The sequence below is a fragment of the Ovis aries genome, chromosome 15, assembly GCF_016772045.2.
Source record: "Ovis aries strain OAR_USU_Benz2616 breed Rambouillet chromosome 15, ARS-UI_Ramb_v3.0, whole genome shotgun sequence".
NCBI classification, from domain to species: Eukaryota; Metazoa; Chordata; class Mammalia; order Artiodactyla; family Bovidae; genus Ovis; species Ovis aries.
In genome coordinates, this window is record NC_056068.1 from 47,045,625 (window position 1) to 47,117,713 (window position 72,089).

General features: G+C 35.8%; 4 protein-coding genes and 1 pseudogene across 4 annotated transcripts; 1 reads left to right on the plus strand and 4 right to left on the minus strand.

Moving 5' to 3' along the window:
- Positions 1-1,476: 1,476 nt before the first annotated feature.
- Positions 1,477-2,442, plus strand: LOC101113314 (olfactory receptor 52N5). The gene is given in 1 exon segment (XM_004016632.3): positions 1,477-2,442. A coding segment is annotated over 1 exon segment (966 nt).
- Positions 2,443-21,243: 18,801 nt separating this feature from the next.
- Positions 21,244-22,203, minus strand: LOC101116860 (putative olfactory receptor 56B2). Its single transcript, XM_004016633.2, has one exon. It carries the CDS (start codon positions 22,201-22,203, stop codon positions 21,244-21,246), a length of 960 nt encoding a protein of 319 aa, XP_004016682.2.
- Positions 22,204-32,852: 10,649 nt separating this feature from the next.
- LOC101117105 (putative olfactory receptor 56B2) lies at positions 32,853-45,160 on the minus strand. The gene is made up of 2 exons (XM_027979854.2): positions 45,157-45,160; positions 32,853-33,817 (listed from the first exon to the last, which is right to left on the minus strand). Exons 1-2 carry the CDS (start codon positions 45,158-45,160, stop codon positions 32,853-32,855), a joined length of 969 nt encoding a protein of 322 aa, XP_027835655.1.
- Positions 45,161-46,067: 907 nt separating this feature from the next.
- LOC101122461 (olfactory receptor 52N4-like) lies at positions 46,068-47,025 on the minus strand (annotated as a pseudogene).
- Positions 47,026-55,760: 8,735 nt separating this feature from the next.
- LOC101117361 (putative olfactory receptor 56B2) lies at positions 55,761-56,714 on the minus strand. Its single transcript, XM_012096569.4, has one exon. The coding sequence runs from the start codon at positions 56,709-56,711 to the stop codon at positions 55,761-55,763; it is 951 nt and encodes a 316-aa protein (XP_011951959.3). The 5' UTR covers positions 56,712-56,714.
- Between the last annotated feature and the right edge of the window lie 15,375 nt (positions 56,715-72,089).

Sequence of the window (72,089 nt, forward strand, 5' to 3'; positions counted from 1 at the left end):
TAGGTTTTCAAGTAAGGGAAGTAAATTGAACAAAGTCAACATAGGCTAGAGGTATATGTTGTAGTGGAAATTTGCAAGTGATCACCAAAGTTTAAGCATGAAATACTAAGTTATGGGATACTGTGATCATATAATACATCATCCAAAAGAGGATACTCTTGGGTGCTTAAGGAATGGAAAGAAATAACATGGGAAAGAGAAGATAAAAACTAAAGTTTACTTTATTTAATCATATACCAAGAAATTTGAGCTCTATATTCAAATTGAAAAGGAGACTTTGAAGATTACCAAGTAGGATTAAAATGTCTTCAAAAGTATCTATAGAACGTATTTGCTTTGAAAAATACAAAAGGTTATGCAAATAAATGAGTGGATATAGCCGGTGGTCTTTAAAAGACAGCTAAGAGTGGTAATAGGAAGGACTGATATTAAAATTATTTCTGGATTAAAAATACAACTTTTCACCTGTCTAAGGATAGAATACAAATAATATATGTGCTGAGATGACCTGGACAAAGTAAGAACTAAGATACTTTGAGTTATAAGGAAATATATATATCCAAGATAAGCTAGAGGCACATCTGAGGAGGTCATAAAGATGTTGGTAGATCGTGTGTTAGACATCATTATCTAAAAATCAGAACTCAGTAATGGAGCTTATTTTGCCATGGGTTAGAGGCTGAAATGATTTAGTCTTGGACATGAAGAACTTAAAGTGTCTGTGGGAATTTAAGATGGAAATATCTAGTATGCATTTAGAAGGGATACTCATGAATTGTGACAAAATTGCTTATATATTACTTGTCTGAAAACTATGTTAGTTACACTTGAGGTTATGAATCTAGTTTTGCTTGATATTCAACATTATTCTGTAGAAGGCAATGTCAACACACTCGAGTACTCTTGCCTGGACAATCCCATGGATGGAGGAGCCTGGTAGGCTGCAGCCCATGGGGTCAGTGAGAGTTGGAAGTGACTGAGCAACTTCACTTTCACTTTTCACTTTCATGCATTGGAGAAGGAAATAACAACCCACTCCAGTGTTCTTGCCTGGAGAATCCCAGGGACGGGGGAGCCTGGTGGGCTGCTGTCTATGGGGTCACACAAAGTTGGACACTACTGAAGCAACTTAGCAGCAGCAGCAGCAACATTATTCAATCTTTCTCTACCTCAGTATCTTCTTTCATTTACTGACAAAACAAAAACCACAATTTCGCAATTGTGGCTCTAAAATTACATTTATATTGTTTACAAAACTTTAAAATATTCTGTAATATTTATTTATTCAATAAACTGTGCATTTTCATAATCACTATTATTCAAAATTGTTGGTACTGTTATAAACATAATTTTACGCCAAACTGAAATCTACATTCTCAAGGACAATCTAAACTAAATTTATATATATTTTTTGTTTCTTCTTCTAGGGTACAAACTTACGGATGGAAAAAATAGAGTCTCTTTATTGAATTAGTTATGGTGGTTTCCAACAATTCATGTGTGCCCCCCAAATATTTTATTCTTAATTGAATTCCTAGTCTGGAAAGAGTACATGTATGGATCTCCCTCCCATTCTGCACAATGTATATCATCTCCCTTGTGGGAAACCTTGGCCTTGTGTATCTCATGCATCATGAGGAGTCCTTACATCATCCAATGTATTTTTTCCTGGCAATGCTCTCCCTCATTGATCTCTTTACCTGTACCACTACTCTACCCAATGCACTCTGCATCTTCTGGTTCAATCTCAAGGAAATTAACTTCAGTGCTTGTTTAGTCCAGATGTTCTTTGTCCATGGGTTCACAGGTGTGGAGTCTGGAGTGCTCATGCTCATGGCTCTGGACCGCTATGTGGCCATTTGCTACCCACTGCGCTACGCTACCATACTCACTAACCCTATCATTGCCAAAGCTGGACTTGTCACCTTCCTGAGGGGTGCATTGCTGATGATTCCTTTTCCATTCTTGGTTAAGCGTTTGCCTTTCTGCCGAAGCAATATTATCTCCCATACATACTGTGATCACATGTCAGTGGTGAAGTTATCCTGCGCCAGTATCAAGGTCAATGTCATCTATGGTCTGGTGGTTGCCCTCCTGATTGGAGTGTTTGATATCTGCTGTATATCTGTATCGTACACTATGATCCTTCGGGCGGTGGTCAGTCTCTCCTCAGCAGATGCTCGGCAGAAAGCCTTCAGCACCTGCACTGCCCATATATCTGCCATTATTGTCACTTATGTTCCAGCATTTTTCACTTTCTTTACTCACCGTTTTGGAGGACACAGTATTCCCTCTTCTCTTCACATCATTGTGGCTAATCTTATCTTCTTCTTCCCCCCAACTCTCAACCCCATTGTTTATGGGGTAAAGACAAAACAGATTCGAGACAATGTCATAAAGCTCTTGCAGGGTGTGAAAAGCGCAAGTACTCAGGACAGTTGAAATGAGATGGAATAAAGATGCATGAAAAACAACAAAGAAGAAACTCATGTGTGATAGTGTGTCTTTTCTATGATCTATGTTTTTTGCAACTACAGTGGGAGAAGTTACAGATAATTCTGGATTTATATTCCATTGACTCCCATGTTTTTTTCCTCTATCGTTAGTTTGAACCAAGTCATTGATATTGGTTCATTACAACTTTCCTCTTAATGTATTCATGTAGGATACTGTCTTAACCTTTTGAGAGTTAAGTGTCTTGTTTGTGATTATATCTTCCTTTGTTGTTCAGTTGTTAAGTCATGTCCAACTCTCTTGCAACCCCATGGACTATAGCCTGCCAGACTCTTCTGTCCATGGGATTTCCCAGGCAAGCATACTGGAGTGGGTTGCCATTTCCTTCTCTATGTAATTGTCCTTATGGATAAGAAATTAAATGGCTTTTCAGGACATTTTCTAGGCTAGGCAGCCATTGAAGTTAAAATTCAGTTTATGAATTACACTGATAGTATACAGGCAAAATGGCAGTCACTGAATTTTTAAAAAATGGCACTTAGTAAACATCATATTATAAAAAGCATGCAGACCAATTTACTGAAGAAATAAATATGCAATCTATAGCTTAGCTTTTAAAAACAAAACATGCAATATACATCTCAAAACAGCTATATTGTTTCAGAATATGGATTTATTTTTCCTTTACTGATATTGAGGCTTTTTCTCTATTAAATAAAATGACTTATCTATAATGCCAATGGAAACTACGTAAGTAATGCTCACAACTGCCAATTTTGTAAAAACATCTTGGATATAACCTCTCCACTGTCATTCCCAATTCAATAATTTATTTTCTTGGTTCACTGATAATCAATCATCTACCTTGCTTCTCCCCTTCTACCTCAGGAGTTTCTAATGCAACATGCATTGAGGTATTGTCCATGGAGCCCTGAGAACCTTAAGACCATTTGGGAAAAGATGTGTGAAGTCACAACAATTTTCATAGAAATATTAAGGCATTTTTGACCTTTTTTCCATTTCATTCTCTTACTAATGTACAAAGGGATTTTCTAGAGTCCATATGATGTGAGATTAATGCTATAAAAATTAAGTGTGTCAACATTTGGAAGATCTGCATAGTACAGTGAGCCAATATTTCCAAATGACGAATTTTGATCCCAACCAGGGGATCGAATCCACACTTCCTGCATTGGAAGGCAGATTCTTTTTTTTTTTTTTTTTTTTTTTAGCAGGTGAAGAGTGAATTTATTAGCATTGAATGCTTATGAGAGATTTAAGCAAGCCAGTAAGGGAGCATAGCCCTGAGAACAAAGAGGGCTACATTTTTATTTTATTTTATTTTATTTTATTTTTTTATTCTGAACTTATTCTTTTTTTTTAATTTTAAAATCTTTAATTCTTACATGCGTTCCCAAACATGAACCCCCCTCCCACCTCCCTCCCCATAATATCTCTCTGGGTCATCCCCATGCACCAGCCCCAAGCATGCTGTATCCTGCGTCAGACATAGACTGGCGATTCAATTCTTACATGATAGTATACATGTTAGAATGCCATTCTCCCAAATCATCCCACCCTCTCCCTCTCGCTCTGAGTCCAAAAGTCCGTTATACACATCTGTGTCTTTTCCTGTCTTGCATACAGGGTCGTCATTGGGAAGGCAGATTCTTTACGGCTGAGGAATCAGATTCTCAGTTAATGATTCAAGCTTATACCGAATATTGTAGTACTGACCATAATTACATTACACTTTTAAAAAAATGAATTTTAAATGATTTCAAAACATTAGAGTTTTAGTTTTGTGGAAACTGGGCTCATATTATTCTGTGGGAGACTTATATTAACACAAGAACATGGTCACTTATTTATAAGTACAGTTATCATACTACATGTTGCCTATTCCCATTTCTAAACTATAAAAAATGCTTCTTGCTCACTAGTCGGTTCTCAATTTTACACCTCATTTCTTTCCCTAATATGATGGTTTGTTTCTCCAAATAGATTTTCTTATCTAAAATGTCACAAGTAAACGCCTCTAGAAATGAAGCAAGTATATTAGATTCTCATCCTGAGAACAGTGGGAAGGAAGGTGAAAAGCAACCACTGTGATCATGAAGAACTATTTTCTTGTATTTCCCCCACTTCTTCTAATTATAGGCGTTGATTCATACCTGACATCCACCATGAAAGAACCAAAGGATCTTATTTGCCTTTTTTTTTAACTAGGTTAAAAATGTTTTTAATCCATTGCATTTCTATCTGATTAGAAATTGAAGAAAAATTCAAATACCATGCACAGTAGCATCAAGGATATAAAAAGATACAAAAGAATAAATGTAACAAACCTGTGCAGAATCTCTACAAAGAAAATTACGAAAAATCACTACATAATCATTATTGGAAGTCACACTGTGTTGCAGGCTGAGAAATGGGCAAAAACGTTTTCAGAAAATTTAGTCTTTTACAGCACTTCTGCCTTTAATTGTGGGGTGGAATCAAGCCAGGGTTTCTGAGGATAGAATAATGAATTCATGTACACTCAAAGTCTCTCTCTGCTTTATCCTAGCACAACCAACCACAGCAAATACCATACTCTTAATCTCACGTTCATATGTCCTTAATACCTTAGTTTCTGGATAGCAAATAGCTGAATGCAATTGGGTCCAGGTGTTCAGGACATCAGTGAAAAAAAAAAAGCACTCTTCCATAATATCTGTATATTACTGTCCTCAACTTTTAAATCCCTTGATATTTGTACTATTGGATTGAATATTTAGAGATTAGGGTGAGTGCTATATATCCCAGAGGATGAGTGCAAAACACTCGGGATGTAACTACTGGTATGGGAATTAAGCTCATTTTAATTAGAGAAGGAAAAGTGTGGAAATTTTCCATTCTTACTATAAAGTGACACACAAGTAAGAGCATTTTTCTTCTGCATGTATCTATATTTGCATGCTTTTGTCTGAGATATATAAATACAGAAATGAAAATGATCGCAATTTAATGAGCATTAGAAATTTTAATATGTAGTTTTTACTTCTTTTTGTGTCACATCTCTAGCACACAAGTTGAAAACATCTACTATGTTTTGGAAAGTTTCAGTAACATGTACATTTGTTTATGTGTTCCTTTGTATATCTATTTTACTTTCAAGTGAGGATAATAATAAATATTATGACACTTTAGAGCTTCATCAACATTTCAGGCTTACTCTACTTAGATGTTAAGTTAGGAAAATTTAGATGCCCAAGTTTGAGATAACATGATGATGGTGTTAATGTCAAAAACAATAATAAAGCACAATGGATTCTAATTTTATATTCTTTAATTAGACAATAAAAGTAGTGGGTCTAAATGTTTATGAATTAAAAGAATAAAAAAGGTTTCAAAATTAGATAAATCAAAACCTTAAATTCTATAATGCAAAGAATCCCTGTGCCAGTGCAGGAGACGTGAGTTCGATCCCTGGGTCGGGAAGATCTCCTGAAGGAAGAAATGCAACGATCTCCACTTTTCTTGCCTGGAAAATTCCACGGACAGAGGAGCCTGACAGGCTACAGTCCATGGAATCAGAAGGAGTCGGAAATGACGGAGCATGCATGCACACATACCACATCTTCTTTATCCAGTCATCTGTTGATGGAGGCTTGTGTTGCTTCCATGTCTTGGCTATTGTAAAGAGTGGTACCATGAACAGTGGAGGGCATGTGCTGATAAATTTTTTAGTATATATTTTCTACATATGATTTTGAGAATAATGCTTGAAAAATATCATATTAACAAATAATTATTGCATTTGCAATTGACTTTATACAATAAGCAAATTTAAAACAGGATTACTCATCAGTATTATAATTAAATAAAAGTGTGATCTTGCTTCAACATATTTAACATTTTTCTATTTTTGGACATATATGTTCCTTTCAGTTCAGTTTACTCGTTCAGTCGTGTCTGACTCCTTGACCCCATGAATCTCAGCATGCCAGGCCTCCCCGTCCATCATCAACTCCTGGAGTTCACTCAAACTCATGTCCATCGAGTTGGTGATGCCATCTAGCCATCTCATCCACTGTTGTCCCCTTCTCCTCCTGCCCTCAATCCCTCCCAGCATCAGAGTCTTTTCCAATGAGTCAACTCTTCGCATGAGGTGGCCAAAGTATTGGAGTTTCAGCTTTAGCATCATTCCTTCCAAAGAACACTCAGGACTGGTCTCCTTTAGGATGGACTGGTTGGATCTCCTTACAGTCCAAGGGAATCTCAAGAGTCTTCTCCAACATCACAGTTCAAAAGCATTAATTCTTCAGCACTCAGCCTTCTTCACAGTCCAACTCTCACATCCATACATGACCACTGGAAAAACCATAGCCTTGACTAGACGGATCTTTGTTGGCAAAGTAATGTCTCTGCTTTTGAATATGCTATCTAAGTTGGTCATAAGTTTTCTTCCAAGGAGTAAGTGTCTTTTAATTTCATGACTGTAATCACCATCCGCAGTGATTTTGGAGCCCCCCCCAAAATAAAGTCTGACACTGTTTCTGCTGTTTCCCCATCCATTTCCCATGAAGTGATGGGACCAGATGCCATGATCTTAGTTTTCTGAATGTTGAGCTTTAAGCCAACTTTTTCACTCTCCTCTTTCACTTTCATCAAGAGGCTTTTTAGTTCCTCTTCACTTTCTGTCATAAGGGTGGTGTCATCTGCATATCTGAGGTTCTTGATATTTCTCCTGGCAATCTTGATTCCAGCTTGTGCTTCTTCCAGTCCAGCGTTTCTCATGATGTATTCCGCATAGAAGTTAAATAAGCAGGGTGACAATATACAGCTTTGACATACTCCTTTTCCTATTTGGAGCCAGTCTGTTGTTCCATGTCCAGTTCTAACTGTTGCTTCCTGACCTGCATATTGGTTTCTCAAGAGGCAGGTTAAGTGGTCTGGTATTCCCATCTCTTGAACAATTTTCCACAGTTTATTGTGATCCACACAGTCAAAGGCTTTGGCATAGTCAAGAAAGCAGAAATAGATATTTTTCTGGAACTCTCTTGCTTTTTCCATGATCCAGCGGATGTTGGCAATTTGATCTCTGGTTCGTCTGCCTTTTCTAAAACCAGCTTGAACATCTGGAAGTTCACTGTTCATATGTTCCTTAAGTTATAGGAAATAATGCAATAAATACATATGTTGAAAATAAATTTTGTACTTTTTTTCATTTTATTATTTCTTATGCAAGTGAAAATTACATACAATCAAACTACCCATTTATATGATTTAAAAATGCACAGCACTATATTGACAGAGCTGTGCAAACTTAAGCACTGTGTAATCCCAGAACAGTTGCAATTCCTCAAAAAGAAATCCATAACTATTCCTCAGTCACTCTAAATTAAACAATGCCCCCAGCCCCTGGAAACAATCAATTTACTTTCTGATTCAATAGATATACCTATTCTGGACACTGATATAATGAAGTTATACATCTTGTAGCATTTTCCGTATTTTTTTTCACTTAGCAGAATTCTTTCATCAATGCAACAACATGTACCCATACTTTGTCCTTGTAAGGAATGATAATGATCTCTTATGGTTATGCTCATAAATTCAGCAGGTGATGGATATTTGGATTCTTCCTATTGTTTTGGTAGATAATGTAGCTATGAACATTACTGTACATATTTTTGCTTTAACTTCTGTTTTGAATATCTTAAGTATACATCTAAGAATTGAATTTCTGAATAAGTTTGGAATTGTGCTCAACTTTTTGATTAGTTCTCAAGCTATTTTCCTCATTTATGATGTGACCTGATATTCCCACCATCAATATACAAGGGCTCCAATGTATCCACAAAGGTGCCATAACTCGTTAAAGTCAGGAAGCAACAGTTAGAACTGGACATGGAACAGACTGGTTCCAAATAGGAAAAGGAGTATGTCAAAGCTGTATATTGTCACCCTGTTTATTTAACTTCTATGCAGAATACATCATGAGAAACGCTGGACTGGAAGAAGCACAAGCTGGAATCAAGATTGCCAGGAAAAATATCAAGAACCTCAGATATGCAGATGACACCACCCTTATGACAGAAAGTGAAGAGGAACTAAAAGCCTCTTGATGAAAGTGAAAGAGGAGAGTGAAAAAGTTGGCTTAAAGCTCAACATTCAGAAAACTAAGATCATGGCATCTGGTCCCATCACTTCATGGGAAATGGATGGGGAAACAGTGGAAACAGTGTCAGACTTTATTTTGGGGGGGCTCCAAAATCACTGCAGATGGTTATTGCAGCCATGAAATTAAAAGACGCTTACTCCTTGGAAGAAAACTTATGACCAACTTAGATAGCATATTCAAAAGCAGAGACATTACTTTGCCAACAAAGATCCGTCTAGTCAAGGCTATGGTTTTTCCAGTGGTCATGTATGGATGTGAGAGTTGGACCGTGAAGAAGGCTGAGCACCGAAGAATTGATGCTTTTGAACTGTGATGTTGGAGAAGACTCTTGAGAGTCCCCTGGACCGCAAAGAGGTCTAACAAGTCCATCCTAAAGGAGACCAGTCCTGGGTGTTCTTTGGAAGGAATGATGCTAAAGCTGAAACTCCAATACTTTGGCCACCTCATGCGAAGAGTCGACTCATTGGGAAAGAGCCTGATGCTGGGAGGGATTGGGGGCAGGAGGAGAAGGGGATGACAGAGGATGAGATGGCTGGATGGCATCACCAACTCGATGGACATGAGTCTGAGTGAACTCTGGAATTTGTGATGGATGGGGAGGCCTGGGGTGCTCTGATTCATGGGGTCGCAAAGAGTTGGACATGACTCAGCCATTGAACTGAACTGAAGAATCATTATACTATATTTTAAATTTAATTTTTGAAAATATAAAAGGAGCCACCAGATGAAACAGAACTATCATTTCTTCTTCATAAATCAACAGAAAACATAAATTCCTAAAAAAAAAAAACAAAACCCAAAAACCTTTATCAAGAAATAGACAAAACAAAGTAAATTTCAGAAAGGCAGGAAAGGGATTTATTTCCCTGGTGATCCAGTCGTTGAGACTTCACCTTCCATTGCATGGGATGTAGGGAGCTGAGATCCCACGTTCCTCAGGGCCAAAAAAGCCCCCAAAACATAAAAAAGAAACAGAGGCTATATTATAACAATTTCAAGGAAGACTTTACAAAAAATAGGGAAAGAACTAAGGCAGCAATCAAACAAATATATTAGATTTGGAAATAAAACAATCATTTAAATGATACTACAAATTGAGCCTATTTTACTTGATAATATGCAAATGTTTATTCAATAAAGTTAGCCATTTCCTTCTCCAGAGGATCTTCCTGACCCAGGGATCAAACCCAGGTCTCTTGCATTGCAGACAAATTCTTTATCATCTGAACCACCAGGGTAGCCCATATACTGTTTATAGCCCATATATATTGTTTCCCCTATGGAACAATTAATGACATGTTTTACATTCATCAGTTAAACCTCCGTGCACCAAACTGTTTCATTTCCCTGTTTCATATAATTTTTCACAACCCAAATACTATAACAGGTTGAAATGGTTCACTTTAATAGTCCATAGTAGAAAATTTTAAAGTGGGAATTCACTTAAAGCAATCGCAACTTATTTGGTCCTCAGTTTCCTGTTTAGCAACTCTGGTGAGGACTTACACTAAAAATTTCAAGATGAACAAAGCCTTGTAATATTAATTATTGACAAAGAATGATACGAGTTTACAATATAAGAATGTGTTTCCTTACATATGAAAATTGTCATCAAGTTTCTTTCTTATGAAGCATGTAAATTTGTTTCTAATAACTGTATCCCATTATATTTTAAACTAAAGTTTTAATAAGGAAATTACAACAATTCATATGTATGCACATTTATATATTTGCACACATTATAACTGATTATTGTAGAATTGATAGATTTTTAAAATGCATTATTTATAAATATTTGGTAAGTGTATGAAAATTTTCAAAGTTGCTGAAAAAAATAGCATCCATATAAATTTCTTCTCAATACAATTGAACAGTCAACTCTTATCTCTGTGTCCATGCAAAAGAAAAAAGAAGGGAATTTAGGAAAAGCACGCTTGTGTGTGTACTAAGTTGCTTCAGTCATGTCTGACTCTTTGCGACCCTCTGGACTATAGCCCACCAAGCTCCTCTGCCCATGAGATTCTCCAGGCATGTTACTTGTGTTCTATTCCTAAAGATACAATTCTTAAATATGATAAAATATCCTATTTATGTCTTTCATGTTTCCTTTTAATAGTTCAGTTTTGATTATTAAACTTGGTTTTATTGTTACATGAGAAGTTCAGATATCATTAGTAATTCATTTGCAAAGCTCTGTTAAGTGATCAAGGAAAAGTGAAAGTGAAGTCGCTCAGTCTTGTCCGACTCTTTGCAACCCCATGGACTGTAGCCTACCAGGCTCCTCTGTCCGTGGGGTTTTCCAGGCAATAGTACTGGAGTGGATTGCCATTTCCTTCTCCCGCATTGTAGACAGACGCTTTACCGTCTGAGCCACCAGGGAACTCCAAAGCTTATACCAAATCTTGTACTATTTACCATAATTACATTAGACTTTGCAAAACAAATTTAAAATGATTTCAATGTATTTTACCTAAATTTTTCTGTAGGGAAAATGGACTCATGTTATCTTGTGGGAGACAAATGTATTGAAGTAGTTACGTTGACACAAGATTATGGTCGCTTATTTATATGTATAATTATACCACCTGTTGCTTATTCCCATTTCTAAACTCCATAGAAAATGTTTGCCTTCTTACTAACCAGCCCTCTATTTTACATTACATGTTCTTTTCCTAAAATGATGGCTTGTCTCTCCAAGAAGTTTTTCCTATATAAGATGAATAAAATGCAGTCACAAATAAGTGTCTCTGGAAATAAAGCATGTAAGTTAAATTCTTATTGTGAGAGCAATGGGAAGACAGGTGAATGGCAAAAGTGCTGTGACCATGGTCAAGAGTCATTCTCGCTATTTCCACATTCTTCACCCCATGGGGGTGATTCTTTCTTGATATTTAGTACAACAGATTTAAAGATAACTATTTGCTTAGAAAAATAGCTAGATATTCAAAGTAAACATGGAAAGTTACGCTGTATTGCAATTTGAGAATTGGAGAAATAACTATTTTTTCATGAAAACCTAGGTTTTGTAACACTTTTGCCTTCAACTGGGTATATGTAATGGAACACAAAGTTGTTTAAATATAAGCATAAATTAGTATACATCCAAAAACTCTCCACATTTTTGCTGCCTATGGAATTAAAAAAATATCCTGCCTTGAGTTCCTGTTTTGTATTTCCTTTATACCTTTATTTCTGGATAGCAGAACAGTGGGTTTGATGCAATCTGGTCCAGATGTTTGGATATTGGTCAAAATCATGTCAATGTATGGCAAAACCAATACCAATACATATTATAAAGTAAAATAAAATAAAAATAAAAATTAACACACACACACAAAATAAAAAATAAAAAAAGAAAAATCATGAATCTACAATATATATACATTCAAAGTCCTCAAATACTAAATCGCTTGATATTTGTACAATTGAACTGAATATTTTTTATTCAAAGGAATATTGCAAAACATTCTAGATATATGTGCTGGTATGGGAATTAAGCTAACTCCTCTTAGAAAAGGAAGAGTGGAAGCTTTCATTTTCATGGCTTAAAAATACTTCATGAATAAAAAAAAAATTATCTCCATGAATCTAGTCTGTGTGCTTGCATTAAAGCAATATATATGGGGAAGAGAGAATGAACACAATCCTATTTTAATAAATATTAGACATATTAATGTTTATTAAAATGTTCTGCTTCTTTCTTTGTAAGGATGTTCAGATAGTTTTAATCATACACACGTTCCTATGTTCTTTTATTCATTTATTTTTTCAAGTGAGGATGATGATGAACATTATAACATTATAAAACTTCACTAACAGATCAGGCTTATTCTAGGAATATTTTGATGGGCAAGTGTTAAGGTAATAATGTTGAGCATATATTGCCATATATAAAATAGATGGCCAGTGCAAATTTGATGCATGAAGCAGGGCACTTAAAGCCAGTGCACTGGGACAACCTAGAGGAATGGGGTGAGGAGTGAGGTGGGAGGGAGGTTCAGGATGGGGGGACACATTTGTACCCATGGTTGATTCATGTCAATATGTGGCAAAAACCACAATATTGTAAAGTAGTTATCCTCCAATTAAAATAATAAATTACTTTTTTAAAAAAGACAGTAATATTGGTGATGATAATTTAAAAAATAATAAAACACAATTGACTCTAGTTTTGTATCTATTAATTAGATATTGGAATTAATGCCTGTGTTTTTATTAACTGGAAAACATAATTTTGGAACTAGATATATCAAACCCTTTAAATTCTACAATGTAGAGGTAACTGCTGATAAATGTCTTTAAATACATTTGCTATATATATTTTTAACAGAAAGCTTATATAATACCATACTGTAACATAAATTCTACCATTTTAAATTGATGTTATATGATAAGTAGTTCAAATGATTTCAACCATCTTCCGCATATATACAAATATATTTACATATATACTTATGCAAATATATGCACTGGGCTGGACAAAAAGCTTTGTTCTTTTGACTTTTTAATTAAAAATAAAGTACACTTTTTTTTTTCATTTTCACCAAGAACTTTATTGTTCCATTGTATTAGTTAGTGTTAGTCACTCAGTCATGTCTGATGCTTAAGCTGAAACTCCAATACTTTGGCCACCTGATACAAAGAGTTGACTCATTTGAAAAGACTGTGATGCTGGGAAAGATTGAGGGCAGGAGGAGAAGCGGACGACAGAGGATGAGATAGTTGGATGGCATCACCGACTCAATGGACATGGGTTTGGGTGAACTGAAGGAGTTGGTAATGGGCAGGGAGGCCTGGTGTGCTGTGGTTCATGGGCTCGCAGAGTCGTACATGACTGAGCAACTGAACTGAACTGAGACAGGGATGCCTTGAGCTTCCCAGGTGGCATTATTGGTAAAAAAAAAAAACCCAGCTGCCAATGCATGAGGCACAAGAGACACAGTTCCATCCCTGGGTCAAGAAAATCCCTTGGAAAAGGAGATGACAACCCACTCCAGTATTCTAGCCTGGAGAATCTCATGAACAGAGGAGCCTCGTGAGCTATGGTCCATAGGGTCAAAAAGTTGGACAGGACTGAAGTGACTTAATACCCACTGCAAGCAAACTGTGGCTGACTACGCTCCTCTGTGCATGGGATTTCACAGGCAAGAAAGCTAGACTGGGTTGCTGTTTCCTTCACTAGGGGATCTTCCCCACCCAGGGATTGAACCCATGTCTCCTGCATTGGCAGGAGGATTCTTGCCCATTGAAACACCAAGGAAGGCCAAGAGGGTATTTAAGTGTTTAAAATACTGTATGAGTCAGAGTTATAAAAGTTGTTACTTATTATTTTTTTTAACCTACATCCTGTTTTATCTTTATGTATTCACAATGAAAGAGGACAGTTTAGATACTGCAAGAAACAACTTCTTCGGAAGTAAGTATCCAACATAATATGAACTACTTAATAAGAGCCTCTTCAAAGACCTGTCTTGTGCTGTAACAAATTCTTGGACTCATAAAGGAGCAGGTAGAAATGAAATCAAGCAAAACTTTGCAGGCAATTAGGGGGTTTTTCAAATAGCGAAAGAGCAAATAACAAAAGACCAATGATCTTACAACTGAATCATGGTTAAAATTCTGTTAAATCAGTTTCTTTTTCTTTTTTTCTTCTTTCTTTCTTTTTTAAATTTTTTTCTGTTGCTGTTTGATATTTCTTATTCAAAATCTCCTATAGTTTTAGCTTTGTGGTTCTTCAATTTTCTATTCTATTTTGTACCCTCCCACCTCCACTCCAGCTTCAAGCATCACCTGCTTTAGCAATATCAACTTTTTCTGAGAGAGGACAAGGAACCATCCTTTGAATCTTTGTCTGCCTGCCAGTGTAGGAGATGTCAGGGACATGGGTTGATCTCTAGGTCAGGAAGAACCCCTGAACAATAAATGAAAACCCACTCTAGTATTCTTGCCTGGAAAATTCCATGGACAGATGAGCCTGGCAGGCTACAGTCTATGGGGTCACAAGAAGTCAGACATGACTGAGTGACTAAACACACAAACACACAAAAGAGGAAGGCTTTGTAGGTAAGGAACATGATTGCCAATGGATCAACATCTCTTTCTATTTTAACATCATGATATTATGAAACACATTGATAACTTCAATCCACCAGAATTTTACAAAAAAAAATGATTATTTTTGCATAATATTTTTTATATTTGCATTGTTTAGTAAGACATAATGCATATATTTTATATTAATAAATTTTTTAGAGTTAATGAACAGGTTACTAAATAAAGTATTCACATTTTATGACTTTAAGAATTATTATTCTGTATTTTAATTGCTGCCTTTTCAAAAGTATGAAAGGAACCATCAGGAAAAATAGAACTATAATATCTCTTTCAAATCAACAGAAAAATTTAAATTCTCAAAGCAATTCCCTAATATAAAGCATATATAATAAAAACAATTTCCAAAATGCAAGGAAAATATGCGACAGCAATCAAAACAAATTGTTTAGGTTTGGAAATAAATTGCAATCAGTAAAACAATACTTCTAGCTGGCCTTATTTCACATTGATTATTTACAAATGCTTACTCAATAAAATACATATCTGAAAATAAGTATATATATAAATGACAAAAAGAGTGTAAACTAAAAATGCACAAAGTTTTTTGGAAACAAAAATTATACTAACACACCAAACACATACTCCCCCCAAAAGGGAGGAAATTAACAGACAAACAAAATAGACACCCAAACAAGTAAATGGAGGGTGAAGATCACTTTGGTAAAGCAAAAGATGACATGTTTACACACAGCAGTTAATCCTCAGTATATCACATTGTTTCATTTCCATGTTCATATGATTGTCCACAAGCAAAATAATAAAATATATTGAAATTATCTAGTTTATTAGTATGTGGAAGAAATTTCAGAATTGGGGAATTCACTTAAAGCAGCCAAAATTTATTAACTAATCCTCAAATTCCTGTTTAATAACACTGGTGTGGACTCAAGCTAACAATGGCAGGGCTAACAGAAGCCTTGCAATTTGTGTTTTTGACAAATAATATGAGTTTACAATATACTAAGAATGTGTTTCTTACACACCAAAACTGTCATCAGGTTTCTTGTCAGGCTTGTAAATATTTTTCTAATGTTTGTATGCCATTATACTTTTCACATTTCTTTTACATTTTTCAATAAGAGACAAAACTGTAGCAATTAACATATGTGTGTAGGTATATTTGCACACATATATAATGATTACTGTTGGATAAGAAAGAATTTGAAGTGTATGCTAAAGCTGAAACTCCAGTACTTTGGCCACCTGATGCGAAGAGTTGACTCATTGGAAAAGACTCTGATGCTGGGAGGGATTGTGGGTAGGAAGAGAAGGGGATGACAGAGGATGAGACGGCTGGATGGCATCACCTACTCGATGGATGTGAGTTTGAGTGAACTCCGGGAGTTGGTGATGGACAAGGAAGCCTGTCATGCTGCAGTTCATCGGGTCGCAGAGTTGGACAGGACTGCGCGACTGAATTGAACTGAACTGAACTGAACTGACAGATTTTCAAAGCTGTTGAAAAACCAGGATCTTACTTGTTTCTTCCTCTCAATACATTTGAACTGTCAACTCTTATCTCTTTGTGTCCATGAAATACAGGTAGTGAAAGCCAGCCTTCTCTATCTGTGGAATTCTCCAGACAAGAATACTGGAGTTGGTAGCTATTCCCTTCTCCAGGGGATCTTCTGAACCCAGGGATTGAACCCTGGTCTCCTGTATTTCAGGTGGATTCTTTACTGTCTGGGCCACCAGGGAAGCCCAGAAAAAGCACTGACTAAAAAAAAAAATAAATCACTGAGAATAGCACACATATCTCTGAGGTCATTTGTGCTCTATTACTAAGGATATAGTTTCTAAACCTGAGATAAATATCCTATTTATGTCCTTCTTGTTTCCTTTTAAAAATTCTAGTGTCAATTATTAGAGCTGGTTTTCTTGTTACATGCGAAATCTACATCCATTTGCAATACATTTGCAATACTCTCAGTTAACAAGCCAAGCTTAAACCACATATTGTAGTACTGACCGTAATTACATAGTCATAAGTTGCTCAGTCGTGTCCAACTCTTTGCGACCCCATGGACTATAACCTACCAGGCTTCTCTGTCCATGGGATTTTCCAGGCAAGACTACTGGAGTGGGTTGCCATTTCCTTCTCCAATGCATGAAAGTGAAAAGTGAAAGTGAAAACTAACTAGATATTCATAATAAACATGGAAAAATGTACTGTATTGTAATCTGAGAACAGGAGAAGTAAATATTTTCCCATCAAAATCCAGTCTTTCTTAACATTTCAGCCTTCCAATTGGTAGATGGAATCATACCTGAAGTTGTGTGAATATAATAAACAGTTATTATAAATCCAAAAACTCTTCACATTTTTTACTGCCTGCTGCTGCTGTTGCTGCTGCTAAGTCACTTCAGTCGTGTCCAACTCTGTGCGACCCCATAGACAGCAGCCCACCAGGCTCCACCATCCCTGGGATTCTCCAGGCAAGAACACTGGAGTGGGTTGCCATTTCCTTCTCCAATAGGGAATTAAAAAATATTCTGCCTCTACTCCCATCTTTGTATGTCCTTTGATACCTTCAGTTCAGTTCAGTCGCTCAGTCGTGTCCGACTCCTTGCGACCCCATGAATCGCAGCACGCTAGGCCTCCCTGTCCATCACCAACTCCCAGAGTTCACTCAGACTCACGTCCATCGAGTCAGTGATGCCATCCAGCAATCTCATCCTCGGTCGTCCCCTTTTCCTCTTGCCCCCAATCCCTCCCAGCATACCTTAGTTTCTGGAAAGCCAAACAGTGAGTTGAATGCAATCTGCTCCAGGTGTTCAGGATATTGGTTTAAAAAAATCAAGAATACACAATATATGTACATTCAAAGTCCCCAACTACTAAATCTTTTGACATTTACACTATAGGACTGAATATTTTTAAAATGTGTTATGTATCCTAGGGAATATTGCAAAACACTTCAGATACAGGTACTGATTTGGGAATTAAGCTAACCCCTATTGGAGAAGGAGCAGTGGAAGTTTTTATTCTCACTGCCTAGAAGATAACACATGGAGAATAAATTAATCTATATGTATCTAATCTGTGTGCTTGCACATGAGGAATATATACGGAGGAGTAAGAATCAACACGGAGAAGGCAATGGCACCCCACTCCAGTACTCTTGCCTGGAAAATCCCATGGACGGAGGAGCCTGGTAGGCTGCAGTCCATGGGGTCGCTAAGAGTTGGACACGACTGAACGACTTCACTTTCACTTTTCACTTTCATGCATTGGAGAAGGAAATGGCAACCCACTCCAGTGTTCTTGCCTGGAGAATCCCAGGGATGGCGGAGCCTCGTGGGCTGCTGTCTAAGGGGTCACAAAGAGTCGGACACGACTGAAGCGACTTAGCAGCAGCAGCAGCAGCAAGAATCAACATAATCTAATTTTGATGAATATTAGAGATTTTAATGTTTATTAAATAATTCTCTTCCTTCCCTTGTAAGGATGTTCAGAAGTTTTAATCACACACAAGTCCCTATTTCTTTTTATTCATTCACTTCTTTTTTTCTTTCATGTGAGGATGATCATGAGTATTATGGAAATGTAAAACAGCATCAATCAGTTCAGTTCAGTTTCTCAGCCATGTCCAACTCTTTGCGACCCCATGAATCGCAGCACGCCAGGCCTTCCCGTCCATCACCAACTCCGGGAGATCACTCAGACTCACGTCCATCAAGTCGGTGATGCCATCCAGCTATCTCATCCTCGATCTTCCCCTTCTCCTCCTGCCCCCAATCCCTTCCAGCATCAGAGTCTTTCCCAATGAGTCAACTCTTCACATGAGGTGGCCAAAGAAGTACTGGAGTTTCAGCGTTAGCATCATTGCTTCCAAAGAAATCCCAGGGCTGATCTCCTTCAGAATGGACTGGTTGGATCTCCTTGCAGTCCAAGAGACTCTCAAGAGTTTTCTCCAACATCACAGTTCAAAAGCATCAATTCTTCGGCTGCTCAGCTTTCTTCACAGTCCAACTCTCACATCCATAGATGACCAATGGAAAAACCATAGCCTTGACTAGACGGACCTTTGTTGGCAAAGTAATGTCTCTGCTTTTGGCTTATTATGTTAGTAATATTTTGATGCCTAAGTTTTGAGATAATAATGATGTTGATGATAACATAAAAAATAATAAAACACAAATGATTCTAGTTACATATTCATTAATTAGATATTGAAAGCAACACTTGTATTTTTTACTATTTGGAAAAATCATTTTAGAAGTAGATAAATCAGATACTTTAAATTTTATAATGTAGAATTAATTGTTGGCACTTTTTGAATATATATTTTCTATGTGTGTGTTAGTCAGTCATGTCTGACTCTTTGTGACCCCACAGACTGTAGCCTTCCAGGGTCCTCTGTCCATGGAATTCTCCAGGCAAGAATACTGGAATGGGTTGCCATGGCTTCCTCCAGGGGATATTCCTGACACAGTGACTGAACTCGGATCTCCTACATTGTAGGTAGATTCTTACCATGTGAGCTACCGGTGAAGCCCATATATTTGCTATATGTATATGTATATATTGGAAAAAGAAATGGCAACCCACTGCAGTATTCTTTCCCAGAGAATCCCATGGATAGAGGAGCCTGGCAGGCTACTATCCATGAGGTCGCAAGAGTCAGACATGACTTGGTGAGAGAGAGATGTATATACATGGGCTTCTGTATTGACAAAAGTTCTGGTAATACCTACTAAAAAATAAATTGTACCATTTTAAATTGATGTTATATGATAAGTAAATTATTTTAACCATTTTCCATTTATATAGACATATATATAAATATACATAGAAACACAGATAGAATAGTCTTTTTTTGCATTTTATCATTTTTTTATTGAAGTGAAATTCACATACCACATAAAATAGCACTCAAAAATGCACAGCTGAGTATCTTTTGGTACATTCAAAGTGCTGCGCAACCATCAGCACAATACTGTTTCAAAACACTTCCATTACCTCAAAATAAACATCTGTAGCATTAATCAGTAACTGCTTATTAATTTGTCACTTCTCTTCTTACCAAGGACTATTTTTGTTGTTGTTGTTCAATGGATTCCCTCTTCTGGAGATTTGATGTAATTGAAAGCATGTAACTTGTAGCCTTTAGTGTCTGGGTTTTTTTTTTTTTTAGCATGCTTTTTTCAAATTTTATTTATGCAAGAATATGTATCAGAACTTCATCCATTTATGGATGAATAATAATTCCTGAAATGGATATACTTATTATTGTTTATCTATTAAACAACTGATACTCAACAGCATTTGACTTCTTTCCACTTTTTGATTAACAATGATACTATGAACATTTCTACATAAAATTTTTGCTGCAGCTATGTTAAGTTGTCTGATTATATGCTTAGGAGTTATATTTCTGAGTCATAGGTAACTACCTTTAAATTGAGTAATTACTAAAGTTTTTTCCACAGTGCCTGTGTGATTTTTACATACTCTCTATCAATGTATAATAATGCCATGTTTCAAAACATTGCCAAAATATTGTCAACATCTGCTAAATTTAAAACAAAATAGTAATCATTTAAGGTGTATATTAATTATCCTAAACTTATTGTGATTACTGTTGTTTTGATTTTAATTTATAAAAATCTTTTCATATATTTGCTGGCATCTTATATCTTCTTTAGAGAAATATCTACTCAAGTTCTTTGACCATTTAAAAATGGTAAAACACCTCAGAAAGAAGCACAAATATCTGGAGCAGCTGTTACTCAGTTGCTAAATCATGTCTGGCTCTTTGAGACCCTTGAACTGCAGATGCCAGGCTTCCCTGTACTTCACTGTATCCCAGAGTTTGCCCAGACCCATGTCTATTGAGTCAGGGATGCCATTTAATCATTCTTCCTCTGTCACCCCCTTCTCTTCCTGCACTCATCCTTTCCCAGCATCAGGGTGTTTTTGAATTAGTCAGTTCTAGGCAGCAGGTGGCCAAAGGACTGGAGCTTCAGCTTTAGCACCAGCCTTCTTTACGATCCAACTCTCCTGTCCATAAATGACTACCAGGGAAACCATAACTTTGACTATAAGGGCCTAAGTCATCAAAGTGATGTCTTTGCTTTTTAATATGCTATCTAGTTTTGTCATGGAGCAGTTATATGCTATCAGTAATTAAATAAAATATATATAGATTAAATACTCTCATTAAAAAAGAATAAAATGGCAGATATCTCTTTTAACCATCTCTATTAAACATTGTTAGGAAGTTCTATTTAAAGAAACTGGAGATAAAAATAGAATATTTATTCTGTTGTCTTTCTGTGGATTCCTTGAGACAATCAACAGCATTGTGTTACTCATTTGATGAAGAAATTTATTGAAAAGCAAGATTACTTCATTCTCATTTTGAAGGTATCATTAATTGCCACTGATTCCTTAAACTAACTGAAAAATATTAGTGTTTCTTAGTTCTTCTTTATCTATTATCTTCAAAAAATATAATGAATATATACATAGGGAAATTACAAAGTTGAGCATCCTCTCCAAGTTAATTGCCTTTGAAGTCCAGCTTAAGGAGCTTACATAAGCCCTGTCTGAGCTCCTTGTTCTTGAGTGCATAGACCATAGGATTGAGGGCAGGAGGAATGACGTTGTGGAGTACATTGAGTAGAACTGGGATGAGGGGAAACGTCATTGTTGAACTATGGGTGATTGAAATGACAATAACGACTGTGTAGAAAAATAGGATTAGGATGAGGTGGGAAGTGCAGGTACTCAGGGCCTTGGATGTAGCTTCTGTTGAGTTCAGTTTCAGTACAGAGTGAAATATCAAAGCATAGGATACAAGAATCAAACCCAAGTCACTCCCCATGACTATCCAGGCCAGAAGTAGCTGGTAAACACTGTTGACTGTCCTGTCATCACAGGATAGACTAGTGACACCAAGATTAGAGCACAGACAGTGCTCAATTTGGTTTTTTGAGCAATAGTGTCTCTGAGCTGCCAACACAGGAATTGGGATGGTAGTCAGGCTGTTTCTGAGTGCCATGAACACAGTAGCTTTGACCACAAAAGATTTGGTGATTACTGATGAATAACATAGTGGTTGACAAATTGCCACATACCTATCTATAGCCATGCAGACAAAAATGCCTGATTCCATTCCTACAAAACTATGTATGGCATACATCTGTACAAAGCACTCAGGGAGACCAATGGTCTTTGCACTGAACCACAAGATGGTAAAAATCTTGGGCATGATGGTGGTAGCAAGGCCCATGTCAACCACAGCCAGGATGCCCAGGAAATAATACATAGGCTGGTGCAGTGTTGCCTCCTGATTGACGATGATCAAGATAAGGATGTTTGCACTGAGAGCTAAGAGGTAGAGCAGAGCCAAGGGCAGGGATAGCCAGTGTTGCCAGCTGTGAATGCCTGGGAATCCCATCAGAATGAACTCAGAGACCTGAAACTTTGAGCTGTTGAAATCTCCGAGATCCTGGGACATAATTCACTAAGAAGAAAAACATTCAAGGTTACTATTCTTAATACTCTCTGACAGTGTTTGAAGAAGCTGCATTCATGGTTTTGTAGGTGTTGTAGGGGAATTGTCTTTTTCAACACTAATTCTAGCATTAACATTCCTTGAAAATGAAAGGTTTTTGAGAGTGTTAGTCACTCAGTCGTGTCCAACTCTTTGCGACCCCATGGACTGTAGCCCACCAGGCTCCTCTGTCCATAAAATTCTCCAGGCAAGAATACTGGAGTGGGTAGTCATTCACTTCTCCAGGGGATTTTCATGACTGGGGTATTAAACCTGGGTCTCTTGCTTTGCAGGCAGATTAGAAGTATCCAACATTCCTTGGATATTTCTAATTAAACAGAAACTATTTTAACACATCATGTGTTAAATTATTTATCGAAACATAAACTTCATACCATAAGTTAGTTTGTATTGTTTTCATCTTCTCATAAGTGAGGAACAGAACTTAAGAGAAAATCATGACTTTGGAGATTATCTTCAGCCTATAAGTCATGAAAGCTGGAGAAGTTGTAGCCTTCTGATATCACAGCCTGCACTCTTGAATTTGTTTTGTTGAATTATTAGAAACTTAATATATGCAATGCATATAGAAATTTCTGTGCTTGGAGATATTTAAGTAAGAGACCAGAATATATGATAATGAAAATAACTCTTATTTCAAGGATTTGAGATTTTGTTAAATAATATTGTGTCTCATTTAATTTTAACTGAAATGTATGAAATAATTTAGTTGCACATTTTAAGTGAGGAAGCTTTTATCAAAATTTGCTAATGACTTGTCCAAAACTGTAAAAATAAAAAAGAAATGTGATTTAGGAATATCTCGTTATTCAAAACCAATTAATTCTGGTTTTCAGTAACTTTTTCCTACTTGTTATAGTTTTGATTCTTGGAGCACTCTCAGATAGCCAAACTACAAAGAATAAAGCAAGCATTAAAATATTAGTTTGAGGTAAAGATTTTGAAAATCAAATTACTTGAATTGGTAGTGCTTATCTATCAAAATTTATTAATCACTTATACATTTTACTGAAAAGGGGGAAACAGATTTCATGGTCTGTTTCTCCTAAATGTCTATTATTTATTTCTTTATATGCTTTCAATAAGTTAAATATTAGGGATGTATTATCAGGACATAAAATGTTGAAAAATGTGGTTCAAAATAATAGTATGTACAGAACAATAGTGTGAATATAGTCCTGGAAAATATATTCATTCTAATCCAAGTGATACCATTCCATTATGCTTATAATAAGATAATGAAGAAGGTAGATTTAAAAAGGTATATATTTAGACAAATATAACAATTCTTTTATATATATATTATTTTAATAACATCTAAATTTTAATAGTTTATTTTTATAGCTTGCATGGTTTTTAATCTTAATGTTGGAACTATTTTTCAAATGTCATATGTTCTTTGATGATTAATTCACAAAGAGTCCTTAGTAAGTTGATTTGAAACTCCAGATGATGAGAGAGTCTCATTAATTGGTTGGATTTACTTTGTGTGCTCCTGTAAGATCTCCTTTATAGCACTGTTAACATTCTTATTTCCTAGTGGATTCTCTCCCTGAGGGATTTGCATTTTTCCCAGAAAATAATCTACCAATATGCATCCTAGAGAAATATGTGATTGGCTTCTCATGTTCTTAATATTGAGTAGTAGAGGGACATGATCTCACAGTTAAATATAAAAATTTGATTCACCTTGTCAATTTTAATGATGCCTCATCCTTGGACTTTATCACATCTGATATATTTGCATCCATAGTATATGTTAAATTTTTCCCTATGTTAAATAAATTTAACATATACTATGTTAAACAAATTTAACATATACTATGTTAAACAACATAACATAAATTAATTTAACACAGTATATGTTAAATTAAACTTTGTCCATCATGTTACTATATATACTTATAGTACAGTCCAACTATACACTAAGAGTATAGTTAGCTTTGTTTAAAATAGTAGATGAATCAGGGATATAAAGTTGTTACTTGTTAATTTTTCTACCTACAACCCTGTTTTATCTTTATATATTCACAACAAAAGAGGACAATTTAGATATTGCAAAAAGCAACTTTTTTGGAAATAGTAAAGTAACATGGTATGAACTGCTTAATAAGAGTGCCCTTCAAAGACCTTTCTTGTGCTATACATTCTTGAAGTCATATAAGAGTAGGTAGAAATGAAACTAAGCAAAATTTTGGAGGATATCTGGAGAATTTAAAAAGGAAAAGGAAAATGGTCTTAGGGCATGCTAGATCAGTTTTTTTCTTCTGTTACTGTGCTCTGCTTTCTTCTCAAGTTCACTGCTATTTTTTGCTTTGTTAATTGCAGTTTTCTATCTTATTTTGTGCCCTCCTACAACCACTGTAACTTCAAGCACCACTTTATTTTGGAATATCAACTTTATCTCAGAGAGGACAGGGAATCATTCTTTAAACTACTTAACATGATGTAAATAAAAAAGAAGCAGGCATCATAGGTAAGGAATATATTTGTCAATGGATCAATATCTCTTTCTATTTTAGCATCATACTATTTAGCATCATAGTATAAAAAGAACTGACAACTTGGATCCACCAGAATTTAAGCAAAATCTTAATATTTGAACTTATTGTATTTATATTTATATATCATGGGAAATAGATGGGGAAACAGTGGAAACAGTGTCAGATTTTATTTTGGGGGGCTCCAAAATCACTGCAGATGGTGACCGCAGCCATGAAATTAAAAGACGCTTACTCCTTGGAAGAAAAGTTATGACCAACCTAGATAGCATATTGAAAGGCAGAGACATTACTTTGCCAATAAAGGTCCGCCTAGTCAAGGCTATGGTTTTTCCTGTGGTCATGTATGGATGTGAGAGTTGGACTGTGAAGAAAGCTGAGTGCTGAAGAATTGATGCTTTTGAACTGTGGTGTTGGAGAAGACTCTTGAGAGTCCCTTGGACTGCAAGGAGATCCACCCAGTCCACTCTGAAGGAGATCAGCCCTGAGATTTCTTTGGAGGGAATGATGCTAAAGCTGAAGCTCCAGTACTTTGGCCACCTCATATGAGGAGTTGACTCATTGGAAAAGACTCTGATGCTGGGAAGGATTGGGGGCAGGAGGAGAAGGGGACGACCGAGGATGAGATGGCTGGATGGCATCACTGACTCGATGGATATGAGCCTGAGTGAACTCCGGGGGTTGGTGATGGACAGGGAGGCCTGCCATGCTGTGATTCATGGGGTCGCAAAGAGTTGGACACGACTGAGCAACTGAACTGAACTGATGCATTGTGTGGGGATTTCCCTGGTGGTTCAGACAGTAAAGAATCTGCCTGCAATGCAAGAGACCCAAGTTTGATTACTGGGTGGGGAAGATACCCTGGAGAAGGGTATGGCAACCACTCCAGTATTCTTGCCTAGAGAATCCCACAGACAGAGGATCCTGTTGGGCTACAGTCCATGGGGTCACAAAGAGTCGGATATGACTGAGCAACTAACTCACTTGCATTGTATAGCAACACGTCACACTTTAAATATCAATAATTTTTTGAGTGAATAATAGATTCCTGAACTAATGATTCAAATTTCATGAAACTTTAAGAACTATTGCACTCCACTCTAAGTATTTATTTATTTGAACTTAAAATTATGCTTTTATTAATCAATGTTTTAAAATTCAATTTTTAAAAAATCTAGCTACCAAATGATTAATCAGTAATTAATTTATCTCAGAGTTTTAAGGATTTTTGAATTATATTTATACTTACATAGTACAAAACATAATTTCTTTTTTATTTTTTAGAATTAATTAATTAATTTATTGTTGGAGGCTAATTACTTTACAATATTTTCTTGGTTTTGCCATTCATTGACATGAATCTGCCATGGGTGTACATGTGTTCCCCATCCTGAACCCCCCTTCCACCTCTCTCCCCATCCCATCCCTCTGGGTCATCCTAGCACACCAGCCCCAAGCACCCTGTATCATGGCATCAAATCTGGACTGGCGATCCATTTCACATATGATAATATACAAGTCTCAATGCCATTCTAAGTATTTAAACATGTATTTAAATATTATTTTTTCAAAGTATAAAAGGAAGAAACAGAAGTATAAATTCTACTTCGTAAGACAAGAGAAAACTTAAATCTAAAAAAATTCCTCATCACAAAATAGATAACAAAAGAATTTCAAAAAGAAGGTAACAAATGAGGCAGCAGTCAAAACAGATAGTTGGATTTAAAAATAAAGTTCAGTTGGTAAAACAACACTACAAATTGGTGGCATTTTACACTGCACGCATACAAGCCAAGTCGCTTCAGTCGTGTCAACTCTGCGGCCCTGTGAACTGTAGCCTCGAGCTTCCTCGGTCCATGGGATTCTCCATGTAGGACTACTGGAGTGGGTTGCCATGCCATTTTCTCCAGGAGATCTTTCTGACTCAGGGATCAAAACTGCATCTCAGGTCTCCTGCAGTGGCAGGCAGGTTCTTTACCACTAGTGCCACCTGGGAAGCCCTTGATTATATGCAAATATTTATGCAATAAAATGTGTGTATATATATATATGTACATATATATATGAATCATAAGGACAGTGCAAAGAAAATAATAAACTGAAAATGCTCAAAATTTTTGGAAACAAAATTTATACTAATTAAACAAAAATTACATGAATACACTAAAAACATACCCACAAATTAAGGAAGAAATATTACAAAATACAAAATAGAAATCCAAACTAGTATTGAGTTGGCCAAAGAATTCATTTGGTTTTAAGTAAAAATAAAAGACACATTTTTCATATTCATCCAGAGCTGTATTGAATAATATATGCACTACCTGAACCAACTTTTTGGCCAACTCAATAAATAGTGGACCAAGATCAACTTCATGAAACAATAGATGAGATACTTTACACACAGCAGTTTAACCTCATTGTATCAAGTTGCTTAATTTCTCTGTCTCTTGTTGCTGCCCACAAGCAAAATAGAAGAATAAATTGAAATTATTTTGTTCACTTTATCAGTACATGGTAGAAAATTTAAAGGTGGCAAGTGAGTTAGTGCGTTAGTCACTCAGTCATGTCTGACTCTTTGTGACCCCACGGACTGTAGCTGGACAGGCTCCTCTGTCCATGGGGTTCTCCAGGCAAGAATACTGGAGTGGGTTGCCATGCCCTTCTCCAGGGGATCTTCCCAACCCAGAAATCAAACTTGGGTCTCCTTCACTGCAAGCAGATTTTTTACTGTCTGAGCCACCAGGGAAGTCCCCATACAATGCAAATATTAAAGGTGGGGAACTCACTTAATGCAATCATAACATTAATTGAACCTCATTCCTATCTGGAGAAGGAAATGGCAGCCCACTCCAGGGTTCTTGCCTGGAGAATTCTGCAGACAGAGGAGCCTGGTGGGGTGCTGTCCTTAGCGTTGCACAGAGTTGGACACGAGTGAAGTGACTTAACATGCATGCATGCCTTGGAGAAGGAAATGGCAACCCACTCCAGTATTTTTGCCTAGAGAATCCCGTGGACAGAGGAGCCTGGTGGGCTGCTGTTCGTAGGGTCGCACACAACTGAAGCAACTTAGCAGCAGCAGCAGCATTCCTATTTAGCAACACTGATTTTGACTGAAACTAATAATCTTGAAGCTTAACAAAGGCCTTGCAATTAGGATTTTTGACAAAGAATCATATGAGTTTATAAGAATGTGTTTCCTTACATACCAAAATTGTTATCAGATTTATTTCTTATCAGGTTTGTAAGTTTGCTCCTAATGTTTCTATTCAGTTATATTTTCCACATTTCTTTGAAAGTTGTCATTAATGAACAAAACTGTAATAATTCATATATATATATATACGCAGTTACAAATATATTTTCACACATTATAATTGATTATTATGGCATAGAATAGACTGTGAAATGTATTATTGATACCTATTTGACTAGTGTATACAGATTTTAATAGTTGTTGAAAAAATAGTATTGTTACTCATTTCTTCCTCTCAATATATTTGAATAGTCAACTCTTTTCTTTTAATTGGAGGAGAATTGCTTTACAATATTGTGAATAGTCAACTCTTAACTATATATGTCCAAGCAAAAGAAGTAAGTAGGGAAATCATAGATACCCACAAATCGAGAATAGCAAACATGACTGAGTTCACTTCTGCTCTGCTCCTAAGGATATAGCTCCTAATATGAGCTAAGTATCTATTTTGTCATTCATATTTCCTTTTGATAGTTCTAGTGTTGATTATTGAAACTAGATTTATTGTTACATGAGAAGTATAGGTCCCATTTGCAAAAACACTCAGTTAAAATCCAAACTTACACCAAATATTGTAGTACCGACCATAATTATGTTAGGTTTTTCCAAAATAAATTTAAAATGATTTCAATACATTATAGCTTAATTTTTCTACAAGGAAAATGGGCTCATACTATTCTGTAGGAGACAAGTGTATTAAGTTTTTACATCAACTCAAGAACATGGCTACTTATTATGAGTACAATTATTGTCACCTGTTGACTATTCCTATTTCTAAACTCCATAGAAAATGTTTGCTTCCTCACTAGTTAGTCCTCAATTTTACATCCCATGTTTTTTTTCGAACACGAGGTTTATTTCTCCTAGTAGGTTTCCCTGTCTAAAATGGATTAAATGCAGTCACAAATATGTATCTCTAGAAATAAAGTAAGTGAAAGAGATTCTTTTCTGGGGAGCAATGGAAGGTAGGTGAATGGCAAGTGTTGTGATCATGCTCAAGAACCCTCCTGCTGTAGTCCCATTGCTCTGGTCATGAGTGTGATTCTAGCTTGATATTTACCACTACAGATTTGGATTCCTATTTACTTTGAAAAAGAGCTACATATTCATAATAACCATGGAAAATTACACTACATTGCAATCTGTGAATTGGAGAAATAAACATTTTTCGATTTAAGTCCAATATTTGCTTCTGCCTTCTAATAGGTAGATGGAATCAAACCTTCAGTCCTGTGAAGTTAATAATCAATTAATGTACATCCAAAAATTATCTTCTGCCTAAGCAAAAACCCTGTTTCTATTCCTGCTTTTGCATACCTTAGTTTCTGAAGCAAAACAGTGGGCTGAATGCAATCTGGTCCAGGTGTTCAGGATATTAGTAAAAAAAAAATGTCATGATTCTACACTATATGTACTTTCACAGTCCTCAACTACTAAATCTCTTGATATTTGTACCTTTGAACTAAATATATTTTCAAATGTATTATGTATCCCAATGGAATATTGTAAAGCACTTGTGATACAGGTGCTGGCATTGGATTTAAGCTAACACCTATTGGAGAAGGAAAAGAAGTGAAAGCTTCCCATTCTTACCATTTATAAAGTGACACACAAGTTAGAGAATAAATTTATCTGTATGTATTTATATCTGCGTGCTGGCATACAAGTCATATATGGGGGAGTGAGCATGAACACAATTTAGCTTTAATGAATATTAGATACTTTGAAATTTATTGAAGTGTTTTTTTCTTTCCTTGTAAGGATATGTAAGACAGAAGTTAAAAGTACTAATGATATTTCAGAAGGTTTATTTGACACTCATTCACATTCAAATTATATAACATACAGGCAACTTCGGATATATTTCTTGTTAAATTTTTTTTTTAACATCAAAAATATTTTGTATTGGAGTATCAGTTCAGTTCAGTTCAGTTCAGTCGCTCAGTCGTGTCCGACTCTTTGCTACCCCATGAATTGCAGCACTCCAGGCCTCCCTGTCCATCACCATCTCCCGGAGTTCACTCAGATTCACGTCCATCGAGTCCATGACGCCATCCAGCCATCTCATCCTGGGTCGTCCCCTTCTCCTCCTGCCCCCAATCCCTCCCAACATCAGAGTCTTTTCCAATGAGTCAACTCTTCGCCTGAGGTGGCCAAAGTACTGGAGCTTCAGCCTTAGCATCATTCCTTCCAAAGAAATCCCAGGGCTGATCTCCTTCAGAATGGACTGGGTGGATCTCCTTGCAGTCCAAGGGACTCTCAAGAGTCTTCTCCAACACCACAGTTCAAACGCATCAATTCTTCGGTGCTCAGCTTTCTTCACAGTCCAACTCTCACATCCATACATGACCACAGGAAAAACCATAGCCTTGACTAGACGGACCTTAGTCAGCAAAGTAATGTCTCTGCTTTTGAATATACTATCTAGGTTGATCATAACTTTTCTTCCAAGGAGTAAGCATCTTTTAATTTCATGGCTGCAGTCACCATCTGCAGTGATTTTGGAGCCCAAAAAAATGAAGTCTGACACTGTTTCCACTGTTTCCCCATCTATTTCCCATGAAGTGATGGGACCAGATGCCATGATCTTTGTTTTCTGAATGTTGAGCTTTAAGCCAACTTTTTTGCTCTCCTCTTTCACTTTCATCAAGAGGCTTTTAGCTCCTCTTCACTTTCTGCCATAAGAGTGGTGTCATCTGCATATCTGAGGTTATTGATATTTCTCCCAGCAATCTTGATTCCAGCTTGTGTTTCTTCCAGTCCAGCGTTCCTCATGATGTACTCTGCATATAAGTTCAATAAGCAGGGTGACAATATACAGCCTTGACGTACTCCTTTTCCTATTTGGAACCAGCCTGTTGTTCCATGTCCAGTTCTAACTGTTGCTTCCTGACCTGGTAGTTTTAGGTGGACAGTGAAGGAACTCAGTTATACATACATACCTATATTCATTCTCCCCTCATTTCTATATATGCATTTTCTGTATATGTTGAGACAATATTTGGATAAAACAATTTTGAAACATAAAGTCTTCTATTTTAATTTACAGAATATGATACTTAATTTAAATAATGATTGTTCAGGAATTTTATGATTAAATCAACGTGCATCATATATATTTACACAATTTAATTAATAATTTAATTGTGTGTATATATAGAGATTGAAACAGGAGAAAAATTTTCACAGAGAGTTTGTTACACTTTATCTTTTTTTATCGAAGTGGAATACACAAGCCATAAATGGTTATCATTTAAACCTCTGAAATGTAATATTAAGTGCCTTTTAGTACTTTTAAAATGGTGTGAATCATCACCAATATCTGATTTCAGGACATTTCAGTTGCATGAAAAGAAAACTCCATAACCATTAATCAGTCACTACCTATTGATCTATTCCTCTGATCCCTTCCAACATCTAATATGTTTTTTGATTCAGTAATTGATTTGATGTAATTGAAATCATATTGCAGTAGCCTTTAGTGTTTGCTTTTTTAAAATTACCATAGTGTTTTCAAAGTTCATCTGTGAAAGGTCATACATCTGTACTTCATCCTTTCATGAATGAATAATAATCCTCACTATGGGTATGCTTCACTTTGTTTATCCATTAAACAAATGGTGAATATTTAAATTCTTTCCAATTTTTCACTAATAATGATGCTATGAACATTTGTGTATAAATTTTATTGCTACTCTTGTATTAAGTTATTCTGATTATATACTTAGGAGTTGAACTTCCGTCATATAGTAATTGTGTTTCAAACTTTGTGTAATTGTCTAAGTTTCTCACAGCTCAATGTGATTTTTACATACCCTCTAGTATATATAAGACGGAGAAAGCAACGGCACCCCACTCCAGTACTCTTGCCTGGAAAATCCCATGGACGGAGGAACCTGGTAGGCTGCAGTCCATGGGGTCGCTAGGAGTTGGACACGCCTGAGCGACTTCTCTTTCACTTTTCACTTTCATTGGAGAATGAAATGGCAACCCACTCCAGTGTTCTTGCCTGGAGAATCCCAGGGATGAGGGAGCCTGGTGGGCTGCCATCTATGGGGTCGCACAGAGTTGGACACGACTGAAGTGACTTAGCAGCAGCAGCAGTATACACAAGAAGTCTAATGTTTCCAGAAAATTGCCAATCTCTGTTAAATTGAAAAATACAGCCATTTTATTTTATACAGTGGCATCTTGTGGTTTGATTTGAATTCAGTGATGCTCAGCAACTTTTCATAAGTTTGTTGGATGTTGCACATCTTTATAGAAATGTCTATTGGAGTCCGTTTTCCATTTGAAGAATAGAAGACACATTAGAAAGCAAAGATGCAAATGCCTAAAGTTGTACTCTATTAGTAACTGCATGAAATGTACATGGGTTCAGTTCAGTTCAGTTCAGTCGCTCAGTCGTGTCCAACTCTTTGTAACCCCATGAATCGCAGCATGCCAGGCCTCCCTGTCCATGGGTTACACACTCATTAAAAAGATTGTCAGATATCTACTCTAACCATCCCTATGTAACATTGTCCAGAATTTCTAGTCAGGGCAGCAAGATCCAAAAATGAAATGTATATTCTATTTGTCTCACCCTGGCTTCCTTGATTCAATCTGCATAATTGTGCTATTATTCATTTTTTTTCTTTTGGATGAAGGCCTTTCTTGACAAACATGAGAAAGTATTAGTTTCACCCCCTTTTTTGAAATTTCATTAATTGCATGTGATTCCTTATATTAATCAAAAACAGTTAGAATTCCTTAGTTCTTCTGTCATCTGCAGTCCTGGAGAATGTAATGAACACAGATGTAGGAAAATTTCAAAGGTGAGCATCCTCTCCAAGTTAGTTGCCTTTGAAGTACAGTTTAAGAACTTTATATAAGCCCTGCCTGAGCTCCTTGTTCTTGAGTGCATAGACCATGGGATTGAGGGCAGGAGGAATAACATTATGGAGTACATTGAGTAGAACTGGGATGAGGGGAACTGTCATTGCTGCACTGTGGGTGATAGAAATGACAATAATGACTGTGTAGAAGAAAAGAATTAGGATGAGGTGGGAAGTGCAGGTACTTAAGGCCTTGGATGCAGCTTCTGCTGAGTTCAACTTCAATACAGATTGAAGTATCAATGCATATGATAAAATAATCAAACCCAAATCACTTCCCATGAGTGTCCAGGCCAGAAGTAGCTGGTAGATACTCTTGACTGTCTTGTCATCATCACAAGATAGGCTAGTGACTCCAAGATTTGAGCAAAGACAGTGCTCAATTTGGTTCTTTGAGCAGTACTGTCTCTGAGCTGCAAACACAGGAATTGGGATAGTAGTCAGGCTATTTCTGAGTGCCATGAACACAGTTGCTTTGACCACAAAGGAGCCAGTAATTATCGATGGATAGTGTAGTGGTCGACAAATGGCTACATATCTATCTATAGCCATGCAAACAAAGATGCCTGATTCCATGGCCACAAAACAGTGTATAGCATACATCTGTATAAAGCACCAAAGGAAACTGATGGCTTTTGCATTAAACCACAAGATCGCCAAAATCTTGGGCATGATGGTGGTAGCCAGACCCATGTCTACCACAGCCAGGATGCCCAGGAAATAATACATAGGCTGGTGCAATGTTGCCTCCTTATTGATAATGATCAGGATAAGGATGTTGGCGCTGAGAGCTAAGAGGTAGAGCAGAGCCAGGGGCAGCGATAGCCAGTGTTGCCAGCTGTGAATGCCTGGGAATCCCAAAAGAATGAACTCAGAGACCTGGAACTTTGAGCTGTTGGAGTTGCTGAGATCCTGGAACTTCACTAAGTGACAAAGTAGAGAGTTACTTTTCTTAATAATTTCTCTGACTGACAATATTTAAAAAGGCATTATCCAGGTTCATAATATCAAAGATATTATAATATCAAAGAACATCAAAGGAGAATTCATTATCTTTATTATTCTCATTATAGCACTAACATTTCTTGGACATTTGTAATGAAACAGGAACTGTGGTAACACATTCTTTATTGTCAACTTGGGCTAATGATCAGAAAAATGATATAAAGGCAAGTCATATTTTTCCACCTTCTCATAGTAGAAGAATAGAACATTAAAGGAAATCAGGACCTTGTCATGATCTTCAGTCTTGTAAGTCATGGAAGTTGGACAAGATGAAAGTCCTCTGAAATTAGTCTGTTTCTTGACTGACTTTGCTAATGGGTTGTCTTCTTTAGAGACCAAATACATAGACTCAGAGTAGTGGATTTTATGCATGTAGTCATTTTAGATAAAATATTAGGCTATATATAATAAAATTTTTTATAAACCTACTTTTCGAGGATTTGAGAGATTATAAAGTAGTCAGAAATGTCATTACTTTGAATTAAAATAAATGAGTTCATGTAGCATATCTGTTTTATAGCAAGGAAAACCATGTCTAAAATGTTAACATTCTGTGTAAAATGAAGCAACCATGAAAGAGAGAAAAATGGCTTGGAAATCTTAGTATGTTTAAACCCAGTTGTCTCTTCTTTTGAGTAATTTTTCCCTATTCCAACATCTATTTGCTTCTTAGAGTACTGCAGACATTCATATTATAACCATTAAAGCAGACATAAAAACAAATAAAAGAAACTAACCAAACTAGTGAGTTTGAGGTAAATATTTTTTCAGAAGTTCCGCTAAAATCAAGTAACTCCGTATCTAATACCCTTCCTACATATGGTATTTAATTAGCGTTATTTTAAAATTGAAACAATACTGTTACTATGTATTTATACCAGATGTGTTAATTATTATTTACTTTCTTTTAAGAATTTCATATATTAAAGATATAAATAAAGGATATTTTTAAAATTTTGTTGAAAGTTATAGTTTAAACAGAGGAACAGTGTTGATGTAAACTTGGTGGTATATTTAGCTTAACCCAGATAATGGCATTCTGTTCTATTCAAAACATAACAGATTCTGGAAACTAAAGAAGAAGATGGAACTATAAGTTTTTAATTCTTAATGAAATACAGCAAACAGTGTTTTACTAAATATTCTAAACATCAGATCAAAAATATTTGAGTTTGAAATGAAGGGATAAATTTAATACATCTTTCTAAAACTGTCAAGATCCCATAGTAATCTAGAGAGATACTCTATAGGCAAATGTTACAATGACTTCCATCTGGCTTTTTAACACCCAAATCTGAACAGGAAAATGATCTCAAGCATGATATATGGGTTCTTAATAGTGAGATTGCTTCATCAATTTAGAGCAATGAAATAGCTTTCACTTTACTAAAATGAGCAATTAGAAAGCCTGTTTTTATTGTCTAAAGAAAGAAAAAAAGATGTGTATTAAAGCCTAGATCATTAAGTTAGTATACATATCTCCTGAAGAAACCAAGGCATGATGTATTTGCCATTTATATTACTGGTTTATTTTGAGAGACTGGCACTGAACAGGCACTCAGTATATATTAGTTATGTTAATAAATACTGGAGGAGGCTTATACAGTTTACATGTCCATGATTTTTTGTATTATTCAAGAGGAGGTTAGAGCCGTTGGCAGGTGAATATGTTAAATATGTAAAAGAACAATGGTAGGGTGGGGGGAGCAGAAATAATCATGTCAAACAATCAAGGGTTAGAAGAAATAATGAATATTTTAACAAAGCCAAATGAAGTCAAGAATAAAACCATGAATATTAGAAAAAACACAAAAAAGACAACTCACACATATCTCTAAACACAATAATTGCTATGGAGTATGCTTGTTGATTAAAATAGGCTTTCTGAGGTTAAATTTTAAAAAGTTATGTAGTATTTATTTTAAATATCACTTAAGATATAAAGTTTGAAAACAAATATATAGAATGAAAAAATATTCTTATTAAGTAAAACTATTTAGTGATATCAACATTGGATAATTTAGAGAAAATAATTCAATTAAAATGATAGCTACACAATGATGAGAGGAAGGCTTCAACAAAACAATATAATACTTGTGCCTTGCCTGAATCTAAACATATAACTTCAACCTGAAAGAAATACAAGTAGAGAATTAAAAAGTCAAAATTACAGTAAGAAATTTTAAAATATTACTATTTCTTAAAATGAATCCTAAATGGGCAATGATATAGATTTGACAGCACTAACAGCAATTTTGTACCAAAAAATTTATGTATAAACCTACATGAAAAAATATGAGATTACAGAGCATTTTAAGCATAAAAGTAAGCCATGTTCTAATTATAAATGAGAAGTAAAAAAGAATGGATATATATTTACAAGACAGAGACAGACTCAAAGATCTTGAAATCAAGCTTTATAGGCACTTAAAAGGGGAATGTAGGTGGAAGGAATAAATGGAGAGATTGGAATTAAAATACACATATTATATATAAGGGCTTCCCTGGTGGCTCAGCTGGTAAAGAATCTGCCTGCAATGCAGGAGACCCTGGTTTAATTCCTGGGTCAGGAAGATATCCTGGAGAAAGGATATACCCACTCCAGTATTCTTGGGCTTCCCTGGTGGCTCAGATGGTAAAGAATCCTCCTGCAATGTGGGAGACCTGGGTTTGATCCCTGGGTTGTGAAGATCCCCTGGAAGAGGGCATGGTAACCCACTCTAGTATTCTTGCCTGGAGATTCCACACAAACTTGGGAGCCTGGTGGGCTACAGTCCATAGCGTCCCAAGGAGTCGGACATGACTGAACGACTAAGATAGTACAGCGCTATATATAAAACAGGCAACTAACAAGTACCTGCTCAAAGCACAGAGAACTCTACTCAATGATCTCTAATAACCCACTGGGAAAAAAATCTGAAAAAGAATGGATACACATATCTAGTATTGTCCCATGTGGGGTTAATGCTAAAGAACCCACCTGCCAATGCAGGAGACTCAGGAAAGATGTAGTTTTGATACCTGAGTTGGGAAGATACCCTGGAGGAGGAAATGGCAAACTACTCCAGTATTCTTGCCTGTAAAATTCCAGGGACAGAGGAGCCTGGTAGGCTCCAATCCATGGGGTGGCAAAGAGTCAGACACCACTGCACGCTAACGCTTTTATATATACGTATAACTGATTCAGTTTGCTGTACACCTGAAGCTAACAGAACATTGTAAATCAACTATACTCCAATAAAAATTTGAAAAAAAAAGAATTAACATAATAAAGATCACAAATCAAACTTTTTTTAAAAATCGATACCATAAAAGAGACAAAGTGTTATAAATGCATATATATGAAAAGATTTAGTAACAATATGAAATAATAAATGGATCAAATGTAAATAATAATGAAAATCACAAAAGGTAATGAATAGTAAAACGATGAGAAACAAAACTTGAGATATAGTTAAACTGATATCTAACACATCTATAACCTAAATGAGTATATTACAAACAAAAATGTTTGTGCTTTAGAATAATTACTTAATATAGGAATTAAAATAACTAACTTCAGTATGGACTTCCTTGGTGGCTCCGTGGTAAAGAATTGCCTACCAATACAGGAGATGCGGGTTTCATCCCTGGATCGGGAAGATTCCCCTGAAAAGGATATGGCAACTCACTCCAAAATTCTTGCCTGGGAAATCCCATAGACCTAGGAGCCTGGCAGGCTACAGTCCATGGGGTCACAAAAGAGTCAGACACGACTTGGTGACTAAACAATAGCAACAAACTTCAATATAAAGAGAGAAAACAGAATAAGAATAAAATGATAAACTACTGGAATTTTTAAAAAATTTAACAAGAAATCTCTAAGAAATGAAAGATTTTATTAGAGAGTCATAAAATACTAAGAAAGTATTCATTTGAAAACAAAGATAAAAAACTGGGACATGGCATGTAAAAATAATTTTATAATGCTATATAATGAAATGAATCATTTTATGACTCAAGATTGAACATTTAGGGTTTGTAAAGTATTTTAAAGTCGTAATATTTTAAAAAATTATTTTTAACTAACAAAAATATTTTATTAGTTGTAATTCACTACATTAAAAAATTAAGGGAAAACTATGTAGGGTGTAAAAGGTATATTGGATATTTTTATGTCTTCCCTCATTTTGGGGGGGAAGGGGGTAAAATGGACGTAGAAGTGAAAGTGTTAGTTGATCAGTCATGTCCTACTCTTGAGTCCGACTCGTTGCAACCCCTGGGACTGCAGCTACTCTGTCCATGGGTTTCCCAGGCAAGAAAACTGGAGTGAGTAGACATTCCCTTCTCCAGGGCATCTTCCAGACCCAGGGTTGCATTGCAGGCAGAATCTTTACCATCTGAGCCACCAGAGAAATCCCCAAATAGGCATAAAACAAGATTTATTATCTTAACTATTTTTAAGGGTACAGTGCCATTAGATATATTTCCCTTCTATAACCATTACCATCATTCATCTCCTGACTCTTTTCATCTTGTAAAACTGAAATTCTGTACCTGTCAAAAAATAACTCTACTTTCTTTCCTCCTCAAATCCCCTAGAAACGACCATTACATTTTTTATCTTTATGATTTTGACCCTTCAAAATATCAGAGTGGAAATCACAGAGCATTTGTCTTTTTCTTACTGGCATCATGTCTTCAAGTTTTATCCTTTTTGTAGCACATTACAGAATTCCCTCCCTTTTTAAGGATAAATAACATTCCAGTGTGTGTGTGTGTGTGTGTGTGTGTGTGTGTGTGTTTATTTTGTGTGTATAACACATTTCTATTATTCATTTATTGATTGATGGACAGGGGATGCTTCTATGCTTTAGCTATTGTGAATAATGCTGCTATAAACATGGGTGTACAAATATGTATTCAAGACCTTGTTTACAATTATTTTGGATATATATTCAAAGATGGAATTGCTGGATTATATGGTAAACTTATTTTTAATTTTTTGAGAAACTGCTTTCTACTAAATTTTTCTGTGAACTAAATTGCTCTAAAGTATAAAGTGTATTAAAAAAACATTTTAAATCTTAAATGAAAAATCAATGTGGCAAGATATATCAGTGAGATGTTTGATTTTATCTATTTATTCTTACAAATTAAATTTAAACCAGGCAAAAAGGGAACTTTTGTAATATGCATTAAACAGCAAAATTTTAAAATTACCTATTTAAGGAACAGGGCTTCCCTGATGACTCAGTTGGTCAAGAATCTGCCTGCGATGTGAGAGATTCTGGTTCAATTCCTGGGTCAAGAAGATATGCTGGAGATGGGATAGGCAACGCACTCCAAATATTCTTGGGCTTCCCTTGTGGCTCAGCTGGGAAGAAATCCACCTGCAATGCAGGGGACCTTGGTTCGATCCTTGGATTGGGAAGGTCCCCTGGAGAAGACTACCCACTCCAGTATTCTGGCCTGGAGAATTCCATGGGGTGCCCATCATCTCAATTCCTATTCAATATAATTGAGATCTAAAAGTAATGGATTTGTAAGAACATACACACACACTCCCAGCTTGCAGCTTAGAAAGTGTAATGACCTAGATGAAAATACCAAAAAAATTTTAGGACAAAGCTTTTTAAACATGAAAAATGGTTTGGAACAACTGTGTAATGTATTCTTAAACTGGATTATGTTTATTTATCCACTGATATGTGCTAAATATTAATATTACATCTTGCCCAGAGAGTAGGAGAAATTATGTCCTTTCAATTAAACGCTTGAATGTGTTATTCTTTCAGTTCAGCAAAAATTCAAACATTTTGGATGAAAATGTAGCTCTATGTGGTCCTATGAACTTGAAAAATTGATTAAGCCTCTAGGATCCTCTGTTCTAATCTATAAAATAATAGTCATTTCTAGCTACAGGGGTTGGGAGAAGAATTAAATTATATTAAAATCCTTAGTTAAAATACTTTTAAGGCAGAATGACAATTAAATATTTATATAGTCAATTTAAATGGGGTCCTAAATATCTGTTTCCTCAGTCAAGACAGTACCCTTCAAGGTCTGATACCATGATATTTCTTAGAAGTCAAAAAGGTAAGAAAAACAAGTGCATGATTATCCACAGAAACTCAGTGGAATTGGGGCATGATGACTTCAGATACAGCCAGCTAAAATGTGGGCTTGGAAAATTTCATGAAAAATTTTACAGATGAAAAGTAATAAAATTAAGAAAACACCAGATATGACTCTAAAGAGTGTTGGTATTAATACACTTTACCATAATTTTTTTATATATCAGGACATAGTGATTATGGAAAATTCTAATATTTTGACATGTTAAGGTCAATAACATATTTCGATATTTAGGTTAATTTCACACAGACTGCACTTCATAATTTCTATAGAGACATTGAAGGATTATTATGCAGATACTCCCACCACAAATGAATCCTTCTATAAGACAACCCCAAATTGCTGCAAAAGATGAAAAGACTGGCTCTGGCCCCAACAATGTACTTACAGTGGGGGTACTGTACTTGACTCATCTTAAGTAGGGAGTATTGTACTCAACTTGTATTGGGTATAGTCGAATTTCAGTATACTAGCAACTGGCTTACAACTAATACAGATGGATTCTAGATTTTAAGACAGATGGAGTTAAACTCAAGGGGCCTACTGTGATGGAAAGAAAGCCAATCCCCTGGAGTTTTAAAGGCCAAGTCAGACTGACATAGTCAAACCCAGGAGAATGTTGTAATGAGGGATAAGTATTAAAGTCTTGTCATTTAGCTAACTTCCTAATTTGAGTTTAATGGACTTTTATTAAAACAAGCATAAATGTGTTGAAATATCTATGTTTTAGAATAGCTTTCTTTTTATAGAAAGCCTTTTGAAAAAAAATTTTGAAGGAAAAGTGGAATGTGACATCTCTTCCTCCTTGTGTATGTACTTTAATTTTATATATACAGAAATTGCAGAGGGATTCTTTCTCAATTTGTCCCTCTAGAAACAGTCCAATTTTAAATGAAAGAAGAGCATCCAAAAGTAATTGGCTTGGTGAGCTTTCAGTATAAGTAAATGACAAACTACCTGAAAACAGACTTGAAATTCTTGCACCATGTTGCACTTAACTTACATTGTCTGATCTCCATTGAGTAATGAGAAGAAAGAGTGTACCCTAACTCTCTGATAGGCTGCAGAGTAGCTTTTTCTCTCTGGGTAACTCTTCAAGAAGAGTTCAATCATTCACCTGAGTCCTACCCCAACCAGCCATGCACAATCATGCACAAATCAGCAAAGCCTGACATCACTCAGTATGTGGTAGAACTGAACTTGGAATTCATGTGCTTATCATTTTCCATTCATCTTATCTCTACAAAGGACAATGCCAAGACTATATCAGAATCACTATTAATCAAACATAATCCTATTTTGAGGCCTATTCCAAATTCATACATAAACTGACCCAGTAGTTACACTGAATAAGAAGGAAAAATTTTCTGCCTTTAGGGACATTCATTACATTTTGCTCAGACTCTGTCCGAGCAAAGAGTCAGACATGTCTGACGCTTGCTACCCCATGGACTGTAGACCACCAAGCTCCTCCATCCATGGTATTTCCCAAGCAAGAATTCTGGAATGGATTGCCATTTTCTTTTTCGGCGGATCGTCCCGATCCAGGGATCAAACCCAGGTCTCCTACATTGCAGGTGGCCTCCTGCACTACAAGCAGATTCTTTACCAACTGAGTCACCAGGGAAGCCCTACATTTTAGTTGGAGAGAAAAACATATAGTTAAAAATGCTTAAAGAAATAATGATTTTAATGATATAGTAATTGGAGAAACTTTTTACAGAGTTTAGACCTTAGACTTGAAAGATGCAAAAGAGAAAAAAAAGCCATGAATAACATGATTAGCAAGGATAAACAGTGAACAGATATGAAATTCCACAGCAAGCAAAGAGAACATAACATCTATTAACAAGACCGGAAGATGTGTAATAAACGTGTAACTTATAAGTAAATGTATATCGGGTTCCAAATAACATCTGAATCCCTCAAAAAACCTTCTCAATAAAATACATTATCTAGCTATAATAAAGCTGAAACTTAATAACAAAGGAAGAATTAGAGGAGAGTCTAAAATATAATGCAACTAACTTTTGAGAAAAAACATTTATAAAAATTAATAATATTTGAAGAACTCCATGATAAAATATCATATGTCTAAAGCATATATCCAAAGAAGTTTTCTCTATGTTTAGCTTTATAACCTCTATCAAAAAAGAATTAGTAATAATAAAGAAAATATTTGATACAAAGTCCAAACAAAGAGCAAGTAAGTAAACTCAAAACAAGAAAATAAACAAGAGCAGAAATTCATGCAATTAAAATAAGAAAAACTATGAAATATGCATTAAGGAAAACAAAAAGTTACTTAAAATATTCAAATAGATATATTTCTTGTAAAAAAATTGACTAAGGGGAAATTAGAAATGAGATACAATTAAACCAAATTCAGACCTTCAAAGATTATTAGAAATGAATAGCATGTACTCAACTTAAAATAATGTTTACATTACAAATACTATATGCTAACAAACTTGAAAACAAAAAATAACACAAAAGAATTAAAACATAAGCAAGGAAAACTTATTAAAGAAATCAACCTCCTATTCAAATCTCTCCAATCCACTGTATTCCCCTAACAAGTAAGTATGCTGTCAAAAACAATGGATCTATATTGTTTCTCTTTACTGAAGAAGAACAAGTTTCTTAATTCTTGAATTATACAAAGTATGACCAGATATAGTAAAATAGGAAAGACGTACAATTTATTTGCAAGGCACTTGTAAGGTCAAAGGTGCATACTGTACAAGTAATATATAGCAATAGAAACAAAGTTATGGATGTAGTTTCTTCATAAATTTATATTAAAATTTATACACAAAACTTAACCAGTAACAGTGCTCTAAAACCGTATAAGTAATCAAAGAATGTTTATTCCAATGATACACTTTTGATTTAATTTAGCAAAGTTAAATATTTCTTTACAGTATTAAAAAAGGATAAAAAATCATATAATTATCCAATATTCATAGAAATTATGGAAAATCATTTTATAACTTTTTATGTCAATTTATAATAAAAACAATTTTAAAAAGAGGAAAACTTTTTGATTAAATAAAAGATATGTACTGAAAAGCCCAAGTTGTATCATACTTAACAAGGAGTTTTCAGACTTCATCTTATTAATATCAAAAGCAAGGCAAAGAAGGACTTCCCTGACAGCCAGTTGTTAAGACTTTACCTTCCAATATTCGGTGGGGGTGGGGTGCAAATTTGATCCATAATCTGGAAGCTATGATTCCACATACATTGGAGTAAAAAACAAACAAAAAAAAAGCATAAAAGAGAAATAGTGTAACACATTCAATGAAGACTTTAAAATGGTCCACGTTAAAACAAAACAAAACAAAACAAAAAAGCTTAAGAGAAAAGAGCAAGGCCAAGATATCCAAAGCCACTCCATATACTGGTGATTGTGAATTTTGAAGAAAACATTACATTTTTAATGTTTCTGAGGTAAAAACAAAATGTATTTGTAGGCATCAGGAATGAATGAATTATGTTCAATATTTCTGAGAGGTAATATTGGATGAGAATGGAACATAATTTATTCAATTCAAGCTGGAAGGCAATGGTGAAGTCACTAAAGTAATTCCAGGTGATGAGTAGGAAAGCAGATACCTAAGCTGTCTTTGTTTTGAGAAAGAGGAAAAAGTGAATGTTGACAATTCATTACAGAAGTCTTATTCTTAAAAGTGAGAAAAGATTCTATTTTAAGAGGTGGGGTGATTTTTTGGAATGATTTTAAAATGGAGGTAGTAGGGAAAAACTGGGCAAAATTAAATAAAATGTAATGAGTTCACATAAATTGAATCAAAGGAAGAAATGTGTTTTCTTGTTAGTTGGTTAGAGAGGGATCAGAGTAAAAACTGAGTTTCTCTTTATTCTATTTAATTTACATTACTTCTGTAATATTAATGTAAAAGTACTATTTTATTTTGTCTCTCTTCCAATTATTAATTTGTGAAAAATTTAAAGAGAATGTAGATTTCATTCTCAGATGGAAAGAAGACACAAAATAAGTACTTTTTCCCTCTCTTATCCCATGCTGATAAAATAACATTTATCATTATGTTTCTTACTTTGCTTAACAGATTATGTTGTCTCTCCAGACTATGTAGTTTTGAAGACCATCTTGAATGAACCTGCAGATCCCACCAGTCTGTGGGGAAGAAGTTTTATTTGAGATCCACAAAAAAAGAATGCTGTCAGGTGAATAATATATTTCTAAATTAGAAATCCAGAGACTTTGACTTCATTAAATTAATGACCTCATGTATACTTCCTAGTTCTTCCATCAGAATGACAACATTGAAAATAGAGGAATGTTGATAATGATAAGCAAAATACAGAATATATTTTCCAGTGGAAAATAACAATAGCCTTCAAACTGGAAATTCCAGTCCCTATTTGGATATAGGATAAAGTGGAATCTGGTGGCAGATGATCTCTTTCCATCAGACAATCATTGAAGCTGATTTTTTTTCCCTCAATTATCTCAACATTCTTTGATGTTTTTGTTCATGGAGATATTGGTTAATGATGAGACGAGCCCTTCCAAGGGTTAGGAGATGAAAACACTTAGAAAGTATGGTGCCCATGCCATAATGTTGAGATTCTGGAGACATTTACTGGGAATGCAGTAGTCAACACTCTTCTATGTCATGATGCCGGGAGCCAGCAAGGGAGATCCCACCCATGACAGGGTCATGCGGAAGAGCCTGACAAGGCAAGGCAGATCAGGTCTCAAGGGGTCCTCTGCCCGAGCATCTACCCCGAAACCAAAATCTGTCTGTTTACTGTCTGCTATACTACACTCTTCTGACATTAACAAGGGCTATCACCGACCACCTTTCTCTGAAGAAAACAACTTAGAGCTTTAGTTAATAATTCTCCTGGGCATAATAAGAGTGTTCCAATCCAAACCCCTCTGATGATTTTCTAAGTAACCTGACAGGTTTGTTCAGGCTCCTGCAGTTACGCATGTGATTGTTTATGGCCTCCCAACTGTGAGAGGCACAGGAAGCCTATAATATTCTAAAAATATAGAGTCTTATGGGGAGTTAAGAAATTAGTAGAATAGTACTGGTGGAGGGTTTCATTGTTGAGCCAATATTTGCTGCTAAGTTTCCATATCCCTTACCCATTATGTTTTTGAGAACATACATTAATTAGTACAGTTGGTATGTGGAAAAATTAGCTGTAGCCTTTGATTTAACCACATCAGAAATTCTTTCCATGTTATAGCCCACTTCACCCTTAACCTATGGGAATGTAACCTTTTCTAGTGCTTTCTGAGGGTGGCGCCTGACTTTAGAATAATCACCTTTGGAGAAAATAAGTTTTCTGGTTGACTAATCATTATCAGAAAGGGTCATAAAAATGTTAGCAGGCCTTCTGGCCAGAAGATGATGTAAATCACCTGAGACCTCTGTATTTCTATGTACAGCTCAAGGTATATAAGCCCCCCTAGAAAATAAAGTTTGGGCCTCGCTCAATGATGGTTGGTCTCACCGTGTCGTGCTTTCTTTCTCCCTTTATCTCTTTTTCAGGCTGATCTCTTGGAGCTCAGGGGCTCTCTGCATTCACTTTTTTGCCTGGGCTTCTAAGACCTGACTGGGAAGGCGCTCTGCGTCTTCACTCCTTCAGGAGATGGAGAGGGCGCCTAAGGCCTATGTGAACAGAGCAAGTTCCTTGTCTGGCGCTTTATTGGCTTTTTGCATAAACCAAGGAATATCAGCCTCTTTCTCTCCTCTATTTTCTTAACTGAACTGTAGCATTCCTTCCTTATCTCTCTCTAGATCTCTAATCTTTTTCAGACGCCGATGCCATCCCCCTGAGGATACCCTGGATCCAACCGGGGCTGGACCCTGGTATCATGGCCAAAATGGTGCTCTCAGGAAGGGATTATTAGGCCCTGACTATATTGTCAACCGAAATACCCCTTTCCTTCTATTTTCTCCCCTGGATTTTCTTCCCTCTCCTCCTCCTTTCTCTTTCCCTTGCTCCTCTTTCCATTCATTTCTTTTCCCTTAGCTGATATATATAGCCCTTTCATATGCTGTGGGATTTAGTATCCTTAGAACCTAAAAGGATCCTTATGACACAGTCTCGTATCTGCTTGGTTTTCACTCCATAGACGATAGGGTTCATGGTGGGAGGCAAGAGCAAATAAATATTGGCCACAATGATGTGGCATGATGGAGGAATCCTGTGACCCCCAAAGTGGTGGGAAAAGAAACAAAAGAAGGCTGGGCTGTAGGAGAAAACTATAGCACAGATGTGGGCAGTGCAGGTGCTGAAGGCCTTCCACTGAGCTTCTGCTGAGGAGAGGCTGACCACCGTGCAGAGGATCATTGTGTAGGAGACTGAGATGCACAAGATGTCAAAACCCCCTATCAGGAGGGCAACCATCAGACCATAGATGACATTGATCTTGATATTTCCACAAGATAACTTGGCTACAGCCATGTGGTCACAGTAGGTATGGTGTATGATATTGCCTCTGCAATAGGGTAGTCTTTTGATGATGAAAGTCAAGGGAATGACAAGCAACACACCTCTCAGGAAAGTGACAAGCCCTGCCTTTGCAATAATAGGATTGGTGAGGATAGTTGAGTAGCGCAGAGGGTAGCAGATGGCCACATAGCGGTCTAAGGCCATAAGCATAAGCACCCCAGACTCCATCCCTGTGAAGGCATAGATGAAGAACATCTGGACTAGGCATTCATCAAAGCTGATTTCTTTAAGATGGAACCAGAAAATGCAGAGGGCTTTAGGAATTGTAGTAGCACACATGACAAGGTCAGTTAGAGAAAGTATGGCCAAAAAGTAATACATGGACCTGTGCAAGGAATCCTCATAGCAAAAAGAGTCCACAATTACCAACCACAGCCACAACATATATTGTGCAGAATGGCAAAGAAATCCAGAAATGCCTGTCCTCCAGGCCTGGGATTCCAGTAAGAATGAATGAAGCTGGTGTCAAGTCTGTTTGATTCAGAATTCTCATGATCAAGTTGGTATAATCATTAAGCAGCTAGTAGGATTTTCATGGGTTTCTTTGTTTTCTGTTTTCCAATCCTTCAGGATTAGAGGTGGAAAGCGTGAAAAATCTTAGTTGTATTCTCTCTTTCACTCTCGACTTCTTTCAGCCAAATGTGCATTTTAAAATCAAATGATCAAATTTTTAAATGCAGTAGAATACTTAAATAAGTTAAAACCAAGTATGTGTTCTATGTTAGTTCAGTTTATCAATTCATTCAACAGTTATTTAGCAGTCACTATGTCCCAAGTTCTGTCACATATATTGTTTCCACATTATTTTGAACAAAAAATGGCATGGATTAAATCTTCATAAATTTATAATTAAAGACAATTGTATTGAGATCTTTCTAATAAGGTTTTGTTAGAATCTTATTTAAATGTTAATTGTGATACACGTATTCTGATGAGTATTTTCTTAAGGCAAACTTTGTTGATCACTTCTCATATGACCTGACACAAGATAACGTTATTTTCCCATCCTGAACCCCCCCCCGCCTCCCTCCCCGTACCATCCCTCTGGGTCGTCTCAGTGCACCAGCCCCAAGCATTCAGGATAGGGAACACGTGTATACCTGTGGCGGATTCATGTTGATGTATGGCAAAACCAATACAATATTGTAAAGTAATGAACCTCCAATTAAAATAAATAAATTTACACTTAAAAAAAAGACAATGTTGTGTTTATTGTTATTGATTTTAAAGGGTTATATTTCTGCTGTACTAAACTTTACAAATATTAACTCATTAATCCTCACAAGTCCAGAAAGTATTTTTAAATTAATCTGCACTTTATAATTGATTAAATGGAGGCACTATGTAGATGAGACTTCTACATGTCTGAGTTGCTGTGTGTTCAGTTCCAAAACTGAGCCCTCTCTGACCTCTTTTTTTATGATTTATTTCTTCTAAATTTTGACAGAGAAATGTGTGTTAGAAAAAATAGTGCCCTGATAATTTGGTAAAGAATCTGCCTGCAATGCAGCAGACCCCGGTTCAAGTCCTGGGTTGCGAAAATCTGCTGGGGAAGGGATAGACTACCTACTGTAGTACTCATGGGCTTCCCTTGTGGCTCAGCTGGTAAAGAATCTTCCCACAATGAGAGTAGACCTGGGTTCAATCCCTGGGTTGGGAAGGTACTATATTGCTCCTTGAATGTTATTTCAAACTTCAAAGTTTTAATGATTTATTTTTATAGCTTATTTTGTTTTTTATCCTTTATTTTGGAAATGTTTCTTAATTGTCAATTTTTGACTACCAATTCACATTTAATAAATAATCTTTAAAAAGGTGATTTGAAACTCCATGTTACGAGTGACTCTCATCAATTGATAGCACTTACTGCATATTCTTCTAGGGACCTCGTCATTGCACCCTTAGTTATCAGTGTTTACCATATCTCAGCTTATTGTTTGATTCTTCATTCCTTAGGTATCATCACTGGTGTTGACATAAGCTAGTAACTGCAAAGCTAACAGACACCTTGTAATCTGCATTATAGACAAAAGAACAATATATGTTGATAATAAAAGAATATATTTCCTTGATTACCAATATTGTCATCAAGTTTTTTTTTCTGTCAGGGGTGTAAAGTTCTACTTTGTGTACATTATATTTTTCAGATAACTTTTACAGGCATTATTACAAGTGAGAAAACTAACAATTCACATATGTATGTACATGTACATATACATGCATAAAACACATGCACACAAACACCATAGATATATGTATGTTCGTATGAGTGGAAAAAATTTAGATTTTGAAATATATTTTTAAAAAATATTTGGCCAGCATAAATGAAATTGTCATAAGTGATGAAAAACAAGATTGCTGCTCATTTGTCCCTTTCAATATATTTGATCAACTAACTCAATTATGGGAATTCATATAATATTGATAAAAGTAGGAAAGCTAGGGAAAACATAGATACACAGAAATTGAGAATATAAATATTCCAAAATTACCTGTGCTCTATTCTTAAGAATATAATTCTTAAATATGAGATGAAATATCCTATTTATGTCTCTTGTGTTTTCCTTTTTATGGTTCTAGTGGCCATTAATGAAACCAACTATTGTTATATGAGAATCTTATTTTCTATAAATTTATCAAACTCTTAAAGATAGAAGCTTATACCAAGTAACAAAATATTTACCACAAATTAGACCTTTTCCAAATTACATTCACATTGATTTTGAATGTAAGCTAAATTGTTCTCCAAGGAAAATGGATTTATACTGTCCTGTCAGTTGGCAAGTATACCAATATACAAAGATTAATAAATAGTAACATCAATACATGAACACCGGAACTTATCAAGTACAATATTTTATAGTCTGTCATTTATTCTCACTCTCAATTTCCATAGATAATCAGTTTATTTCCTTACTAGACTGTCCTCAAGTTTATAACTATTTGTTCTCTCAATATGACAGTGAATTCCTCCAACTAAATTTGCCATCTAAAATAGATATAAAAAACAGTGACAAATAGTGTCTCTAGAATGTAAATTAGATTCTCATTTGAGAAGAATAGGAGGGCAGGTAAGAAAACAAGAGTTTTGTGACCATGATGAAGAATGTGACCATTCGGTAGTTATCCTCCCATTCTTCCTGTTAGAGGGATGATTTAGACTTGACTTCCACTACAATGGAACCAAAGATGCCTATTTGTTTAGGAAGATAGCTAGATATTCATAGTCATGGTGGAAAGTTACACTGGATTGCAATCTGTTAGGAAATAAACATTTTCAGGAAAGCTCAATCTTATACAACACTTCTGCCTTCAACTGGGTAGATGGAATCAAATCCCAAGTTGTAAGAATCTAACAGTCGATTCATATACATCCCCAAACTCTCCACTCCTCATACTGCCTACTAAGTAAGAGAATCCTGTCTGCATGCTCACTTTTATATGCCCCTTAATACCTTGTTTTCTGGTGAGGAAACAATAAGCTGAATGCAATCTGTTTCAGATGGTCAGGCGTTTGGTCATAAAACATCACAATTCTACAAATATACATACATACACAAGTATGCACACAATTCTCAACTTTTTAATCCTTTGTTATCTGTACTATGGAAATGAGCATTTAAGGAAAAATATGTGTTGCAAATCCCAAGGGGAGATTTCAAAATATTGGAGGCACAGGTGCTCTTGTGGGAATCAAGCTTGCTCCTATGGGAAGATTAAAAAGTAATGAAAGTTTTCAGTTCTTACTACCCATAGAATAGTATGTAAATAAGTGAATAGTTCCATGTGTGTTTATTTGTGCATTGTGTGAGAGCATGTATAAATAGCAAGGAATGAAAATAAAGAAAATGAATAAAAAAATTTTAATGAAAAATAATGACTTTAATATTTATTGCAGAGTATTGTTTCTTTCTATGGAAGACATAATGGGAGACAAATTGAAAGCATTTGAGTTACAGAATATTTCAATCATTCACACACCCATCTATTTTCCTTGTATTTGTTTTATTTTTCATCTCTCTAAATAACATCACTGAGGATCTGGTACTCCCAGAACCGTCACATATAAGAAGAGGAAAATTGTGAACAAATTGAAAAATGCATGCAACTTAGCCCAAGAACACATGTACCGCGTTAAAGGTACACAGACTGTTCATGGGAATTAAACTAACTCCTATCTGAGGAGGAAAACAGAAGGTTTACATTCTTATCATCTATGAAAAGTGAAAGTGAAGTCACTCAGTCATGTCTGACTCTCTGCGACCCCATGGACTGTAGCCTATGAGACTCCTCTATCCATGGGATTTTCCAGGGAAGAGTACTAGAGTGGGTTGCCACTTCCTTCTCCAGGGGATCTTCCTGACCCAGGGATCGAACCCGGGTCTCCCACATTGTAAGCAGATGTTTTACCATCTAAGCCACCAGGGAAGCTCTTTTCTTTAAATTCCACGTTCAATAGTATAAATAACAAAAGACTAAGAAATTGAGGATTGTGCATGTGCATATATTGCAGAATCGCGATATCTTTTGACTAGTACCCTAAACACCTGAACCAGAGTGCATTGAGCTCTCTGCTTATCATCTATAAGATGACATAAATAAGAGAATAATTTCATATACATACATCTATATGCATCTGTTTGCTTTGTGTGAAGAAGTATATATAGGTGCTATAGAATGAACACTGTAGTGTTTAATGAATATTACTAATTTTAACATACACAGAATTATCTACTTTCTGTGTCAGGCCCTTAAGGACACAGTTCAGTTCAGTTCAGTCACTCAGTTGTGTCCGACTCTCTGCGACCCCATGAACTGCAGCACCCCAGGCTTCCCTGTCCATCACCAACTCCCGGAGTTCACCCAGACTCACATACATTGAGTCCGTGATGCCATCCAGCCATCTGATCCTCTGTCGTCCCCTTTTCCTCCTGTCCCCAATCCCTCCCAGCATCAGAGTCTTTTCCAATGAGTCAACTCTTCACATGAGGTGGCCAAAGTACTGGAATTTCAGCTTTAGCATCATTCCTTCCAAAGAACACCCAGGACTGATCTCCTTTATTTTTTTAAATTTAAATTTATTTATTTTAATTGGAGGCTAATTACTTTACAATATTGTATTGGTTCTGCTACACATCAACGTGAATCTGCCACGGGCGTACACCTGTTCCCCATCCTGAACCCTCCTCCCACTTCCCTCCCCATACCATCTCCTTTAGAATGGACTGGTTGGATCTCCCTGTAGTCCAAGGGACTCTCAAGAGTCTTCTCCAGCACCACAGTTCAAAAGCATCAATTCTTCGGCGCTCAGCTTTCTTCACAGTCCAACTCTCACATCTATACATGACCACTGGAAAAATCATAGCCTTGACTAGATGGACCTTTGTTGGCAAAGTAATGTCTCTGCTTTTGAATATGCTACCTAGGTTGGTCTTAAATTTCCTTCTAAGGAGTAAGGGTCTTTTAATTTCATGGCTGCAATCACCATCTGCAGTGATTTTGAGGCCGCCCAAAATAAAGTCTGACACTGTTTCCACTCTTAACCCAACTATTTCCCATGAAGTGATGGGACCAGATGCCATGATCTTCGTTTTCTGAATGTTGAGCTTTAAGCCAGCTTTTTCACTCTCCACTTTCACTTTCATCAAGAGGCTGTTTAGTTCCTCTTCACTTCTGCCATAAGGGTGGTGTCATCTGCATAGCTGAGGTTCTTGATATTTCTCCCAGCAATCTTGATTCCAGCCTGTGCTTCTTCCAGCCCAGCGTTTCTCATGATGTACTATTCTGCATATAAGTTCAATAAGCAGGGTGACAATATACAGCCTTGACGTACTCCTTTTCCTATTTGGAACCAGTCTGTTGTTCCATGTCCAGTTCTAACTGTTGCTTCCTGACCTGCATATACGTTTCTCAAGGACACAAGCTGAAGATATTTACAATGTTTTGAGAACTTCTAATTTACTCTCAATCACATATATTTTCATGTCCCTTTATTTGCTTATTTTTCTTTCAAGTGACATTGATGATGAATGTATGACATTGAGGAACTTCACCAGATCAGACTTATTAAACAGATACATTTTTTTGACTTTCACTTTCGTGCAATGGAGAAGGAAATGGCAACCCACTCCAGTGTTCTTGCCTGGAGAATCCCAGGGACGGCGGAGCCTGGTGAGCTGCCGTCTATGGGGTCGCACAGAGTCGGACACGACTGAAGTGACTTAGCAGCAGTAGCAGTAGCAGCATTCTTAGATTTATATGTTATTTTGCAGAAAAATGATACAAGTTTATATGTAGGAGAAAACTTTTAGCACAGTGTTTTTTTACTTCATAATTTTTTATTGAGGTGAAATTCACATACTATTAAATTAACTATTTTACTCTTTGAAAAGTAAATTCAGGGCTGTGCAAATATCAGCAGTATATAGTTCCAAAACATTTTTGTTACCTCAAAAGGAAATCAGTCACTTATTGCCCTGGTTTTCCAGCTCCTGTCAATAAATAATTTGCATTCTGATTCAATGAGCTTACCTATTCTGAATATATCATATAAAAGAAATCATAGAATTCTTAACCATTTATGTTGGGCTTTTTCCCTTAACATGATGCTTTCAAATTTCATCTCCATAACAGCATATAATTTTAATTTATTTTGATTGAAGTATAGTTGATTTATAAAGTTGTATTGATTTCTGCTATATAGAAAAGGAATTCAGTCATACATATATATACATTTCAAAATATTCATTCCCATTATTATTTATCATAGGATACTGCATATAATTCTCTGTGCTATACAGTAGGACCTTGTTGCTTATTCATTCCATATATAATAGTTTACATCTGCTAAACCCAGCTAAACTCAATCTCCATTCAATCTTTCCCCCTATTTGCTCTCTCCAGTAAACCATACATTTGTATTCTATATCTATGAATCTATTTCCCTTTTGTAAATAAGTTCATTTTAACCACTTTTTTAGATTCCACATGTAAGTGATATTGTATGATTTGTCTTTCTCTGTCTGACTTACTTCATTCAGTATGACAATCTCTGGGTCCACCTGTGTTGCTAGAAGTGATATTGTTCTGTTCTTTTTATGGCTGAATAGCACTCCATTATATATACGTACCACATCTCCTTTATCCATACATCTGTTGATGAACATTTAGATTGGTTCTATTTTGGGTGTTTCCCAGAAGTACATAAAATAGTCTTGGCTATTGTGAATGGTGTTGCTAAGAACATATTTGTGCCTGTATCTTCTTGAATGCAAGTTTTGTGTGGCTGTGTGACCAGGCATTGGACTGCTGAATAATATGGCAATTTTATTTTTAGTTTTCTGAGGAGCATCCTTACTGTTTCTCATGATGGCTGTACCAGTTTATATTCCCACCAACAATGCAGGGTGTTTTCTTTTTCCACATCCTTGACAGCATTTGTATAACAGTATGTACTAGTACTTCATTTTATATGAATGATTAATAACTCCTTGTATACATATATATATATATATATATATATATAGTTTTGTTTTAACTTTCAATAGATGAAGTGTTCTTTCTAGCTTTTTGCTAGTAGTGCTACTATGAATAGGAATATACAAGGTCTTTTTTCATACAAGCTTTCCAATATTTTGGGTAGACACTTAAGTGTTGAATTCTTGAGTTACACAGCAAATGTGTCTTTCTAACTGCCAGAACTGTTTTCCACAGCTCCTGCATGATTTTATATTTCTAAAGCAATGTACTAGGACCCTGATATGTTAAAATCACCAACACTTGCTAATTTCATTTTACAAAAAAAAAAAAAAAACAACAACTAAAAAATCCTTTTAGGGGAAATAGTGGTCTCTTTTGCAGTTTTGATTTGAATTTGTTTAATGAAAAATAATGTTGAGTATCTTTTCATAGGCTTGTAGGCTTTGTACATCTTCTTTATTGAAATACCAATTCAAGTTATTTGTCCATTTAAAAAGATATAAAATGCATTAGGATGCAAATGCACAAATGGCTGAAGTAAATCCTGTGCTATCAGAAGCTATATAAATTGTACCTGGATTCAATTCTCTAATTAAAAAGAAAGGACTGTCAGATATGTAGTTTAATTATGTCTCTTCATTTTTGTTTGGAAAAGTAATGCATATTCCACTTGCAAATTCCTTGAAGTAATGAGAATCAGTGTGTTATTCTGCTTTAAATGAAGATCTTTCTTGACAACTAAGATTACAAATATTAGTTCCACTACTTTTTTTGAAGTTTCATTTTCCACCACAAATTCCTTCAGTTCAGTTGAGTTCAGTCACTCAATTGTGTCCGACTCTTTGTGACCCCATGAATCGCAGCACGCCAGGACTCCCTGTCCATCACCAACTCCCAGAGTTCACTCAGACTCACATCCATTGGGTCAGTGATGCCATCCAGCCACTCATCCTCTGTCGTTCCCTTCTCCTCCTGCCCCCAATCCCTCCCAGCATCAGGGTCTTTTCTAATGAGCCAACTCTTCGCATGAGGTGGCCAACAAATTCCGTATGCTAACGGAAAAACTGTCAGTGTCAGCGTTTTTATCTCTTTTGCCATTTCAAAATCTCAGAAAATACGATGGATATATGTTTGGGAAAATGACCACCTTCTCCATATTAATTGCTCTTGTTGTCTAGGTTAAGAAACTTATATAAGCCCTGACTGACCTCCCTCTTCTTGAGTGCATATATTGAACACTTTTCACGTGCTTGTCGCTGATCGTACATCTTCTTGAGAGAAATGTCCGTCCAAGTCTTTGATTTTTTTTAAAGATAATTGCACATCATAAATCCAATAGACAAATGGTAGGAGGAAGTGCTGCCCTATCAGTAATTATATCAAATGTACATGGTTTAAAGGCTCTAATTAAAAAGAATAGAATGGCAGGTATCTGATTTAACCACATTGTCTGGAAGTTTTAGCCAGGGCAACTACGTAAGAAAATAAAATATTTATTCTGCTTCTCTTTCCTTTGGATTTTTGAGAGAATCATCATTTTGGATAACAGAGAAATTTCTTGAAAAACATGGTTCCAAATATTAGTTTTACTGCTTTTTTGGAAGCATCATTAGTTGCAATAGACTACTTAAATCAACCCAAAAATGTCAATGTTTCTTAGCTCTTCTTCCATCTACAATCCTAGGAGGATATAATGAACATATATGTGGGGATATTACAAAGGTGAGCATCCTCTCCAAGTTAGCTGCCTTAGTAATTCAGCTTAAGGAACTTATATAAGCCATGTCTCAGGTCCTTGTTCTTGAGTGCATAGACCATGGGGTTGAGGGCAGGAGGAATAACATTTTCAAGTACATTGAGTAGAACTGGGATGAGGGGAACTGTCTTTGTTGCACCATGGGTGACAGAAAGGACAATAAGAATTGTATAGAAAAAAAGGATTAGGATAAGGTGGGAAGTGCAAGTACTTAAGGCCTTGGATGCAGCTTCTGCTGAGTGCAGTTTCAGCACAGAGTGAAGAATTAGAACATAGGATATAATAATCAAACCCAAGTCACTTCCCATGAGTGTCCAGGCCAGAAGTAACTGATAGACACTGTTGATTCTCTTGTCATCACAGGATAGGCTAGTGACTCCAAGAGTAGAACACAGACAGTGCTTGATTTGGTTTTTTGAGCAGTAGTGTCTCTGAGCAGCCAACACAGGCACAGGGATAGAAGACAGACTGTTTCTGAGTATCATGAATACAGTGGCTTTGACCACAAAAGATTTGTTGATTATTGATGGATAGTGTAGCGGTCGACAAATGGCTACATATCTATCTATAGCCATGCAGACAAAGATGCCTGATTCCATAAGCATAAATGTATGTATGGCATACATTTGCAGAAAGCACTCAGGGAGACTGATAGACTTAGCATTGAACCACAAGATCGCCAAAATCTTGGGCATGATGTTGGTAGGCATGCCCATATCTACCACGGCCAGGATGCCCAGGAAATGGTACATGGGCTGGTGCAGTGTTGCCTCCTTATTGATGATGATCAGGATAAGGATATTGGCACTGAGAGCTAAGAGGTAGAGCAGAGCCAGGGGCAGGGATATCCAGTGTTGCCAGCTGTGAATGCCTGGGAATCCCAACAGAATGAACTCAGAGACCTGGAACTTTGAGCTGTTGGAATCTCTGAGATCCTGGAGCATCTTCACTAAGAGGAAAAATATGCAAGGTTACTATTCTTAATAATTTCTCTGACAGTGTTTGAAAAGGAGTTATTCAGGCTCATGCTATTCTTGGTGGTAGTGGTGGTACAGAGTCATTGTCTTTTCTCTTCTCATCCCAGCACTAATATGTATTGGATATTTCTAGTTAAACAGGAACTTTTGTAACATTACCTGTTGGCTTAATCAAGACACAAACTTCATACCATAAGGCAGTTCATATTGTTTTGTCCTTCTCAAGACTGAGGAAAAAAAATTAGTGAAAATTGGAACCTTGGTCACTATCTTCAGCCTGGAGATCATAGAATTTGGACAAAATGAAAGCCCTCTAATTTCACAGCCTGGCATCTTAAAGTTGATTTTACTAAAGTGTTGGATTATTAGAGACTTAATATTAATATATAGTATGAGTGTAGCAGCAGCATGAGTGTAAAGATTTTTGAGTATGGAGATGTTTAGGTAACACTACATTATATGGTATTGATAATTTAAAAAAAACTTTTTTCTAGGTCATGAGATTTTGTGAAATAATCATGAGTATTATTCACTTTAATTAAAATATATGAAGTAATTTATCATACACTTGTTTTAGTGAGTAAACTGATATCAAAATTGCTAATCACCTATATGAAATCATGTAACAAAAGAAAAGAAAAATAATTGAGGTATCTCAGCATAATGTAAAAGCAGTTGTTCCTGGTTCTCAGTAATTTTCCTCTACTTGACATAGTTTCGATTTTGGGAGCACTCCAGATAGTCATACTATAAGAGTAAAACAGATAATTAAAACTTACCTTCAGAAAAATTGTTTGGAATGAATTACTCAATTAAATTACTTTGTATTTATCAAATTTTTAAAATTTAATCATTTGTTCATTTTAATATAAAAACTGAGATTTGTGTAATCTGTTTCTCCTAAATATTGCTACTTATTTGTTTCCTTTCAATATGTTAAATTTTTGGCATGTATTATCAGGATTTGAAAAACGCTGTGGTTGGTAACTGTAGTATCTACAAAAAAAAAAAAAAAAACAGTAAGGATACACACACCTGATAAATATATTCATCTCAAAGGAAGTAAAGATATTCATTATACTTATAACAAAATAAAAAATGGTAGACTAAATAAGATATATATTTATGCAAATATACTTATTCTGCTTCATATATGTTATTTTCAGTTCAGTCCAGTCACTCAGTCATTTTTGACTCTTTGTGACCCCATGAATCACAGCACACCAGGCCTTCCTGTCCATCACAAACTCCTGGAGTTCACCCAAACTCATGTGCATCGAGTCAGTGATGCTATCCAGCCATCTCATCCTCTGTTGTCCCCTTCTCCTCCTGCCCCCAACCCGTCCCAGTATCAGAGTCTTTTCCAATGAGTCAACTCTTCGCATGAGGTGGCCAAAGTATTGGAGTTTCAGCCTCAGCAGCAGTCCTTCCAATGAACACCCAGGACTGGTCTCCTTTAAGATGGACTGGTTGGATCTCCTTGCAGTCTAAGGGATTCACAAGAGTCTTCTCCAGCACCACAGTTCAAGAGCATCAATTCTTCAGTGCTCAGCTTTCTTCACAGTTCAACTCTCACATCCATACATGACCACTGGAAAACCATAGCCTTGACTAGACGGATCTTTGATGGCAATATAATATCTCTGCTTTTTAATATGCTATCTAGGTTGGTTATAACTTTCCTTCCAAGGAGTAGGCATCTTTTAATTTCATGGCTGCCATCACCATGGCTCAGATGGTAAAGTGTCTGCCTACAATGTGGGAGACCCGGGTTCGATCCCTGGGTTGGGAAGATCTTCTGGAGGAGGAAATGGCAACCCACTCCAGTACTCTTGCCTGGAAAATCCCATGGATGGAGGAGCCTGGTAGCCTACAATCTATGATGTCGCAAAGAGTTGGACATGACTGAGCAACTTCATCTTCACCAATCACCGTCTACAGTGACTTTGGAGCTCAAAAAATAAAGTCTGACACTGTTTCCACTGTTTTGCCATCTATTTCCCATGAAGTGATTGGATCAGATGCCATTATCTTCGTTTTCTGAATGTTGAGCTTTAAGCCAACTTTTCCACTCTCCTCTTCCACTTTCATCAAGAGACTTTTTAGTTCCTCTTCACTTTCTGCCATAAGGGTGGTGTCATCTGTGTATCTGAGGTTCTTGATATTTCTCCCGGCAATCTTGATTCCAGTTTGTGCTTCTTCCAGCACAGAGTTTCTCATGATGTACTCTGCATAGAAGTTAAATAAGCAGGGTGACAATATACAACCTTGACGTACTCCTTGTCCTATTTGAAACCAGTCTGTTGTTCCATGTCCAGTTTAATTAGCTCTAAATTTCAATATTTTATTTTATAGTTCTCATTGTTTTTTATTATTAACATTGGAACTATTTATCAAATGTAATACATTCTTTGACTATTAATTCACACTTAGTAAAGAAAGTCTTTGGAAAACTGATTTGTAACTGCAGATGATAAGTGGATATCATTACTTGGTAGGATTTACTTTGTGTGCTCCTGTAGGGTCCTCTTTACTTCACTGTTGACTTTCCTAGGTCATGGGTACCCCTCTCCCAACCAGGGACTTTCACATTTTTTAGAAAAGAGCCATACAGATATGAGTAAAAATTTGGAAAAGATCCAGGGAATTTTCAAAGAGGAAAAGACAAATGATGTTACATTTAATGCATGGTTAGAATTCTGCTAGATCAGTGTTTTCCCTTCTTTCTTTCTTCTGTAGTTGTTTGCTTTTCAACTCACTTTCACCAAGATTTTTTGCTTTGTAATTCTGCAATATTATATTCTATTTTGTACCCAACCACAACCAAATCCAACTTCAAATATCACATTCTTTAAGAATACTCAGCTGTGAACTTTCCTGGTGGCTCTGTGGTAGGGAAACCACCTGCCAATGCAGGAGACAAGAGTTCAGTCCCTGATCAGGGAAGATCCCACATGCTGCAGAGCAGCTAAGCTTCTGTGTCACAACTGTAGAGCCTGTGCTCTAGAGCCCGTGCTGTAAAAATAACAAGAGGAGCCACAGCAGTGAGAAACCTGAGCACTGCATCTAGAGGGCAGCCCTGCTCATCGCTACTAGAGAAAAACCCTTGCAGGAATGAAGATCCAGCAGACTCAAAAATAAACAAAAATTAAAAAAAAGAATACTCAGCTCTCTGTCAGAGAAGACAGGGAGCTGTCCTTTGAATTTTCTTAATATAACTACAAAAGATGCAGGTATTGTAGGTATGGTGTATATCTGGCTGTTGATTAAAATGTGTTTCTCATTTAACATCATAATATTATAAAAGTATCAATAACATGAATTCACCAGATTTTAGCCAAAATCTGAGTGCTTAGACATATGTATTTATGTTAATATTTGCATTGTCTGCCAAGACAATGTGCACATATTTGATATCAATAAATATTTTTGAGTGAATGAAGAGGTTAATGAATAAATGATTCAGATTTTGTAAGACTTTAGGAATTATTACACTGTATTTTAAACATTATTTTTTGAAGGTATAAGAGGAAACATCAGAAGAAAGAACTATAGTTTCTATTTCATAATTCAACAGAAAACTTAAATTCCTAAAAAAAATATTCCCCATTGCAAAACAGATTAAAAAAAAAATCAAAGGAGCATGGAACAAAATAGTCAACAGTCAAAACAAGTATGTTAGATTTGTAAATTAAGTTCAGTCAGTTAGACAATGCTACATGTTAGCCATATTTTACATTGATTATATGCAAGTGTTTATGCAATAAAATATATATGTATAAACCTCCATGATTAGCCCTGGTGACTCAGTGGTAAAGGGACAGCCTGCTAATGCAAGAGATGTGAATTCCATCCCTGGGTCGGGAAAAACCCTGGAGAAAGAAATGACAACCACTTCAGTATTCTTGCCTGGGAGATCCTATGGACAAAGGAGCCTGGAAGGCTAGGTCCATGGGGTCATCAAGAAATTAGACATGACTTATGCAATGAAATATATATGTATAAATATGAATCACCAAAAGAGACTGCAAAGAAAACAGTAAACTGAAAATGCACAAGATATTTGGAAGGAAAAGTTATACTAATACACCAAACACATACTCCCAAATAAGGAAGACATATTATAACAGGCAAAATAGAAACTCAAACAAGTATATGGAGTAAGATCACCTTCATAAAAGGAAATGGCAAACCACTGCAGTATTCTTGCCTGGAGAATTCCATGGACAGAGGAGCTTGGCAGGCTACAGTCCATGGAATCACAAAATAGTCGGACACGACTGAGTGACTAACACTTTAACTTTCATAAAATAATAGATGACACATTTTACACACAGTAATTAAATCTTAGTGCACCAAATTGTTTCATTCCCATGTTCCTTATGATTGGCCACAAGCAAAATAATAGAATATATTGAAATTATCATGTTCATTTGATTAATACATGGTAGAAAACTTAAAAGTTGGGAATTTAAAGCAATCACAAATTATTAAGTCACAAATTTAAAGCAATCACAAATTATTAACTGATTCTCAATATCCTGTTTAACAGCAAAGGACTTAAGCTAACCGTCGCAAGGCTAACAAAAGTCTTGGAATTTTCATTATTGACAAAGACTAACATGAGTTTACCATATAAGAAGGTGTTTCCATATATACCGAAATTGTCAAGTTTCTTTCTCATGAGGCTTGTAAATTTGTTCCTAATGTTTGTATGCCATTATACTTTCCACATTTCTTTTAAATTTTTCAATAAGAAACAAAACTGTAATAACTCATATATGTATAATTACATATATTTAACTGATTACTGTAGAACAAAATAAACTTTGAAATGTAGTCTTATAAATAATTAACTTGTGTATACAGATTTTCAGAATTGCTGAAAAAATAGGATCATTATGCATTTCTTCCTCTCAAAACATTTAAACGATTAACTGTTAACTCTATGTGTATGTGTAACAAAAGGAGGTTGAGAAATTAGCATAGAAACTGATAAATTGAGAACAGCAACTATATCTCTGAGGTTGCTTGTGCTCTATTCTTAAGGATATAGGTTCTAAATATGAAATAAGTATCCTATTTATATCCTTCATGGTTTTTTGTTAGGTCTGAGTTTGAGTGAACTCCGGGAGTTGGTGATGGACAGGGAGGCCTGGCCTGCTGCGATTCATGGGGTCGCAAAGAGTTGGACACGACTGAGCGACTGAACTAAACTGAAGATTGATTACTAAAACTGGTTTTATTTTACATTAAAGTTTAGGTACCATTTGCAAAACATTTGTAAAACTCCCTAGTTAATGATCCAAGCTCACATCAAATATTGTAGTATGAACCATACTCATCTATGGATGTAAGAGTTGGACTGTGAAGAAGGCTGAGCACCGAAGAATTGATACTTTTGGACTGTGGTGTTGGAGAAGGCTCTTGAGAGTCCCTTGGACTGCAAGGAGATCCAACCAGTCCATTCTAAAGGAGATCAGCCCTGGGATTTCTTTGGAAGGAATGATGCTAAAGCTGAAACTCCAGTACTTTGGCCACCTCATGTGGAGAGTTGACTCATTGGAAAAGACTTTGATGCTGGGAGGGATTGGGGGCAGGAGAAGAAGGGGACGACAGAGGATGAGATGGCTGGATGGCATCACTAACTCAATGGATGCAAGTCTGAGTGAACTCCGGGAGTTGGTGATGGACAGGGAAACCTGGCGTGCTGCGATTCATGGGGTTGCAAAGAGTCGGACATGACTGAGTGACTGAACTGAACTGAACCATACTTATATTAGATGTTTTCCAAACAAAATTTGAATTATTTCCATACATTATAACTTAATTTTCTGCAAGTAAAATGGGCTCATATTATTCTATCGGAGACTAGTGTATCAAAGTTGTTACATTAACACAAGAATATGACTACTTGTTTATATGTACAATTATCATAGTCTCAGTTCAGTTCAGTTCAGTCACTCAGTCGTGTCCAACTCTTTTCGATCACATTATAGCCTGCCAGGCTCCTCTGTCTATGGGATTCTCCAGACAAGAATGCTGAAGTGGGTTGCCAGGCCCTCCTCCAGGGGATCTTCCCAACCCAGGGATAGACATCGTGTCTCCTGTGGCTCCTGAATTGAAGGTGAATTCTTTACCACTGAGCCACCCAGGAAGCTCGATTATCATAGCACATGTTGAGAATTCCCACTTCTAAACTCCATAGAAAATGTTTGTTTCCTCACTAATTAGTCCTAAATTTTACATCCCATGTTCTTTTCCTAACATAAAGTTTGTTCCTCAAAGTATGTTTTCCTGTCTAATATGGATGAAATGCATAGCACAAGGAATTATTGCGAGGCAGAAAGCCGAAGAAACCATTACCCAAGGTTGTGTGTATGTGCGTGTTTAGTTGCTCAATCGTGTCCAACTCTTTGCCACCCTTTGGACTGTAGCCCGCCAGACTCCTCTGTCCATGGGATTTTTCAGGCAAGAATACTAGAAAAGTGAAAGTGACGTTGCTCAGTCATGAGGACTCTTTGTGACCCCATGGACGGTAGCCTATTAGGCTCCTCAGTCCACGGAATTTTCCAGGCAAGAGTACTGGAGTGGGTTGCCAAGAGTACTGGAGTGGGTTGCCATTTCTTTCTCCAGGAGATTTTGCCAACCCAGGGATCGAACCCGGATTTCCCGCATTGTGGGTAGACACTTTACTGTCTGAGCCACCAGGGAAGTGGGTTGCCAGTTCCTTCTCCCGAGGATCTTCCTGACCCAAGGATCAAACCTGCGTCTCCTGTATTTCCTGCATTGTAGTCAGATTCCTTACCTATTGAGCTTTGGGGGAAGCCCCATTCTGGACGAAATGCAGTCACAAATAAGTGTCTCTAGAAATAAAGAAAAGAAATCAGATTCTTATTCTGAGAGCAGTGGGGGGATAGGTGAAGAGCAGATATGTTGTGACCGTGATCAAGAACCATTCTCTTGCTATTTTCCTATCTCTTCTAGCCATGTGGATGATTCATATCTGACATCCACCATAATAGAATCAAAGGATCCTATTTTCTTAGAATAATTATTCATAATAATCATGGAAAGTTACACTGTATTGCAACCTGAGAATTGGAGAAATAAATATTTTGCCATGAAAATGCAGTATTTCATAATATTCCTCTCTTCAAATGGGTAGATGGAATCACACCTGAAGTTATGTAGATATAACAATCAATTCATATACATTCAAAAGCCCTCTCTACATTTTTCACTGCCTATGTGTGTGTGTGTGTGTGTGTGTGTGTGCGCTCAGTTATGTCCCAGTTGGGGCAACCTGACGGACTGTGGCCTGCCAGGCTCCTCGGTCTGTGGAATTTTCAAGCAACAAATACTGGAGTGGGTTGCCATTTCCTTCTCCAGGGGATCTTCCCTACCCTGGAATACAATCCGCAACTTTTTAGTCTCCTGTATTAGCAGGCATATTCTTTACCACTTGCACCACCTGGGAAGCCACTTTCACTGCCTATAGAGTGAAAAAAAAAATCTGCCTTCACTCTCACTTTTCCATGTCCTTTATTACCTTAGTTTCTGGATAGCAAAACAATGAGCTGAATGCAATCTGGTCCAAGTGTTCAGGATTCTGGCCGAAAAAAAAAAAAAAAACAGAATCATGGATCTACAACATATGTACGTTCACAGTCCTCAAATTCTAAATCCCTTGATATTTGTACTGTTGAACTGAATATTTTTAGAAATATGACATATATCCCAAGAGGGTCTTGCAAAGCACTTGAAATACAGGTGCTGGTATGGGAATTCTATTTGAGAAGGAAGAGTGGGAGTTTCCACCCACAGTCTATGAGATAACATGTGAAGAACAAATTTATCTGAACATATCTAATTCATGTGTTTGAATGTGAGGAATGTGTACAGGAAAATGAGAATGAATGCAACCTAATTTTAATAAATATTATAGATTTAATATTTATTAAAGAGTTCTGCTTGTTTCCTTGTGTGTTCAGAAAGTTTTAATCACACACACATTCCTATATCCTTTTTTTTTAGAATTAATCTATGTCTTTATTAACATTAATTAAGATACAAATCAGATATTAGATATGAGGCTTGTTCACAGTTTCACTAAAATTATGTAAAATTCTAATTTAAGAGAGGTTTAATCTTAATCTTTATTTTTATTTTTACTTTATTTTGCTTTACAATACTGTATTGGTTTTGCCATATCCTTTTATCCTTTCAGTTTTCTTTCAAGTAAGGAAGATGATGAACATTGAAGAACTTCAGTCAATAGTTCAAACTAATTATGCTAGTAATATTTTGATGCCCAGTTTTTGGGATAATAATGATGGTGGTGATATAAAAAATAATAATGATACACAACTGATTCTAGTTGTTTTCATTAATTATATATTAAAACTGATTCCTATATTTCTTATTAATTGGAAAAAATGATTTTAGAAATAGATAAATCAAACCCTTTAATTTCTATAATCTAGAGGTAACTGTTGACGGATAGTCTAATATGCATTTTCTATATATATATTTGATGAAAAGTTTGAATAATACCGTATTGAAACATAAATTCTACAATTTTAAAGTGCTGCTATTTGATAAATAGTTAAAATGATTTTAACTATATATATATAGAGAGAGAGAGACAGACAGACAGACAGACAGAGATGGTGTAATGTTTTTATACTGAAATATAAAAATGATAAATCATTTTTGATTGAAGTGAAATTCACATGCTATAAAATAACTACTTAAATCACTTAAAAATGTGCAATTGATCGTCTTTTAGTACATTCAAAATGTTGCACAAACATCAGTACTATATAATTCCAGAACATTTCCATTGTTACAAAGGAACTATCTGTAGCCATTTATCAGTCACTTCTTCTTGGCCTGTCCATCTAGTTCTTGCCAAAACAAATTTGCCTTTTGGTTTAATGATTACCTGTTTTGGAGATTTCATGTAATTGAAGTCAGACAACATGTGGCCATTTTTGTCTTTCTTTTTAAATTTAGCATAGTGTTTTCAAATGTCATATACGTAAGAGCATGTACCAGTATTTCATCATTTTATGAATGACTAAAAATGCCTGATACAGATATGCTTAGTTCTGTTTATTCACTCAACTAACATTCACTCAATGATATTTGGCTTCTTTCTGCTTTTTAAATTTAATACTGATAGGATAAACATTTGTGTATAAGTTGTTTTTACATTTGTGTCCAATTGTCTGGTTATAAGCTTAAGGGTTGATTTTCTGAGTCATATAGTAACTGTGTTCAAAACAAGTAATTGCTAAACTGTTTTCCACAGCTCCTATGTGACTTTTTACATACCCTGCAGCAATGTACAATAACTCTAATGTTTCCACAAAATTGCCAATATCTGCACTATTTATGAAAAAAGCTTTTTAGGTTATACATTATTATCTTTGTGGTTTTGATTTGAATTTAGTTATGTTGAAATCTTTTCATGTATTTGTTGGCCATCCACATCTTCTTTAGAGATATCTCTGTTTGAGTTTTTTGTCTATTTATAAAGATATAAAACACGTCATTAAACATACAAAGGCCTGGGGTAACATTTTAAGTTAACACACACCTACATATTAAAAAAAACCCAACAACTATTTTTGTCAAATACATGAACATTTGTGAAATACTTATGAATATCATTTAATTTTTGTTAAAATATATGAGGTAGGTTAGTATATAATTTTTTTGTGAGAAAGCTGACTTCTGCAAATACTGATAAGCTATTTAATGCCAAGTGACTTAGCAGCAGCAGCAACTATGAAATATACAAACATGGTTGGGAAATTTCTATTTTTGAATCCAGTTGATTCTGGTTTTAAGCAACTTTCCCTTATTTGGACAGAGTTTTTCTTCTTGGAGGAGTCCAGACAGTCACACTATACTCAATAAAGCAGACATCAAAATATAAAACAATGAAGCTGAGATAAATGTTTTGACAGACAACCTGTTAAAATCACTGACACCATATCTAAGGCATACTTGATTTCATCTTTTATTAATATTTTAATTTAAAAACTGAACAAAGAATATTTTGTGATCTTTTTCTAGCTGTTATCTTTTCTTTGAAATTTTAAAATATTAAATACATTATATAAAGGCATGATATTTTAATACTAGATGGTTCAAAATTATACTATCTACAGGAAAAAAATATTAATATGGACTTGGTGGACTTAATCTTAAACCATGTAATAATATTTCATTTACTTTTAACATAACCAAGAAAGGTAAATAAAAGTTATGTATTTATATACATATGTATGTTGCATCATATATTGTTATAACTTCTAAGTTTCAATCATTTATTTTAGTAGCATGCTTTGTTTTTTAATTTTGGAACTCTTTCTTAAAAGTCTTGCAGTGGTTTACTGTTACCTGACACTAATCAAAAGCCTTTAGAAAGTGGATTATACAATTACTGAGATTCATCTACTGATAATATTTACTTGGAGTGTTCTTTTCTTCATTGTAGTAATCCTTAGTTGGAAGTGATCTTCTCTCAGGGACTTGCAGTTTTTCCTGAATATAATCCACCAATTTATTCCTGTAAGAATATGTGATTGGTTGTCAGCATTCTTGACAGTGAATAGTAGAAGGACAGTGGAAATCATACCATATATGTGAATGCTGGATTAAGCCTTCTCATTTTTATGATGCCTCATATTTGGCATCATATTTACACTTTTTTGTTAAATATTCTTCCCAAAGTAAACTGCTAGTCATCATAAGATTATATCAGCATTTAGCATAGTTTAAAATAGTGAATAAACCTAAGGTTTCAAACGTTCCTTATTGTATTTCCTAGCTACATCCCATTTTACCTTTATGTATTCACATCAAATACATGGACAGAGGAGCATGGAAGGGTACAGTCCACAGGGTCTTTAAGAATTGGACACAACCGAAGCAACTTGGCATGCACATATTCGCATCAAAGGAAGACAGTTTAGGTATTGTAAAAAGTGACTTGTTTTGAAAATAGCAAAGCAATATATGGCAAACTACTTCATAAGAGTGCTTTTCAAAGACTTATATTGTGTTACTATAAACTCAAAGTAATAAAGAAGTAGTCAGGAAATGGCAACTAAGCAAAATTTTGGAGGGGATCAGGATTTTTTACAAAAAGGAAAGATGAATTGTCTTTGACCTAAAGCTTGATTTGTTTGTTGCTGTTGTTTAGCTGCTAAGTTGTGTCTGACTGTTAGAGATCCCATGGACTATACCCTGCCAGGCTCCTTTGTCCACAGGATTTCCCAGCCAAAATCATTGGAGCAGATGCACCTATGGGCATCTTATCTTTGACAAAGGAGGCAAGTATATAAAATGGAGAAAAGACAACCTTTTAAATAAGTAGTGCTGGGAAAACTGGATAGCTACATGTAATAGAATGAAAATAGAACATATTTAAACATAAGGCCAGAAACTATAAAGAGCTTGGAAGAAAACATAGGCAGTACACTTTTTAACATATTCAGAGCAAGATCCTCTATGACCCACATCCTAGAATAATGGAAATAAAAATGAAAATATACAAAAGGGATTTAATTAAACTTAAAAGCTTCTGAACTGCAAAGGAAACAATTAACCAGATTAAAAGACAACCCTCAGAAAGTGGGAAAATAATTGCAAAAGAAACAACTGACAAATGATTAATCTCCAGAATATATAAGCAGTCCATACAGTTCAACATCAGGAAAACAAATAGCTCAATCAAAAATAGGCAGAAGACCTAAACAGACCTTTCTCCAAAGGAGATATAGATGGCTATAAACATATGAAAAGATGCTAAATATCACTCATTATTAAAGAAATGCAAATCAAAACTACAATAAGGTATCACCTCACAACAGTCAGAATGACCATCATCAAAAAATCTACAAATAATAAATGCTGGAGAGGGTGTAGAGAAAAGGAAACTCTTGCACTGTTGGTGGGAAAGTAAATTGGTACAGACACTATGGAGAATAGTATGGCAATTCCTTAAAAAAAAAAAAACTAGGAATAAAACTTAAGAGCTTAAAACTTAAGACCCTAAAACACAAGACCCGAAATCCTACTGCTTGGCATATATCTTGAGGAAATGATAATTGAAATAAACACAGCTACCCCAGTGTTCATTGCAGCACTATTTACAATATCTAGGACATGGAAGCAACTTAGATGTCCATTGACAGATGAATGGATAAAGTAGTTGTGACACATAGATACAATGAAATATTTCTCAACCATAAAAAGAACACATTTGAGTCAGTTCTAATGAAGTGGATAAACTTAGACTATTATACAGAGTGAAGTAAGTCAGAAAGAGCAAAACAAATATCATACACTAATGCATATATACGGAATCTGGAAAGATGGTAATGACGACATTTATGCAGGGCAGCAGGGGAGATGCAGACATAGTGAACAGACTTGTGGATACAGTTGTGGAAGAAGAGTGTGGGCTAAATTGGGAGAGTGATATTGAAAAATATATGTTACCATATATAAAATAGTTAGCCAGTGGGAATTTGATCTGTGATGCAGGGAGCTCAAACCAGATGCTCTGTGACAACCTAGAGAGGTAGGATTGGGTGGGAGGTGGGAGGAGTTTCAAGAGGCAGGGGACATACGTATACCTATGGCTGACTCATGTGGAGGTATGGCAGAAACCAACAAAATATTGTAAAACAGTTATTCTCCAATCAAAAATAAATTTAAAAAAGATTACTGAAGTGGGTTGACATTTCCTTCTCCAGTTCAGTTGCTCAGACGTGTCTAACTCTTTGCCACCCCATGAATCACAGCACACCAGGCCTCCCTGTCCATTACCAACTCCTGGAGTTCACTCAGACTAATGTCCATCGAGTCAGTGATGCCATTCAGCCATCTCATCCTCTGTCATTCCCTTCTCCTCCTGTCTCCAATCCCTCCCAGCATCAGGATCTTTTCCAATGAGTCAACTCTTCACATGAGGTGGCCATAGTATTGGAATTTCAGCTTTAGCATCAATCCTTCCAACAAACACCTAGGACTGATCTCCTTTAGGATGGACTGGTTGGACCTCCTGGTTGAATAAAAGTTCATAGTATGTATTTAACAATTTTTTCCACAGTTTTCCTCTTCTGTGAAGTTACTTTTATTTCACAGGAAATAAAAGAATAAATATATATTTAAAGAATATTTTAGCACTGAACTTTTGAACTTTTTAAAATTAAATTCACACTACTGCTGCTAAGTCACTTCAGTCGTGTCTGACTCTGTGCAACCCCATAGACAGCAGCCCACCAGGCTCCCCCGTCCCTGGGATTCTCCAGGCAAGAACACCGGAGTGGGTTGCCATTTCCTTCTCCAATACATAAAAGTGAAAAGTGAAAGTGAAGTCACTCAGTCGTGTCCGATTCTTGGCGACCCCATGGACTGCAGCCTACCAGGCTCCTCCATCCATGGGATTTTCCAGGCAAGAGTACTGGAGTGGGGTGCCATTGTTTAACCATTTAAGTTGTACAACTGAGTGGTTTAAAGTTCATTCACAATGCAATTCAAACATCACTGCTATATAATTTCAGAACATTTTCACTATCTCAGAAAGAAATCCTATTAAACATTAAAGAGTCGCTTATGATTGCCCCATTCCTCAGCTCCTAGCAACAGCTATTTTCTTTATATTTCTATGGATCCACCTATTATAGACATTTTATAGAAATGAAATGATGTAATACATATCCTTTGTGTCTGGATTTTTTCCCTGGCATAATTATTTCAAAATACATTTATGCTGCAGCATGTATAAGTAGTTCTTTTCTATTCCTGGCTGAATAATGATCCATCTTATGGATATGCCTCATTTTCTTTATCCATTCAGCAGCTGATGGACATGTAGCTTCTTTGTACTTTTTGGCAAATGCTGCTACAAGAGATCTTATAAATTATCATATAAATGATTAAATATGTACCAAAATAATATTTGTTATAACACCTGTTTTCAATTATTTTGATTCAATCCTTAAACACTGAGTGGCTACACCACTCAGTAATTTTATATGCAACTTCTGAAAACCTGCCACATTATTTTCCACAGTGGTCGCAGCTTTCTACAGTCTCACCAGCAATGTATGAAAGTTTCAGTGTATCTACATCCTGGCTAACTCTTGCCATTTTATATATTTTTAGTTATTGTATCCATGCTACTGGGTGTATTGTTATTTTGGTTTTGGTTGACATTTGCCAAATGATTAACAACGTTAGTCACTTTATGTATTTATTGGCTATTTGTGTTATTATTCTTTGGAGCATACCTACAAAAGTTATTTGCTCATTTAAAAGATAAGAAACATACTAGCCAAGCAAACAGCAAAATGACAGAAGTCAGTCCTTCCAGAGAGTAATCACAATATATGTAAATGTGGTAATGTCTATATGTTTATATGTAAAAGAGGTAATGTAATGGGGTAATGTCTTTTATACTAAGGAAGCATAAAATTCATGCACCGATGATCAAAAAATTATGAAAAAAATTTAAAAACCTATCTAAATGGAAAGACTTCCCATGTTTATGAATTATAAGACTTAATATTATTAAAATGACAATATTATCCAAAATATCTATAGATTCAATGCAATTCCTACAGTTTCAACAAAATGTAAATTGCTGAAACAATCTGAAAACAGAACAAAATTGGATGACTCACACGTCCTAATTCTAAAACTTAGTACAAAGCCATGATAAGAAAAAAGATGCAATATTGGCATGATGATAGGCACTTATGGTATAGAATTAAAAGTATAGAAATAAACTCATACATCTAAGGTATATTTGTTAGACTCTAGCCCCAAGACCTTTTAATGAGGCAAGTATTGTCTCCAACAGATAATGCTGGGGTGGCAGGATCTCCACATGCAAGAGAATGAATTTGGACATTGACCTCACACCACATACAAAAAATTACACTAGATCAAATACTTAAATATAAGCTAAAATAATAAACCAATTAGACAAAAAAAGAGAGGTAACATTTCATGACCTTATATTTGGCAGTAGCTAATTAGATATAAAAATATTGCTTGAGGACAAAAAAGAAAAAATATAAATTAAACTTTATCAAAATTAAAAAGCAAACAGGATTTTATATCAAAGAATAGTAGCAAGAAAAAGACAAATCAAAGAATAGAAGAAAATACATGCAAATTACAGATCTGAAAAGGATCTAGCATTCAGAACACTTATCAGTTCAGTTCAGTCTAGTCGCTCAGAAATGTCCAACTCTTTGTGACCCCAAGAATTACAGCACGCCAGGCCTCCCTGTCCATTACCAACTCCCAGAGTTC

Bases quoted from the DNA above. Each gene is read 5' to 3' on its own strand.
- LOC101116860 (XM_004016633.2), bottom strand. From the start codon at position 22,203: ATGTCCCAGGATCTCGGAGATTTCAACAGCTCAAAGTTTCAGGTCTCT.
- LOC101117361 (XM_012096569.4), bottom strand. From the start codon at position 56,711: ATGCTCCAGGATCTCAGAGATTCCAACAGCTCAAAGTTCCAGGTCTCT.